Source organism: Misgurnus anguillicaudatus, chromosome 19 (assembly GCF_027580225.2).
Source record: "Misgurnus anguillicaudatus chromosome 19, ASM2758022v2, whole genome shotgun sequence".
Taxonomy (NCBI): domain Eukaryota; kingdom Metazoa; phylum Chordata; class Actinopteri; order Cypriniformes; family Cobitidae; genus Misgurnus; species Misgurnus anguillicaudatus.
This window is the reverse complement of record NC_073355.2, coordinates 3670839-3742927: the sequence shown is the minus strand read 5'-3', so window position 1 is coordinate 3742927 and position 72089 is coordinate 3670839. Positions and strand designations below refer to the sequence as shown.

Sequence of the window (72089 nt, the reverse complement as noted above, 5' to 3'; positions counted from 1 at the left end):
TTCACCTGTGCCCGTGCAATTTATGGTCAGTACACATTTACGGCACGCTTGGAAGCTCACCGACCTGTGCACTATAATATTACCTACTGCAGGGGTCTTCAACTACTTTTCTTCGGGGGCCAGATTTTAAAATTTGTAAATATGAAGCGGGCCAAACTTTTACCCCTATTTTTACTTTTGATATATTTTTTACTTTTACCATATATGTGTGTGTGTTGTTGTCATTTTTGTTACTTTTGTTGTAGTATATTTGAAAAAAACATATTAAAAACATGCATTTTCAAAAAAAGAAAAGAAATTAAAAGCCTTTTAATTACTGAAAACTCATATTTTCTTTATTAATATTTAAAAACAATTGCAGTTTAACATGTAAGAGCCAAATGTTAATAGTAAAAGTGTAAAAGATCAACACTCCTAAACATATTTTGTTTATAACTGTTTACTTTCATTAATTGTTACATGTCAAGTATTCACAGCTTATAGCCAGTCTTCTCCTAATGACTAAAATTGCACTACATGTTTTCTTTTTTAATATTTTATAGATACATAGGCTAAACAGCCTTTCCATTGTACATTACATACAGATATAAATGTCGGAAGTTTCGCCCCCTAGTGGCAGTCGTAATGAAAATGTAGTTTAAAGGCGGAGTCCATGATGTTTGAAAGCCAATGTTGATATTTGAAATCACCTAAACAAACACGCCCCTACCCAATAGAATCTGGACCTTCTGTTGATAGACCCGCCCCACACATACGCAACCTGGCATTTGATTTGATTTGATTGGCTATAAGTGTGTTTTGGTAGTCGACCCGTCTTCTTTTCCAAAGCGTTTTTCAAACATCGTGGACTCCGCCTTTAATCGTAAATCTGTCATGGGAGAGAACCTTTAATCTACGAATATATGTATAGTTAATAATTTACTTACCAGTAATTAAAGTATTCAAGTGTTACTGATAAAGTAAAACAAAAAATAATTAATAACTTTAACTTTGCACACAGTTTTGATTGGAACACACTGAAATACATCACTTCCGGTCGCCGCGTCACATGCCTGTAGTCGCATAACGTTATTTTCTTGAATGCATCCAAAGCTCGAATTGGATCAGATAATTACGCACCCGCAGATGGTTGGCACCCCACACAGCCCCTTTCTGTGTTGTCTTGTACAGTGTAAAGGTAAAAGTAACCACGCTGAATTTAAATCAGACTATGGTCGTTTCTCAATAAGGCTGCAGCCTCCGGAGGTCGCATTTTGCATACGTCATTAAGTCTAATTTCAGAATTTAACAATTCTAAAGTTGACTATTATTCTTAGTTAATCGTAAATTGTTGTAATATGCTTATGATTTGTGAATGTAATGCTCAGTTAACTTAAACTTGATGACGAATGAAGTCTGCATATGCGACCTCCGGAGGCTGCAGCCTTCTGATTGAAAAACGGCCAAAGGTGACCGGCGGGCCGAATAAAGATGATTGGCGGGCCGCAGTTGGCCCGCGGGCCGCCAGTTGACTAGCCCTGACCTACTGTATATGCATCCCCGATGCGCTCGAGGGCTCACCTGTGTTCACACTATTGTGGTATCTGTATAATCCCACGCTACGAACCGTTCTGCCGCATATTATAGTCAGATCAGCCGTTCGTAAGCCTCGCAGATCACTCACTAAATATGCCGGTTACTACAGTGGGTATTTGGATGGATCTTGAAGCCATCGCGCTGGCTCACGCCTTCCTCAATAAGCTATGATGTTAGAACCCACTCTCTGCGAAGTTGGCTTCATCATGGGCTTGGTTTACAGGAGTATCTATTCTTGATATCTGTAACGTGGCCGGCTGGTGTTCGCCGTCTACATTTGTCAGATTTTACAGTATTGAAAGGGAACGCTTAGGTTACTCACGTAACCCTGGCTCCCTGAAATAACGGTAACGAAGCATTGCGTCAGTTGCTGACGCTATGGGGGAAACTCCTGTTTACTCCGCGATTGAAGCCTATTGGTAAACGTCTGTAAAAAATACAGACCAATGACGTTTGAGCCCGCGCGTGGGATGGCACACGTCCTTATAAAAGCACGGGTCAAGCGTCAAGAGCTCATTATTATTCGACTGAAGCACGCAGCCGAATAACACTCACTGCGTAGACATTTGTAGCATGGCCAGAGACGCAATGCTTCGTTCCCGTTATTTCAGGGAACCGGGGTTACGTGAGTAACCTAAGCGTTTTCTTACCTCTCTTGCCTGTAAAGTTCAGAGTTTTTCCATTTTGTTCAAAGACGCGTAGCTTGTGTAACAAACTCAACATGTATTTCTGTGACTGTTTATATTTTCATGCTTATTGCAGTATTAAATCATACAATAGCAATAATCGTAATAATCCCAAACTGTACAGGAATCAGATGTAAGTATTAAATCGTGTCTTTTTGGTGTGGAGATGCTATGTCTGTTTTAAAACAGATGATGCTCATAGCTGCCAAACAGCAGACATCAATGCATCTCCTTTGTTAGGGTTTTAAACCTGTTATGGAGATATTTTTTCTCATTAGCATGCCTGAAATGTCACAAAATAAATCTTCATCTGGGTTTGTCCATCCCGTGCCAACTGTTGATGACTCTCCTGTCATCAGTGGCCAAGTTTACAAGCACAAAATTGTGTCCATCGACTGAATTTAATCCGATCAGGGCCGGAATATCTATAGATGGGATTGGGCAAGTGCCCTGATGCACCAGCAATAGGGGGGGCACCAAGGGCTCCAGAAGTACTCGTGCATGTGCGGGGACCCGTGACAAAAATATGGAATGTGCGATTATCGCCCAATTGCATGAGGCCTTAATCGTTTTCACCATGCACTCCGTTGAATCTACCGATGGGTCTACGCAGCCTGGGTAAAGTCAACACATCTCACTCAGAACCGCGAGAAGACGCGATGGCCCTGGTTCAACATTGCAGAGATGAGAGATAAAAAAGCGGGAGAACTTTTAGAAAAATATTATAGATGAGAAAAAAGGTCTACATCAGTGCCCAGTTAAGGAAAACTGGATAAAAGATGACAAGCGTGTAAAGAATACAAGTATATTGCCCTGCCACTTATCTCATTACAGTATGCTATCTGTATATAACTTTATTGTTTATGAAGCCTATGTATGCCTAGAATTAGTTAGTTAAGGGGGTTGTATGAATCTTTGGTTCATAACTTCCTATTCTGAAAGATTGATCAATTGTGCATATTGACATGTGCAGCAACTGCATAGAACTAAAGGACAAGTTTGGTATTTTACACCTAAAGCCCTGTTTTCAGATTGTTTATGATGAAATAGAATGGTTTTGACTGAAATTTGGACATATGATGCTGGCCCGAGAATTTTCGGGTGTTTGTTGTATCAACCCCCACCTCTACAATGGCTGCATAGGTGCACTGGAACAATCCTTCCTAAAATGCATTAAACTTTCGTTTACCCACTCGATGAAACTCACAGAGTGGTCTGGGGTGTTCACTGATATGCTCACACAAAAATCGCTGCAAAATAATTGCATTGCATGCTGATTTAAGGTGTGCCCTTAATTTTCTGCTGGTGCTCCTATAATTTTCAGGCAGGGGCTACAGTACTCTTAATTAAAAAAAAGTTAGTCTGAAGCCCTGAATGACTAGAGTTTAATTTTAAGCACTTCAAAATGTGGTCACCCTGGGGCACCACACTGTGTTAATCCGATTATAGGCTACAACAATACAGTTTGCATGTACCCTAAACATTGCAGTCGGATTTAAATGTTTGTTTACATGTATACAGTCTATATGATCTGATCCAAACATCTGTGCAAATGCACAGCCAAGGTTGCCAGATTTCAGTGGCAGTCCATACATTTTACACCTAGGCCTTAGTGGTGTCCTATCTGAATGAATACATCTTGTAATACCATTATTTTGACGTCACGGCAATAAAAACACAGTAACAGTTTAATTGCAAAGTAAAATGGAAATGACGGTATTACACCTCAAGGAATATTTTACTTTATTAAAAAGACACTGCAAAATGAGACGCAGCAAATATTATACAGAAACCTATTGGAAAGGTATTTGGAATAAAGTCATGCTCTTTTTTTTGCTAAAGAAATCGCATAAATAGTTTTTGAAAAAGCTTACAAAGTGTTTTGAATAATCAAAATTATAACAAATTACTTTGTTGACGGTCTATTACTCAAAGATATTGCAAAGAGTTTTTCAATGGTTTACTATTAAAAAAGTAATATTCACATAATTTACATTTTAGAAATATTATTTGCTTACTAAATAAAATTCATTAAAATCACCAAATTAACCTGTGGATTATTTGTGAACAAAATCCATCTTTCTTTCTTTCCTCAAGAAGAGTTCAATCACTCGTTGTACAACATGAAGTACTTTTCTATTACTGTGGAGGCTAATAATGAAATTTGAGACTGTCCAGTAGTATTTCTGTCATTCGTTCATTCGTTGTAGGGCTGAGAATGTACGTTCGACAGAAGCAGTGAATAGTCACCGCCAAACATGTCAATGCGTACAGCTGTCTGTCTGTCACATGCTCTCACTCAGATTTTTATGCCGAAGGAAATCAAGGATTTCAACAGGATTTTTTACTTCAAAATCAATCATGGCATACATCACTGTCATCATAGTAGGCCAGCAAGTGGCTCCGGCGATGCCAAATCGAAATCTGCTTGGTTAATGCAATGATGCCATTGCTCTTAAGCTGAAGACGCCAGCACTAAAAATCTTGAAGGCCTATTCAGATTTCTTTGACCATGACAAACCCTTGATGTCAGCCACTGGCTTGGATAAATACTCTATCATAAATATACACTACTGGAAGCAGTGCAACCAAGAGTAAATCTATGAAATAAAGATAATAGACTATTATGGGATTAATTTAATACATATTCATGGAAAAATATATTAAAATATAAATCAGTGATTCAGATAGTGTTTAGGCCAGCAGAGAAGGCTTTGCTGGCCCTCACGGCCCACCACTTCCAGAGTTGGGTAACAAAATCAGCCCAATACATTCAAAACTAGGTCAAAAGCATAGAAATTACTATTCTTCACAGCCAAAATACCAATTTAAGTAGCCCAAATCTGAACCCCGGCAAAAAGCAGAGGACTTGGCAATGCAGTGCACAGCATCTCTCGTCGAGTTCACACTTTATCTTTGGATAAATGTACAAAGTCAAGGATGAATTGGAGAAAGCCGCAACAGAAAAATGACAAAAGTCAGATTAAACAGCCTCAATCGAGAAACAAGCACTGATCAATACAAAAATGTTGTAGTAATTTGGACAATTTAAAATTCAAGACTTGTCAATGTGACTTTCCATAATAAAAAATAAGTAAAATTTAAATAATGAATGTATCTTTTACATTGAAATTAGATTCTAATTTAAACACAAATCATTTCATCAAATTATCCCAAAACCAAATTATCTGACCTTTTGTCCTATGCTAGCCACATTAATATTATAGCTATAGGTCTTATTTCATCTTAGCACGTATCTAATTTGTGTCTGTTTTCATATCGCATAAGACCACAACTCCTAAGCACTATTTAGTCTCTTTAATAAGAGCATCCTTATTTAGGAAATAACATTTAATCTAATGTAATCTAATCGCAACACTCGATTACAACATAAACAGCGGTGCAGAGAGTGAGATGACTTCATTACAACAGCTCATGAATTGTATGGATCAGCAAGTAACGCTTCAGAACTTTGGGATAAAACAAAGTGTCAGTGGTGTGATGGATCAGTCGGGCTGCTTTGTCAAAACTCCTGCTCCTTATCCAAAGCCCTCAGGCATTTCCCATAATCAAAGTCCCATAGCTAATGAGCCTGTGAGCTAAAGCAGTTCTGTGGGAGACAGACAATCAAGAGCTGATCAGATCAATATGGTGCAACACTGTTATTTGCTAAAGCACCAGAGTGACAGAAATAAATGAGATAAGAGTGGAAAGAGAAGCAGAGACACGGGACATTCTCACAGCTTCGGCTGGGCTGTGAAAGAGCCACCTGGACACACAAAGCACTGGAGGGGAGGGACACAAGCAGAAAGAAAAACACCAAATTCAAGTAACATGAATAACGAATCAGTATGCTTAAAACTTGATAAACCTGAGCTTTTCGAATGTGGCATATAATTGATGTCAACATTCAGTGTGATGCACTTTTTCAAGATTGTTGTTGCTTCTTGGGAGTGTTTCTATCTCACCTGTTTCTAACACTGACTTGTAGTCCAAACGTTTTTTTTTTTTTTTTTTTGCTGTTTATAGGCCAAAGAAATCTTGTTGTAAGGTTATTTACCACACTCTTAAAACAAATGTGTTTAAATAACACATCTTGTGTCTAGTTAAGGACAATACATCTAATGTGTAGTCCTTAACTTAACACATATCTGTGTTATTTTTGGAACAACACACTTTGTGTTGTTTTAACACATCTTGTGTTGTATTACACATAGTGTGTTAAAATAACAAATAATGCATTAAATAGGATAACACAAAACAATGTGTTAAAGACACACTATGCAGTTACTTTACCTTAATATAACAGCTTCAAAGTTATTTCGGTGGTAAACAAAGTCATAGTAAGGCGAATCATCCTCCTGTTGAAGCTTGGGGAGGACGCCGCTACCAAAACCAGCAATGCAAGCTTGAGAGAACCACCCCTGACAAATCTCGCGAGAATCACAACTTACTTTACGGCAACGACGTCCCACACGTTAGGCTTGTTCGACTTCGTGTGGTGCTGCAAGAACCGACCGCCGGATGACGTCAAAGTATCGCGAGAATGATCCGAGACGGCACTTTGACGTCATCCGGCTGTCGGTTCTTGCAGTGCTGCATGAAGTCGATCAAGTCTATAACAACAACTGCACGAGTGAATTTGAGACGTGAGGCTAAACGATTTAAAAGTTAAGCAAGCGCGTTCGGAAGTGAGTAGGAAAAGGAAGAGAGAATCTGACCGCGTTAGGAACCGGACAAGAGTCCCACCCGGTCAGGTTTTTACTCGTTGGCGTGAGCTAAAAGACAGCACTGGAGGGATGCTGATCTGGCGATCTTGTTGATGGACTAGTAAGTGAATCTCTCATTTGTAAACTTGTTTGCGGTCTATGTTGTATGTTGTTGCGCTTGCTTGTAGTATGTCATGCGATTATCATGACAACAGTTGTCAATATCTCACATAATTATCAGGACATAAATAAGCCTAGAGGTTGTAAATAGTGTAAACATGCACAATTTGCAAACTATTATGATAAATAGCAATAATCATGTATAGTGACATTATAACGAACAATGTTATGAGATAATGCAACATACACAATTAACTTTGTCATGGCATTTTGTAATGTTTACGTGTGATTTAGCTGCAATCATGAAAAACATTATAAGCTAGCAAACGCTGTACTTTATTATTATATGCACTCTACACTTGGAATAAACTTCTTATTATCCTATTACCATCATTTGTAGTTTAGTAGACTATGCAGTAGCCTAATATTTGTATGAAATTGTGAAAAATTACCTGGTCATTATCTTCAAATTACTAGAGTGGTAAATTACGACTGTTGAAAGTATTCTCCAGCGACTCTAGGGGTCGCTGTTTGACAAAAACGCCGAATTGCATAGAGCGGCTTTAAAATTAACACATCCGTTCTTATAGTGCTGAGACCAGCAATACTGCTGATGCATTTGAATATGGTCACAAGGTTGAAAAAAACTCATCCTACATAATGTAAACTACATACTACAAAATATAACCTAATGTAATACTGACTGGGTTGCCTGCAGTGGTCAAAATATGTACAACAGCTGTCACTGGGGCATACCCTTTTTAAAAAGTACAGCTTTGCACCTAAAAAGTTCAAAATAGTACCTCATAGGTACATGTTGGTTATCTCAAAAGGTACACATTGATCCCTAAATGTATATACATTTGTACCTAATGGTCTGCATTACAACCTTTTTAAAGGGTACTGCCCTAGTGACGGCTGGGGTACATATTTTGACAATTTTTTAACAGTGTGGTTGCCATGAGATTTGACTTGAGGGGTGTTAGTTGGCGCAAAATAAGGCATGTGTGTCTTTGTGCTTCCTGGTGTATTTGGGTTGGGGTGACTATGGGCAGCCAGGTAGCTTACTTTATTAGGTTAAGCCAACAAATAACAGTGCATGTACTTCATTCTAATCAACCGAATATTCAATAAATGCCATGCTTTTGTCGTTTCTTAATTTTTCTGTACTTTTCTTTGTTTCTATTCCATGTAAAGCTGCTTTGCAACCATTAACAACTGTGATATAAATTAATTTGAACTGAATTGACTAAGGTATTGTCAAAGATCGAAAGTAAATTGAAATTTAATGACTGAAATCAAACATTGATGCTTCCAATATCCAATTAGACTACAGTATGAGACTTTAACCTGCATTTCACAGACAGCGTCACACATATCGGTTTGCTTTAGTTGTGTCATCCAGCACACTGCAAGGTAACAAAACTTTGCTCTGAGAGGCTAAAAAACTGCTACTCACACAGCAAAATGTGGGTGAGACTGATATATACACCAGCAGTGTACATTTAATACCGGTAATTTGCTGTGCAAAAGCCTCAGGTGAGACTGGAGTGTAATAAACAGTGTCTCTGTATTTCCTTTGAGAAAATATCCCACCTGTAGCTCCCACACTGTTTAGCTTCTCCAATATCCCGTTAAATAATAATAATTAGTCTATTAAATTATTTCTGACTTAAGAATTCTTTCAAAAAGAAAAAAAAACAGGCACACAAATTGGAAAATTATGTAATGAGCCGTGCCACAACCATTTGCCAAAATAAACATTGGAGTGAGCAAATTTGTCTGTGGTTACCTTTGGCAATGGTTCTGATGTTGGTAAGCACTTATTTGGCCATTGTTAAACAGCTGGAAATGAATAATGTCTTTCAGTTCGTGTGGCTGTGATTTGGAAGCAACTCCCTGTAACCCAACTCAGAGGCCAATTAAAGATAATTTAAGACTTAAGCAATTTCGACAGATTTCAGGAAATTACAGCCAAGGTCTTGCTGCCATCACCTCAACACGTCTGACAGGGGGAGATGAGAATATTTTGACAGATTTGGGGAAGAAACACAGAACAGTTGAGAGTTATGATCAGCCTGGGCTGATTGGGGCTGAGGTTGGGGGTCAGGTTGTGTATAGTTTTCCTAAGGCTGGATTAACAAGAGAAGGTTTGGCAAAACAGTCCTATCAGACTGCAATTACTCCTTTTACATAAACATAGAGCAGGACCTTTAACATTGACACACATAAGATACTTTTAGCTAGGTGGTCACACGTCTCTCATTAGACAATCTCACAGCTCTGCAAAAGGAAAAAAACTGGGTTTGACATGAGCCGTAAAGCTGTAGTTCACAAATATTGTATGTAGCCTATACTTATTGAAGAATACTCCTCTAAAGGAGGTTGCACACCGGGCGAGAAGTGCCGCGACGCGTGTACAACAGGTATGGCACATTTATAACCAAATGGCTATACTCAGTGTGTCAACCAACCCCACCCACAATAGGACACACCTGTTTACTGAAAATATGTTAGCCACATAGCATCACTCATCAGAGACTTTTAAATTTCATGTCAAAATATAGGTGATCCTATCTCTTATCAACTGAAATCATTACATTTATATATCTCTATCTATCATAGTTCTAAAATATATTTAGTGTGGGGAACTTTTTTTGTGTTGACACTGTAAAATATAAAAGTTATTCTCACATCCACAGTAAGTGACTATTCAATGATTTTAGTAAATGGGTGTGTTCAGCTCAAGAGGGCAGTCATTTTAATGTCAGATTTCTGTGGCAGCACCCTATAGTGTACTGAAATTGAACTGTGTGCCAACCAACCCCTGACCCAACCATTCCTGCTCTCCCCTACACTTACACACACTTATACTTAAAACTATACTCCAACATTACTTAAGTATAAAATTAACATGAAGTATACTTCTTTTTCGTAAGGGTAGTCAGACAGAGTCTACTTCCAGATGCAAATATACATTAGTATCCTATGTTAATCATTAACGATTTTTGGGCAAATATTATGAGTGGCACTCTGTGGCACGGAAGGGATAAGAGCAGCTTCCAGAGTGTGTGTATATTCATAGAAAATAAAGTTCTTTCTCCAGTGACAATTTGTGTGTGTGCGTTTTGCTTTTAGTATGTAAATATTTCACAAATTAATTTCTCTCTGTGTTTTTGTTTTCATTGTTAATTTCTATGTGATAAAATGTAAACAAACTGTATGTAGAACATTCTCATTCTATTGCTGTTCACAGTCGTCCAGGGTCTATTTTTCCAGCAGAAGGAAGGCTTTAAGTGATTTTACCTTATGAAAGTAGCGTTAATAATATTTTCTTGCTTTAATATTTTTATTGTGGAGCAACCATCTTATAAAAAATGTTCTGCCATTTTAAAGTCCTTATACTTTATGATGAAAAGTAGTGCAAATTTCTTAAAATGACACCTACAAAGTGATACACTGAAGATCTGTCTGAGGCTTTTAAAGACCATGAGATCCGATCTCATGACATTGCCTGCGGCCAAGTGTGTGTGTGGTCGACTTTCCCAACATCCACCCCCAACTTGACTGGTCAGTGCTGAATGCCCAGATGCAGGGTTGATCTGGAATCAATGGGCTATATCCAGTGTTGCATCATGTGCAGGCTCTTCAGCAGGCGTGCCTGTCAGACTCATGCAAAAGAGCAATCCGTCTCCAAACACTCTGCTTCTATTCATTAAGCCACATGTGTGTACAGACAATAAAAAATTGTAGGTTTATGGTTGTATTTCGTTGTTATTAATGCTTCCCACAGGACGGCAACCTTGAGCTATTTCCATTTTAACTTTGTGAAAAAAATAATTTACACAAAAAGGAACAGAAAAAAAACCATCCGAATTAAAACATTTCAGACAACTTCATACAACATTTTACACAACTATGCTTGAAGAAACCAAAGTACATGACATAACATTGGTAAAAATTTTATTCACACATATTCAAGCTTCCCGTTTGGTCATGGGATGCTCAAGAACTAATGCGGTTCTTGACTCAATCCTGACATGCCAAGCTTCAATATGCATGCATGTAAATGTCATTTGACTTTTTTGGACCGGACAGCCGTTTGCCTTCACTACATGTAAATTTGTGAACATTTTGCTAAACAATTATTTCAATAAGGAAACGATGGAAATGTGTTCCTTCTGATTCTCCTTCTGAAGGCATGTATACAAACCTTCATCTGTAAAGGAACACAATTCATTTTCAGACTATCCATCCAATCCCAAGATTTGTGTCCACTTGTATGCTTCCTTTTCTGTTAGGGCAGTGTTGACAGCAGGGTGAATCATTTTATTCTTGTGACGGGTGAGTGATTTGTGTGCATGAGTCACATTTGTGATGTCATATGTAATGTCCTGCCTACACTGTAAAAAGTCATTCTGCAGGCTTGTAGATTTGATGAAACTTAATATGTAAACTATATTTAATAAAATTTATTTCATGTAGTTTGGTAATTTTTTTGTGTTAAAATTCTTTAAAAATGACTGGAATAAAAACACCTTATTGTTTTTGTGAAGGATTTAGCTATTCTTATTGTGTATCTGCGAATGTAGCGAATACAACGTAATACAAATCAGCTGTTTTAAATTAAAAACCATTTCAGGTCGTGAGCGCTGAGCAGACGGATTTAGGAAATATTTCTGTTATTGTGCCAATATTCAAAGTTTTGAAAGCATTTTAGTCGAGAATGTATGTTTTTTAAACAAGAATCTGCAGTAGGTTCATAAAGATATCGCCTATTTAAACATTTCCTTCGAGTTTTTGGCGATGGGAGCTCCAGATAATCAGCGGGCGCTCAGAGCTCATATATACCGGACAACGGCGCCTCACCTCGGCCAGTCTTGCTGAAAATTACCGCTGGCTGTGACGTCAATGTAGTGTTTAAACTGGATGAAATTCATTTCGGGTAAATTTAACGGGCAATCATTGGTCTTATAAGTCTATAAGCAGTGTTTGTTTGTATAATTTGTTTGTAATTTGTAAATATTAATTACAATAAGGATTAATATGAACTGCGTTTGGACGTAACTTCAGCTTTAGGACCTTAGGAGGTCGCATAGCTAGCATACATTTGTCATCAAGATTATTCAGAATATTATTTCAGAATATTAACAAGTTGACTTTTATTCTTAGTTAATCGTAAAATTGTTGTAATATGCGTATGACTTGCGAATGTAATACTTAGTTAACTTAAACAAACCAGGCTTAATGGCGTATGCAGTCTGCATGTGTGACCTCCGCAGCCTGCACCCTTCAGATTCAGAAACGACCTGCGATTGGTGGTCCAGTTGTAACTCATTTTGAGTGACAGAAAAACTGACCAATCATAATGTTCCTCTGAATGGGTGGGTTCTCTTATCACTAACTTTCATAGATATGTATGTATCTATTATGACAAATTCCGCTCGCTCTGGTTGGTGTTTTAAAGATAAATGTGACTTTACGGCGGTCTTTTTCGGTTTATTTAGTTTTGTGTTAATTATATCCACAAAGTATTCGAATAAATTGGTAATGTAAAACTATTCTCCGCTGTAAATTAATTGTGTGCTCAATTGCGACGCCCTGTGTTGAATTTCCCCGCGGAAAACATGAACCATTGCTGACTGAATTGTTTGACAAAGGCCTCTTACTGGAGTTTTCTTCTGCCCACCGAAACTTAAATCATTACTGAGGGGAAATATAACATTATTAATTTAATTCCACAAAAGGTGAGGAAGATATTAAATGTATAAGTTATCTTTTTAAAATGTTTAAGCTTTCTACATAATGTAAATTGAACATTTATTATTATTATTTTCGCGACCTATTATCTAAATTGTGTGTTCATGAAGGCCTGTACTGCAGTTTCCTGCAGTCAACGTGAAACATTGCTTTATTCACAACAAAAGGTGAGGAATATTATTAAATAAATATATTGTACATTATTATATTGTGTAACGTTATATAGTGTATGTGTTTGTATATACACATGTGAGTAACTTGGTTAACAAATAAATATGTGACTGTACCCTATCGTGTGACAGAAAAAATGTAGGGAAAAGATTTGCCCTAATTATAAATATAGATTATATATCTTTTCAAACATTTTTTGATATTATTTGTAATTCCAATAAGAATTTATTATCAGTTTTCGAAGTTTAATGTGTGGATTATTTCAATATTTAAGCTGTAAAAATATATAAAGTTTTTAAGACATAATTGCTGTTTAATGTTGCAGGATAAAGATAAAGAGGCGGGACTTGAGCAGCTTGTGATGGCTGGAATTAAGAATGGATCTTCTAGGAGTGGCAGCCCAAGGGATGCTGGAATTGTTATCGAGGCCTTAAAAGTGTGCCCAGGGCATGCTTTATCCTCCTTGGATTGGATTAGATCTATGCATTGAATTTCCAGTACCCCAGGCATCTTTTCAGGTGTTTCAGAAACTTTTCTTGGAGCTGGATTCTTCAAAGTTTATAAACTGATTACAGTACATTAAGTCTAAACTGGTGTCTGATTTTCTGGGTGTGAATCAATGTAACAGAACACAAACATGGAACCTTTCGTCGGGAAATGTGGACGGTTTTCTTTAAAGACTATAAAATACTTTTTGAAGTTTACACTGTTACAAATACAACATTAAAATGAGATGCTTTCCTGTTCTTTTGACTGCAATAAAATAAGAATTGATTAACTTTGTCTGTCATTCTGAAATCAGATACTCATTACTAATAATAATATTAATGGATACATTTTAAATCATGATGTTAAATTAAAATAGTATAATTGAATAGTATTTATTGTATAGTGCTAGGTCTTTTTCCTGTATACCCAATATTTTGTTTAAATTTAAATTAGTTTCTAATTGCAAATTGCTGTTAACCTTTTTGAATGGGTTACTATTAAGGAGTTTATGGAGTGATTCTAACTCAATTTTTATTTGTTGAATTTAATTAATGATATTGCTTGTAATCTGTTGCCACACTTTTATTGAGTAGATATGGCATAATATTTTGTATTGTATAGTGCTAGATCTTTGTCTAGTATACCCAATATTTTTGTTTAAATTTTACTAAATTGTTTAATTGCAAATTGCAGTTTGTCTTTTTGAATATGTTAATATTAAGGAGTTTATTGAGTAAATGTAACTCAATTTTTTTGTTGAATGTAATTAATGATGTTGCTTGTAATCTGTTGCCACAATTTTATTGAGTAGATGTGGCATATTATTTTTTTACAGTGTAGATTCTTCTTCAAAGTGATGGATCTCTGAAATAGCAAGGCAAACAGATTCCTCAGCGGGCCACAAACAATCACTAGGCCCATGCTAAACAGTTTTAAATGGCCAATCAAAAGTTTCCCTGAAATACAATTTCATAAGTTGGCACACATACAAACAAGCATGCGCATAATTGCAGGAAAGGAGGCACACATAAAAAATAAAAATTAGGCTTTTGTAAGCAGGCAAATGTGGGACACGATGATTGATGAGGTGTAGCGTGCCCTACTGAGACATTTTACTCTGAAAAGGGTAAGGCACAGGATGGAGGTGGAAATGTCAGGGACAGTAAACACAAAACAGCAGCATAATGACAAATAAAGACCAGTCTGAAAATATAACACCAGATTACACCCAGGGGAGGACTTAAAATCTAATAAAAAGTTCACTAATTCCCAAAGCCCTAATAAGTATCCCTTTCAGAATTTAACAGAACGTGGCAACCTAATGAGGCACAACCTCAACTGTTCCACAATTCAACATTTCTTCAAATTGAGCTTTTTAAATATAGGCTGCATGTAGGCCTACAATCCAAATAACCAGGTTTTGCAAAAGGAACAAATTAAGCTACCAGTGGATCAAGGTATACCTACTACCTAAACTTAATATAAAATATGATTACCGCTACTCTTCTGCTTTGTATGTTGTAGACGACAAGATTTGCTTTCATTTGAAAATCTCAGTAAGCACATTTGGAAATCACAAACTAATAATCAATACCAGCCATAGTTTCAACTTTGACCTTGTTTACTGGCTCACTGAAACACAGGGGCAGTCCACTTTGTCCAGCACCTTTAATAACACGTCTTAACAAATTGAAGTGAAGTGGATGCCGAGGAAAATAGGAAATAGGCTACCGGGGTCTGTGCTCTGTTTATGCTAAGTGATTGTGATTGGGTGGGAAGAGTGGGTAGGGTTTGGGATGTATAGCCAGTTTATAGCCAATTACATGTGTAAATTGCAAGTATGTATGGTTTTCTTCATCTGCAGACACACACACACACACACACACACACACACACACACACACACACACACACACACACACACACACACACACACACACACACACACACACACAGACACAGACATACTGTGGGCATGTAAATTAAGCTTTGTAACAGGAAGAGAGAGTTAGAGAGAAGGCTGAGAAAGTAAAAAACAGCTTGTAAAGCTTAATGGATGCATCTGTGATGTCAGGCATTTCTGCATAGAGTCGATTCATGCCTTAACATGCTAGATAAAATAGGTAACTTCCAATTTAAAGAGCTAAGCCATATTAGTTAGTGTTCTGTTGTCACATGGGGTGATTTTAAATGATCAGTACTAGCCAATTTTGTAATTTGCAAGATGCCATCATCTTCTGTTGTTGTCTTACTGATTTAATTCCTGTGGGTGGAGTTTACTACATGTTGACACTGCTTTAGTGGATTGTTATACCACATTGTAATGTGCATAATGACAGTTTTACTGTTTATTTAGTCTAAATTTAAATCTCTCTACACTCAAAAAAATGTTGGGTTATTTTCAGTCCAGCTCTGGGTCTAAAAGTGACAAACTCAGTCCATTGGGTTGTAATTTAACCTATTCTTGGTTGTTTCAACCCAAAATGCTGGGTTGTTTAAACCCATTGTTGGGTTAAAGGTGCATTGTGTAACTTATAAAAAGATCTCTTGACAGAAATGCAACATAATATACATGACTATATTATCAGTTTTGTTTAAAGACCTTACATTACATAATCACTCAGTCTAGAACATGCTACAGATTAGCCAGAACAATCATTTCCACCACTAAATCACTTTACCACTTTATTAACACTCTTCCAGACCTGTCTCAAATGAAACATGTAGCAGATAACCATGAAGATCTGGATATTATAATAGAAAACCTGAACAAAGTTTGTTCTAGCAAGCTGGATGCCGTTGCTCCCATTCGAAAAAAGAGAATCAAAGAAAAAACGCCAGCTCCATGGTATGACCATCATACTGCAGCCCTTAAAAAAGTAGCTAGAAAAATGGAAATAAACTACAGAAGCACAAAGTTACACTCTAAAAAAAAATCCGTAAAAAAACGGACAAAGTACTGTGTAAATATGAAGGAATTTTCCGTATTTATGTTTTACAGGCATTTATCCGTTTTTTTAATAACATGTTGCATTATGGGTACAATAACTCCTGCTGCAATCTTTCACTTTTGCCTCTCTATCACCATCTCTTTTTGAAACCTAAAATTACAACTTGCTTGCAGAGTTATTGTCTAACATGGATGATGTTTAACTTCTAAACAAATGCTGTCAGAACAAGATACAAGTGTTAAACTATTACAGCATCCACACATGTGATTTAGTAGACAAATCTTCTTTATGATATTACGTGTAAGTCAAATGGATATTTCCCACAACATTTACCACATTAAATCTACAGTTTGTGTTTGTTTTAGATTCATTTGAAGTCACCACTATGGAGATTACTGTTCCCTTTAGTTAGGCTTTTGTCTCTTGATCTTCCAGAACTGTCTCTGCTCTTTTAGCATTGCAACAGTGTTTTTTCTTGTAGCAATTACAACTTGCTTGTTGCTTGAGGAAGGAGAATTTTCTATGGTGTCATATAAACTTAGTTGTTTTTATGTTATGCTGTCTAACATTTAAATATGAAATGATAAAATAAGAATAATGAACTGAAATGTAAAAGAGTGAGACTGTATGCTGATCTAAAAACACAATGTATTGAATAAGATGGCTGAAAATGTGTCAGCTGTGGTTTTTGCTTCAGAGACATCAATACTTTGGATACAAATCTCAACAATGGTGAGAGTAAACGTTAGGAGAGTTTTCTACAATCCTGGTACCCAGCATGCATTGCGGCATGAAGCTTTGTTGTTGATTGTCACCATTGTTGCGTTTCATAGGCAGATTGAAGTGTCCCTAAAGGTTATGGAAAATGTTCTGTAAATCTACGGACAGTGTTCTATAAATCTACAGAATGTTCAGTTTTTGAATAAATGGAAGTGTCTGTAAACATAACGGAAAAAGTGCCGGTAATTTTCTGCCGGGACATTGTCCGTTTTTTTGCGGATTATTTTTTTAGAGTGTAGATGTATGGCGTTCAGCATGGAAAGAGAGTGTTCAACACTACAGACAGGCTATTCACCTTATTTTTCACAACAACAAGGGCTGCCCATTGCGCTCAATTTTTCAACGTACTTCCGGCCGCATAGATGATCAGCAGCTGAGGCAGTGGCTGTAGGCGACAGGTTAAACTTAAAAAGCTCACTCAAGCGCCTTTATGTTTGTTTCTTACCAATTTTAACGGATAGGAAGCCGACTGAGAAACACCCTTATCCCAAGTAATGGTTCGACTACGATGTTCCGGTAACTTTAAACCACGCCGGGTGTTGAAAAGGTGGTCAGTTTCAGGTAAGCTATCTTAGCTAAATGTGCTTGTTCGCCTAACGTTTGATTTGTGAAGTCCGTTCTACGAATAAACTTAAGATCATTAACGTTAGTTTATAAAATGCAACTATTTTGAATCGTTTTAATTGTCCACCTATATTTTTTATTTACGATAGTACAACTATCGTAGTAGAGATATTATAGTACATTACATTCTTACAGTAGCTCACGTGATTCCTACAAGTCACTGAGATTTCAGATACTAGAATGTCAGTAAATTTCTCATTCAGAAATTGATAATAACCTATTAAACGACATATCATTTAACACTGAACTTAGAGGTTGTGTGTATAATGTTACAGTCTCTTTTTAATGCATCTCTCTCACACACACTGTTCTGTTTAAGTATGAGTGCCATTTATTTATTAATTCTCATGATTCACAAGTTTATTTTAAATACTAACATAAAAATGTTTATGGTTATATTATTTTCACAGATGCATTGATGTGTAGTGATGCAGTGGACAACTGTGAGGATGATACAATCAACATGTTCCTAAACTGTGATGCAGAAACACAATGGGAGGATCCATCCGTCTCTGACCACAACTACACTTTAAAATCACAACTCAACCTGAAGCAACCTACATCTGATATGGGAAAACAATGATGCGGTTTCCCAGACAGGGCTTATCCTTAGTAATGCATATTTGAGCTACAATAATTTAAAAACACCTTGTACTGACATACCTCAACATATATGAGTGCCATTGTTTTGTCACAAGATGCGCACCAGTCTTGTTGGTTTGTTTGTAAAAACTAAAATGTCCTAATATAATTAAATCCTAGTCCTGTAAACCCTGTCTGAGAAACTGCTTTAATGTGTTGACCTGGCACAAATGTACATAACTCTGCTGAGAAACAACCATCTTTGTCACCTTTACACAGGGTTGATATTGCATCCATTACACAGTCGGCAAGCACTTTACCAATGCAAATGAATTATATCCTGGTACATTACCACATAAAAACGAAATAGTTATTGGACTGGCTAAGGTGCACATTTGCTTTAAAAAAAGACAAAATCACTGTGTAAATATTGGTAGGCATAAGTACTTTAATAATTTTCAATGCTGCTCCATCAACTCCTTCTGACAAGATGAGGTAATTAAATATGTCACAGGTCGGAGCGGACTACAGGTGTCGTGAGTCTCGCCCCTCCCTAGTTTCCACCTTGAGGAAGTCCCAAGAACACCCCAATGACCAGACACACAAGGAGCGTAAGTAAAATTTAAAACAAACTTTATTTAATTTAATTAAAAGGTATTTAGAAAGGAAAGGGAATCTAAAAACAATCTCTCGGGCCAGAGAGTGTTGAGCCTGGATTGCTCTGACTCCGTCACCGGGATTCCTCAGGTAGGTCTTTAGAGTGGCTTGTACCTTTCTCTCACGTGACTTTAACCAGCTGATTCCAACTTAATCTGGGTTCTGTGTTGCAGGGTGACTTTCGGTAGAGCCTTTCCTTCTTCCTGAAGGCAAAGGGAGATACGCTGTGAGTATCAAGTTGGACTGAGGTAAGTACCTTGTGTCGAGGTGTCAGCTTCCAGGGCCCAGCTCGGGAGTCGCTTTGACGATGGACAGATGGATGTTCCAAGGCCAACTGAGGCTTCACTTAGGACACAGAGATGGTTGGTATTTAGCTTTAGGCATACAGATGTATATACAGACAGGTCACTAGATCTTCACTTTGGGCATACAGGTAAGTATTCAAAAGCAGGTAACTTTTAGCTTGGGCATGCAGATGCATATACAGAAGGGGAACTGGATCTTCACTTTGGGCATACAGGTAAGTGTTCAAAGGTAAGTAGCTGGTAGCTTGGGCATACAGGTGCGTGTACAGAAGGGTAACTGGATCTTCACTTTGGGCATACAGGTAAATATTCAAAGGTAGGTGGCTTTTAGCTTGGGCGTACAGGCACGTATACAAAAGGGTGGCTGGATCTTCACTTTGGGCATACAGGTAAATGTTCGAAGGTAAGTAGCTTTTAGCTTGGGCATACCGGTGCGTGTACAGAAGGGTAACTGGATCTTCACTTTGGGCATACAGGTAAGTATACAAAAGCCACTGGATGGGCACAACTCACAGACCCTCAAGTGGGGTGGGCGACAGGCTTTGGCCATTTTGGAGCTTGGGAGACTGGAGAGGATGTGTTTGCCGCAACACTTGTAACTTCTTCACCAAACGGACTTTTCAAACCAACGTTTAACCCGGTCACTTCCAATGATAGGCAATACTCCCACAACGACACAGTGCCTTAGGCTCGGACCTGCAGAGCTAGTAGAAGACAGACACACAGCATTCCTTCACAAATTTACTTAACTTCAGTGAATATATGGGGGGAAAGATACACCACCTCTTGGCTTCGTACAAGGGCAGAATGGAGGCACGAGTCGAAAGCTGCTGCTCGTTGGACCTATCACGGCTGATATCAAAAGCATTAAAAACATACAAACCATATTCATTAAAAAAAAACTTTGTTTACATTTCCAAGATTACGTTTTCTATTGTCTGAACTTGTTTTTTTGCTTGTCCATCACAGGTAGGATGTTTACACCAAGCATGTACTACAGGACTGAATCGAACGCTTCCCTCTCCTCTCTTAAATCAAAAGCATTAAAAACATCCAAAACCATATTCATTAAAAAAAACTTTGTTTACATTTCCAAGATTCCGTTTTTTCTATTGTCTGAACTTGTTGTTTTGCTTGTCCATCACAGGTAGGATGTTTACACCAAGCATGTACAACAGGACTGAATCGAACGCTTCCCTCTCCTCTCTTCCAACCAGCAGGACAAGAGATCTAGACAGAGGCGAACTTCTGAAATCACTCCACAACATGTAAACATACACAGAGGCCACACAGCTAGTTGCTGTGTGCAGCCAACACTTCCCTCCGTTGACGTTTTTCCCACAATATTCACACTGTTTCTTACTTGTTGTCGTTGCCTCGCCACTGCCAGGTGGGGAAAAAAGGGATCAGGAGTTACGAGCGGGCATTCATAGAAAAGGTGGTCGCCGCCAGCACCAGCGCCCGTTCTCTTTCACAGGATGTCCTTCTCGGCCTAGAGAGTGAATGCTGACAACAAGGACACAGCACAACACTGCAATCTTCAGGTGTACACACATCAAGGAAAGACTCACCCACTGCACTCCACATACTCCAGTGAAATAAGGTCAGCACTCCCCGTTTGGACCGGGGTTTCGTCCTGAATGATCGAAGGCACTGATACCACGGATGGCCAGGATAACGTTGCAGCCCCGACAAGGTAACGTCCTCCCACTCAACTGGTTCCGGCTCGCCCACCAATCCTTTCCACGGTGGGGCCACTACACGCTGTTTCACAACTCAACAGGGGAAACACTGGTATTCCATATTTAATCAGAAAATACAGACACAATGGCGACTCAGCGTACTCACAGTTCCGTTGATGCTAATTCTTCTCTCCTTCTTTCCAGCTAGTCACATAAACAACCCCAGAAGGACAATATCCTCGTTCCTGCTTCTTCACACTGAGTAACACTTTATTTCGATAGTCCACTTTAGACATTTTACTAACTATAAGTAACTTTGCAACAACTTATCAAGAGAATTAGTAGAATGTCTGCTTAATATCTACTGAAATTTTATTATGATGATATCTCAACAGACATTCAACTGTCTATAAGTATCTTTGCAGATGCATGTCAACTTATTTCACTAACCCAAACCTCTTCCCTAACCCCAACCCTTACAGTCTTCTAATACACTAATGACAGTTAGTTGACGTATGGTTGCAAATTATTGAAAGTTAGTGGACATGTAGTTGCAAAGTTATTTATAGTTAGTAGAATGTCTAAAATGGACTATCAAAATAAAGTGTAACACAGATCAATATGACTCTTCAACAAAGTAATCCTTACTTCCAAACCTGTACGTATATTTGTGCCCAATCCTCAAATTCGCTTCGCAAATCCTCCTCTTTCACAACACATCCGTCTCACCCTCTCTCCAATCGTCCCGATCGCTCCGTCTCACCCGCAGTAACTGCTGGAAATCAACTTCCTCTTCCTGTGGTTCTGATGCCCTCTTTACCCTACTGAAAAATCCAGCTAAAACCAGCTAAAACCAGCTACCAGCTTATGCTGGTTTTAGCTGGATTTTTCAGTAGGGTATACGCCTCCTTTTTGTTGAATCGCCACGCTCGGCGGTACACCTGTAGCTAATAATGCTCAAATTTAGGTTGCCCGGAGTTCCCGGAAGTGACTGGTGTTTGGGGATCATCGTCCGGGCGGAACTAATCTCCACCGCTTTCGGTTCCGCCCTTCAAAAAGTCACTCCGTGACAAATATGTCCCATAGGTTACTTGCCACGGCCGCTTCATATCGTCTAACCACGAGACGATTGATGGGACATTATAATCCTATCCGAGCGTCGTATGAAGATTTAACCGTGCTCCTAATTTAAACATTTACAGCAGTAGCGATATTTGTCATTTCGCTAAAGTTATAGTGAACTACAAACAATCTTCTAACCACCAAACTAGCTACCGAACACTCTAAAAAATGATGTGTTGGATTTACTTAAAATATATATGCACCATTTTTGCATCACACTTTTTAAGTATTCCCAACTTTGATAGTTTTACTTAAAATTTACAAGAAAACCTGTGTTTTATTTACTTAAATTTTTAAGTAAAGAATGATGATGAACTCAAATATTTAAGTTCATATAACACATATTTTCTTGTTTATTTTAAGTAAAATTATTCCAAGTTGGGATTACTTAAAATATATATGCACCATTTTTGCATCACACTTTTTAAGTAAATTCAACACATATTTTAGAGTGAAGTTGGAGCAATTTAGTATACACAGAAAGGTATACATAATTTAGTGTACACAGAAAGGTCTCCTGAACAAAGTCTTTGTCTGACTAAGCTCTTGCTTGAATCAGAGACCTTTTTGCTGTGAGGAAACTATGATGCGCGCTAACCCACTGTGTTGCCCTCTACACTGAGCACACACTTCTCAATCATGGTAACAATGAACAAACATAATTTTTTCAAAATAACTCTAATTACAACATATAACTAACATTAACAACATATCAACATAAATAAACCCAGCAAACATTAAAACAGTCATCTTTTTTAGTAAATATTAACCAAAGAAGTGAACATGTCGCAATGCATGCTGGGAACTATTCAGACCATTGTTTTTTTTAAATTGCTTGTTCAGATTACTCAATTTGGCAAGTTGGGTAAACAAATTGGACAAGAACTTAAAACTCCAGTCAACAAATGATATTTGTTAGCAGGATGATTATGCTTATTTCATTCAGTGAACACAAATTAATGAACTGATGCCCTTCAACAAGAAAAACTTTGTTTTTTGTTAAAAGAACATTTTGAAGTTGGATTTTTTACAGGGCTTGTGCTTCACAAAATGGCTACGACAGATGTCATAATTTTTGGCTGGAAAGGCATCATGGGAAATCACGTGGCTCTATAGTTACTTAAAAGTTTATGCTAGATTTACTTAATTTTGATGCAATTGTTATAGTAGTTAGCATTACTTATGTTTTTTCATTTTATTTTTGGATACATTTAAGTTCACCTGGTAACTTAAATTTTTGTGTTACACATACTAAATATGGTAAGTAGAGGTTGAAAAGTTATAAATACTACGTTTTTTGTGTTTAATCCAATTACTTTCATAAGTTATGGTTGTTCAGCCAACGAATCGTTTTTTAGAGTGAATGCACTGTGCCATGTAAGCAGCAGAAGTCGGTTGACAAAATGCAGAAGAGCGAAGAATTAAAAAGGTGAATAAAAACCGTCAGATCTACTTTACTCTATTATGGAAAACATAGAAACTACGCAAGCAGCCACCACTCTACCCAATAGTACATTTAACACTAGATTACCATACAAACATCTTGAGTAATTTAAACCTACTACAAATGAAGAGCTCTCTAAATTAGTAACGTCATCCAAATCATCGTCCTGTATATTAGACCCGTTCCCAAAAAATTACTTAAAGAGGTATTTCATGTAGAGACACAGTACTAAATATCTTTAACTCATCTCTAGAATTAGTATACGTTACAACAGCTTTCAAACTAGCAGTTATTAGACCACTCATTAAAAACCAAACCTTGACCAGGGACATCTTAATAACTTTAGACCAATCTCAAATCTACCTTTTCTTTCTAAAATATTAGAAAAAGTAGTGGCAAGGCAGCTACGCACATTCATAGCGAATAATAATACATATGAAAAGTTCCAATCAGGATTCAGGCCCCACCATAGCACAGAGACACCACTGCTTAGAGTTACAAATGACCTCCTTTTAACATCCGATCGTGGTGAAATCTCAATCCTTATATTAGTGCAGCCTTTGACACGATTACATGCGAACGACCCCTATGCTAATAGAATTCTGTTTTTCTCTCCCTGTCTCATCCTTGACACCGAGGACAAAGAGACAAACAGACCCAGTTCCTGTTGCTGTGAAGGTCATCACACCACTGATCTACTGATATATATTATATATATATATATATTATATATGAATCTCTCCCAAAGGTTTTTGTCCTTCTAGGAGTTTTTCCCACTGGGTTTTCTCCTAGGGGTTTTTTCGTCCCCGGGAGAATCAGCCAACTTTGGCTTAACATAGCACTTTACTGTATAGGAGTTATTCGATCTACGTCATCAATGTTCGCGGCGGCCATGTTGTTGACATAGAACTGTCAGTCTGTCAATTGACAAGCGAGGCAGCGTGGGTATTATGCATGGTATTATCGATGTAATTTTTTTTAAAACCGCGCGATGGTGTGTGGTGTAATACACGCAAAAAGAACCCCAGAATTAGTTTTTATGCGATACCGACTGTCAGAAAACATGAAAGGAAGGAGACAGAGGAGTAGTAGAATGAGGTCTGTCCCCATCATTTTACCACAGGTAACGTTAGGGATATATGCCTCACAGCAAAGTCTGTCCCCATAATTTGATCACATATGGTTAGCTGTAAGTGGTGGCTGAAACTGCTCTTTCAAATAAGCTGCCATAAATTGAGACAGTTATTAAATAACGTTAAGTATTAATAACTATATGAACATAATAATAGGTCTGGCATTGATAAGGAATTAAGGGCCGTTCACATTATAACGATAACTATAAAAAATATAGTTTTGAAAATCGTTTTATATTAAAGAGAATAGCGGAGCTCACACCAAAACTATAACGATACAGACAATGAACGACATCATTGTGGTCACTTTCTGAGCGATTTTTCCCACCTGATGAAGGATAAACCATTGATAGCATTAAAATCTATTTGAACTTCAAGTGCACAAGCACTTAAAATGACAGTGAAGCTTATTGCTGAGGTCTATAACACAAGATTACCTGCAGTTGCTGTGAAAATTGACTACATAATGCTTTTTAATCTATTACATTAACTAACTGTTGTGCCAAAAGGTAAGAGATTACACAAACTATTAGATTCACTGTTTAGAGTTACGCGAAACGCAGCGCGTTGAGGACATCTGGAAAAAAAAATTATTACAAGCAATATTAAAGGCAAGTGATTTGCGCGAGTGCCGTGAGCAAATTAGCATAAACGTATTGTTTGGTGATGTGGACGATAATATATTTATTGTTATAGTTATCGTTATAATGTGAACGGCCCTTCAGTGCTTGTATGATGTATGCGGGTACTGTATGAACGATATAGTTATAAATATCCGAATAAGTTACACCTGGCCATAAGGACGGATCTTTACTTAAGGCTATTGGGTCTATTTGATATGGTTCCACACCAATCAAGCTCATCTTCTCTAAATACCTACAAGATGAAGCCATTAGGCTACTGCTCCCCTCAAATCTACGTGCGGCTAGGAGCAGGACAGATGTCATGTCAACAATATGGACACGGTTAGCTACTTCCGTTGTTTGCGAATAAGCCCTATACGTTACATTATTACTATACGCTCGCTTGTACAGTTTATCCTTAGCTGCTATATTCTACTTCTTATATAATCTATTGATTTTCTGTATTGTCCCCTACATCTACTCATGTAAAGCTGCTTTGAAACAATAAACAATTGTGAAAAGCGCTATATAAATAAAATTGAATTGAATTGAATAATGAACTGTATTGTTTTTATTACCTTGCAAGTGTAATCCTTAAGTGTATTTACACAAAAGTTGGTATATGTTATAGCAAATATATAATGAAGGTACACGGTTAGCCGACAAATAAAAAAAACTTTTAGCATAGTTTTCTTCCTCTGCTGATGAGTTTATGGTCCAGTCTTCCCTGAAACACAGTTTACCTTCTCAGAGTTGACTGACCACCCTGTCTGAGAGTAAAGGCCTTCAGAATTGCCAGGGACTGAGAACAATTAAAAACATTCATCCAACTTATATATCTTATAAATAAACTGTATATTATAAGCACTGGACTTTCCTAACTGGACTCCCCAAATTTTTTAGTGCACCCATAACGTCACCTCCAAACAATGACAGTGTACTGCTACTTGCTTCATTCTAGCAACCTTTGACAGCTCCTAAAGCGCTTAGAGATTTATAAATATAAATATATAAATATTAAGCAGGCTCAATGCCACCAATATTTCAAATCTATTAGTGTTATTTATATATATATATATATATTTTTGACTACCAAATAACATGTTGTGAGATGCTCAGTTAAGTGCCATTGCCAGTAGCTGAATTTGGAGGAGTAATTAACTGGAGGTACAGCGGCCTACTGACTCAACCAGAGAATAAATCTCTCTCAGGGGCACTTTGGGGCCTCATTGGCTCCAATTTAAATCAAAGAAATGGGGTGTCGTTTGAGTTGCTGAAAGAGGCTGTAGGAATGAGTAAGCAGGCGGGGGAACTGAAAACTTCACATTTCAAAATTTTTTCAAATGCTTCTCCTTGTAACTATTTTGACTAAAAACTTTGTGTGCATTATTTCTATGTCTTCTAGATTCAGAGATGGCTAAGCATCCTTCACTTATGTGGAAGTCCAGATACCCACCAAGCAATTTTGACTAAAACAAGGGAAAATTTGGGCTGTCAGTGAAAGTCTAATAGATGTCTAACCATAGCCCACAAATAGACAATGCATATATTTTTAGAACATGTAAAAGAAAATGAAAGAAAACACCTTGAACACCTGTTGACCTTGCTTACACTTCTCCAAGTTATTTTGGCACAAATGGCATGTAACCAAATTTAAGGCTATTTAGTGGGTTACTTATAGCCAGACTAAATTGGATCTATAGTTTGCCATCATTTCAGTTAGTGTGTTTACATGCACAGAATAAGTGGATAACTATCAAAAATCTGCTTATTATAAAAAAAGTAATGCGTTTACATGCAAATCAATAAACCGGCTATGCAGACAACTGCGTTTACTTTGGACTTGGATAATTGTCAGCTTTCTCGCAGGCGGTGACGTCACCACCTATAGTATATAATAGTCATTAAAAAAAACGCATATCTGTTATAAGCTTTGCTGTTGTATCACTTCTCGTGTCTGCAGAACCTGTAAATGTAACATGAGCTTCAATTTTTGCAGTTTCTCTGCCAACTGCTTTAGTCGAGCAGAGACTTTGATGCATTATTTTGTGCTTACTTCTATGTGTGACGTTTATCTTTCACACACAGAGACATGTGCACATGAATAAAACTGTAAGAAAGCCGGCGAAGGTGTTTATATGCCATGCGAAATCGGGGAAAATGACCAAAAAAATACCTCTTCCGATCGGTTTTTGCTTACGCCATTTATGGGCTGTCCCAATAAAAGAAAACCGTTTAATGCGTTTACATAACCCCACATGTTATCGGTTTATTAGGCATAATCGGCGTAAGAGTGTGCATGTAAATGCACTCAACTGTCTCAGTTTTTGCTCTCTGGGATACTCCTGTTAAAAACTCCTCAGGTAAAATGAAAGTACTGACTACACATTTTCAATGAAGTCAAAGTAAATAAGCTAAAAACAAGTGTAAAAAGTAGCCCTTACTAGTATGTTAGTGGCATTATTAGTGTCATGCTGGTAATGGACCTCACATCATATTAAAACATACAACGGTCAGCTATAACATTATGACCACCTGCCTAATATTGTGTAGGTCTCCCTTTTGTAACAGCCCTGACCCGTCGAGGTATGGACTTCACTACACCTTTCTATCAGAACCAGCATTCACTTTTTCAGCAATTTCAGCTACAGTAGCTCGTCTGTTGGATTGGACCACACCGACCAGCCTTCGCTAACCACGTATTGGCATTGGCAGCCTATGACCCTGTCGCCGGTTCACTAACCTGAACAACGTTTGTTCTAGCACACTGGAACCTGTTGCTCCCATTTGAAAAAAGAGAATCAAAGAAAAAACACCAGCTGCATTGTATGACCATCATACTGCAGCCCTTAAAAAGGCAGCTACAAAAATGGAACGAAACTACTGAAGCACAAAGTTAGAGGTATGGTTTGCATCATGGAAAAAGAGTGTTCAACACTACAGACAGGCTATAAAAACCGCCAGATCGACGAGCCAGGGAGAGAAAGACAAAATCCTATTAACGTAGGGGCCATTCGCATGTTATGCAAGTGTCACACAGTGTTGTCTGCTCGTTTCAGACAGGCTAGCTATTGCGATATTAGTAAATTACCCAGACGAGTTATGTGAATGCTTTGTTCCATACAAAGCGTCATAGGTGATTAGTAATATTTTAAAATGTAAGCGATATTTAACTGGTAGCCTGGGTAAAGATGCCAGAAGTGGGCTTATGTGTTCATACTTCTTAGTTGGAGTAAACATTCTTGCAGCAGCGTTTTGAACTAGCTGAAGCTTGTTGACCTGATTTGCATGACAACCCCTGAGTAACGAGTTATAATAGTCTATTCTATAGGTCATTAAAGCGTGGATGACCTTTTCATCATCTGATGCAGACAGCATATGGCATATTTTTGAGATAAGATGGAAGAATGCTGTGTGGCAGACATTGGAGATATGGCTATTGAAGGATAAATTGCTGTTGAACATCACACCTAGTTCTTAACTGTGGAAGATGGCACCACGGTGCAGCCATCTATGGGCAATTTGTAACCTGACATATTTTGTTTGGAAAAATTTGGTTCAATAATAAGTATCTCTGTCTTATTGAAGTTTAGCATAAGGAAGTTATGTGCCATCCAGTCACTAATATTGCTAAAACAGTCTGTTAGCTTAGGAAACTGGTGGGGTTTGCTAGGATATGAGGAGATGTACAGCTGGGTATCATCTGCATAGCAGTGAAACGTTATGTTTCCTGATAATGTCTCTTGAGGTAAAATATGTAAAGAGAATAGGATATGACCTAGAACTGATCCCTGCGGTACGCCGCAGTTCTGTCAAGGGTCCGATCGGTCGCTAAAGATGCTGTCATAGTTTGGAATGCAAATGTAGTCAGGGCTCTGAAAAAATTGCTTTGTTAGGGAAGAACTGGGGTGAAAGTAACACAGGACGAAAGTAACAAAGTGATTGTCTCGTCCTCAATCCCGAGGACAATGAGACAAACAGACCCAGTTCCGGTAAATGTGAAAGTCGGCACACCTCTGATCTACTGGCTGTTCTTCAATGTGATGCCCAGCTGATGCCTGACAAACGACCACCGGCAGAACCCGCTTAATCTCCGCTTAATCTCCTTATCCGTTTCAATGTATATATATATATATATATATATATATATATATATATATATATATATGTATATATATATATATATGTATATATATATATACATATATATATATATATCTCCCAAGGGTTTTTCCCTCCTAGGACTTTTTTCTTCCTCGGCTTAAAAGTCAGGGTTTTTTTTCTCCTAGGGGGTTTTTCAACCCGGGGAGGCTGATTTAGCTGCTTGTGCTGTCGTGTATTATGCTGCGCTATCTGTCGATTTTCTGTGCTTTTCACTGCTTCTATTAATGTAAAGCTGCTTTGATACAATTACCAAATTGTGAAAAGCGCTATATAAATAATATTGAATTGAATTGAATTAATACATTCTTCAGAAGTATTGTTGATTGTTAGTTCATGTAAATTTAAGGTATTTAATGTTATGCAATGCAAACTTACTGTAAACTGTAACCAGTAACAGTTTCTCTCTCCTCTTTATATTCACTAATCTATTTGCTCCGTACACACTGTCCTCCCTATGTGGAAAAGATCTGATGGTGAGAAATTCCACAGGAGAAATGGTTTCCATCCTGTTTTGAACGAAACTCAGATGAGGCCCCTGGAGACAGTGACCTGGACAACTGTTGACTTGAGGAACTCTAATGCTGGTGTTTTCATTCAGGGACTTGTTTTCCAAACTAATTCAAAACATACAAACTTATTACAACAGTAATAGTGCTGTTGTCAGTAAAATAGACATTTTAGTGCAAATGTTAACATGGTTAGCATTTTCTTGTTGAATGTGTACGAGATGAGGATTAATGTCATTCAAATTTTTGTACATTGAAAACAGCAAGTGAAATGTGCTCAGATAGCTTACCGTTTGTAGTATTCAAATTCAATTCAATAAAATTTTATTTACATAGCGCTTTTGACAATTGTTTAATTGTTTCAAAGCAGCTTTACATTAAAAAAGCAGGAGAAACACAGAAAAATAGGTGGACAACATAAGAAGCAGTGTACAGCAGCTAAGATTAAATCGTACTAGTGAGTGTAGTAATAATGTAACGTATAGTAGAGTTCTAAAGTTAAGCCAATGTCAGCTGACTCATAGGGGTTGAAAAAAAAACATCTGTGCACAATCTTGCACTTCTTGAGGTTTTTATCATCATTTTTGCATGAGTAATTAGGTGCATGTTTATTATGTTTGCAATAGGTCCTAACACTAATGTTGTTTCATGTAATATAAATAATGTATAAATAATATATAGAAATGTACACCTACACACAACAACATTACAGTAAGTTGATGGATTTGAAATATATAATAGTGAGAAAATTCTCATTCTGACAAAACAAAATGTATCCAGTCCATGTTTTGACATCAGTTTTTGGACAGTTTTATGTGTAGAGATTAACTAGCACACTGTCAAAAAAAGTCCAAATATGTACACCAGCTTTCACTGGGGTGGTACCCCATGGTATATATTATTTTGAAAGGGTACTATTTTAGTGACAGCTGGGGTACATATTTTGACAAAATTAACAAAATATCAATATTAATATCATGGGGTCTTACACATTTTTATTATTCACATTTATATTTAGATTTGTTAAGTATATCATGATGCGCGGGTTGATCCAAATAGACCCCATCAAGGTTTGTAAACATTGAATGACTATCAGGTGCGCGCGCAGCATGGGGTCAAACTGTTCATACCATTCAGGCTTTATAATTTAATCTAACAGGGCTGAAAAATGATCTTACCTCAAATGAAGTGAACACTACAAACACAAGCCTCTTTGATATTTGCATTGTTCCAGTCTGCACCCCAGATAGCAATTTTTTTTCCGGCCCAGCTCCGGCCCACACAACCAGTTTTTCCTCGGCCCACATACAACGAAGAATGACGGCTCTACAGTGGCCCAGTTCTGAAGTACAGACAAGGCCCACACATGGGCCATAACTGGCCCATGTCTCTGCCAGATAATAGCCCATAATCGGCCCAAACCTGGGCCAGAACAGGTTCTAACATCGGTACCAGTTCTCAGCCATAGGTCAACCATATTAAAACCAGCATTTAACCAGAACTTCCATAACTGAGCCTAATCTTGCCCAAATTATATTAATAAATAAATCACACGAAAAATTACTTTCAAATTGTTTGCCTTTTTATTAATCAATAACACACAAGTCAATAACACTACAACATTGTATGTGTTAAAACTCTTCTAGTATAAACTGCCAGCAATAAACAAAAATACTAGTTTGTTCAAATAAATTATTGGAATGAATCTAACACCAACAACTTAAATTACAAAGCAATTTCATCCTTAGTAAACAAACAAAAGTTTAGAACAAACTGATAATAAAAAAACCCACTGACAGTTACATTGTTGTGTGAAACGTAGTTTGCCCCAAATTACCAGCTATACACAAATACAGAAGTTTTCATTGTATCTAACATATTAGCATGAATTTAAATTTAAATGAATTACCATGGGTAAATACAAGTTTAAACCAAACTGAACTTAAAAGATAGTTAATTAGAAACTTCATGTGTATGTGAAACCAACTCTACAGCCAGCCAGCAAAGATACAAGTTTCAGTTAAAGTATTAGCTTGAATCTAACTTATGTAATTTCAAATAAAATGACAAATTAAAACAATACAATTCATAAAAATGAAGAAAAAAAAAGAAAAAATAATAATAAAGAAGGATGATGGGGTGTATATTCCAATAGCCTCAATATTTAATTTACCTTAATGTGTCTATTGGAATATACACCCCATCATCCTTCTCTTGTCCCACTCCAGAGTCTTCAGGTCTTGATGAACACAGACCTGATACACTTTCTCAAAAAATAAAATTAAACATTACAGAAATACATTTTTAAATAAATATTATTTTTTAAATAAATGTTCTAACATCAGGAAGACAAGATAACCAAGTTCGATTACTTCATTATAATGTGATCACAATAATTCTTAACCTGATAGAAAACAGCTAATTTAATATCAATTTATGTCACACGGACAATATAACGCATTACATTACACATGAATCACGTAAACGTTTGCATCCCTTTATACGTTTGTTAGACATTTAGGGGCGGTTTCCCGGACCAGGATTAGCTTAATCCAGGACTAGGCCTTAGTTTAATTAGGAAATATAACTAGTTTTAACAAACATGCCTTACTAAAAACATTACCTGTGTGCATTTTGAGGTAAAACAAAGGGCACTGATGTATTTTAAGATATGTCAGTGCAAGAATTTGTTATTTAGTTTGGAGAGCTCTTAAAAGTGTTTAAGTCTAGGTCTAGTCTAATCCCTGTCCGGGAAACCGCACCATAAACAAAAAAAAATTTATGATTGAAAAAGTTTAAATATTTAAGTTCAGGTACTTACTAGTTATCTTTCATCCTTCTGCCTTTGAAATCTGTGTCCGTTATGATTGATTGACGCGGCGTAACTGTTTCTCCTGTCCTGACGGTAACCCTGCCTATTGGTTAATTTGATTGTCCGCCATCGGCTAGCGTTAACATGAAAGCTCGTCTTCTGTTATGTGATTGGCCAGTGGCACTCGCATTTTTTATTTGATTGGCCATCTCAATAATTTCTGACAAGGTGTTCGCAGAAACTGACAAATGGATGATGTTAAAATATACCGCGAGAGCGATTTGAAATCAGAATCCTGCCCATGATGTCATCCGCGTGTAGGTTCTTGTTGCACTGCAAAAATAAACTGTGCATCCTAAACGTAAAGGTTAACTGGCACAAAGATTTGATCTTTTTTAACCCTTCGGCAGGCAAAAGCACAGTGAAACATATTGTGTATTTCTACAGTATCTAACATCTGATTGTACACAATGATAGTTTTACTTAGTCATTGAAGTCAGAAATCTTCAGCAGGAATAAACTCCTGCTACAATGAAAATCGCGCAAAAGCAAGTTTAAATCGAATCGATCCATTGTGCTTCTCAGAGCAACGTTATCAAAACTTTTAAATTCAGAAAAAAATCTTCTGGAAGTTCAGGGTCATTTGAACAAAATAATCTTGACCCATGATCTGAAGGCATGTTTATGTGATTAAAATGTAGACAAACATAATTTTTTCCAATATTAACTTATTTTAATACAAAACTAACATTTTATTTAATAAAGGTTAAATTAACATTAAGATTAAGCCTGAAAATCCTTCAATTCGTATAATTATTTGTTATAAAACACAGTATTTCAAATGTGGCTTACAATCACTAGACTGATCTGGGCCACAATCACTACACTGATCTGGGCCACATACCTCCCACCCACAACTGGCCCAAATGTTATCTGCCATCATGGATCCAGTGCCATCATTGCCACACTTGGCCCATACTTGGCTGACATGTGCCATCATAAGGCCACATTCGGGCCGAGTCCGTCTGCTATCTGGGACGTTAATTGCTTGCAGCCGCAGATGTTGTATTTTTTTTGTTTTTGAGATTCTGCATGAATCGCGAAAATTTAACGGAAGACATGGTGAGATTTTCACAGCCCACGACGTAAGTAGGCATTTTTGACGATACCAAATAATATGCAACTCAATCTGCTGTAATGGCTTTTCTGACCCCGACATCCGCAGTGGGAACCGCCTGTGACGTGAACCATGAAGGGGTCTATAAGCGAGTCATCCAAAATATTTGTAATGATATTCGAATCGCGACCTGAATATCATTAAAAATATTTTGGATGACTCGCTTATTTGGATCAACCCGCGCATCACTGCTGCCAATGTAGTATATGTGTATACTTTTTGTACCTTCTAAACACATTTTTTTTAAATATTTTAATTAGAATTGAAATGTAAAGTATGACTTTAGTTAATCAGGCCAAAATTCATGGCAGCAAACCAGGTACTATGAACCTTTTTGATCACAGAGTGTCAATGAGAACGTGCAATGAAGCAGGGAGGTGCAGGGGTATAACTGCATCTGTGTGGAGGTGAATGGAAACTCTAGAAGCTTAATTACAGGATCACGACTTGACTAGAAGGTCACAAAGCTCTCTTATAACCCATTACTCACTGTGGTTTACTGAGATTGAACTAGTACTAAAAACCAACTGGTATCAGCAACTTCAGTCAAGCCCACACATGCACACACACACACGCAAACACAAACACGCACACACACACACACACACACACACACACACACACACACACACACACACACACTCTAGACATCTGCATGAGTCACAGCAGGCAAAGTCTTCACACTAATACACCAGACATTTTTGCTGACTTGCTCACAAAAGATACTCTACCACACTAATACCAAGGTGGACAACACTTTGGTGCCTTGTTTTCTATTTTTTAGCAACAAACAAAGAGCTATACCAGTGTGCAAGTATTGCTGTGCAAGTGTTAGTGCAAGTTAATATTATTTGCTGTCATGTTTATAATTTATTTTAATTAAAAAGGTTCTACTAATAAACTAAATGAACGAATTGCCACACAGCTGGTTGGAATCCTGTACATTTCATTTTATTGTGTTATACATAGCCGTGAGTTCTACTGTTGATGCGTCTCAATTGTTTAGTGATCTTCAACCATTCACAATTGTTTCCAATTACTTTAAAACAGCTGACAGTTAACCACTATTCTTCCAGACTTTTTTCAATGTGTTGCAAGGTTCTTAAAGAGATAGTTCACTAAAAAATAAAAATGTTGTCATCATTTACTCACTCTTACAGTTTTTTACAATTGTTTACACACTAAAATATAAATTTCCACACAATTTGCAAAATTCTACACCAATAAGCAAAACACCTCCACAGATTTGCACAACATAAAACACAATGTTTGCTTCACCCTTTTTGCAAGACATTACACACAGTGATTTGTAAAACTTTACACACATTTTCACACCTTATACACAGATAAGGATTGTAAGGTTACTTCCTTGTCATTACAAAGCCCTTGATTGCCAATTACAACACCAATGAATGAATTGGATAGTCACATCCACCAAGTGTGGAAGCACATATGTGCAAATTTGAAAACGCAGCACTCAGTTGTGCTATAAAAGGAAACTTTAATAAAAATGAAAAGACTAGAAGAAGAAGAAAAAGAAGAAAAGAAAGAAATGTAATTGGACACAGGGCAATCACCAATGTGCCAGGGCAGCGAGGGGGTAACATCACCCTTTGCGCTGCTACCACACAAAATGGGGTCCTCCACCACCATGCAAATATAGGGTCCTATAATGCAATCTAATACTTGCATTTCTTGACCGATTGCACAAGATTGTCACAGCATTAAACCAAGTGGACCAGATGCGGTACATTGTCATTTGGGACAATGTCTTATTCCATCGGGCTGCTCTGGTCCACAATTGGTTCCATGCAGCACCCTGAATTTGAAGTCTTATACCCCCCATACTCCCCCTTCCTGAATCCAATAAAAGAGCATGGTGGTGGAAGGTATATGACATGTGGCCCTATGACTGTGTGCCCCTCATTCAGGCCATGGAGGAGGCCTGTGATCATATCGAAGCAGCTTCTGTGCAGGGGTGGATTCGTCACATGAGGCGATTCTTCCAACGAGGCCTTGCCAATGAAGACATAGCCTGTGATGTGGATGAAATCTTATGGCCTGATGCAGCCAGACAGAGAGATGATGAATAGTTACAGTATACTTGTTTCTTTTACAGTAGTTTTTCTTCAGAGTCAAAGTGTATGTACTTCATGCATTATTTTTTATTTCTCTATAGATGTTATTTGTTTCAATGATTACTGTTGGTTGATTACTGATTATGGTAAGAAATACTGTAAGTATTGAAATAATTACTTGAAATAATCAGTCTGCAGCATCAGTGTTGTGCAGTGCTTGGTAAGTTTATAGTAGGCATATTTGTGTATTCTCCCCTTATCTCAAACTAATCATTAAGATTGTTTTTGGTTTGTCACAATTTTTTAAAATCTAAATGATCCCTTACATAACAATGTCTGGACAAAAATTTAGCACATGCTATTTCCTAAAATTATTTTTTTACAAATGTGTTTTTTATTTATCACAGCAGTGTGAAACTGGCTGCAATAGTGTCTGATCATTGAGGACTGTGTTGGTTAAATGAAAACTAATAGCATTTTCACAAATATGTGTATATGTTTTGACTGAAGTGTGTATGTTTTGACTGAAATGTGTCATTTTGCAAACAATCTAGGAATTATGCAAATTGAGTGTGGTGTTTGGATAACTGTGATTATATTTTGAAAAAAAGAACCCGGTTTTCAAAATTGCGTCTAAACAATTGAAAAAAACTGTAACTTCATAAACCTGCATTATATTTTTTGTTCTGATGAACACAAATGAAGATATTTTGAGAAATGTTTGTAACCAAATCGTTCATGGACCCTATTTACTTTTATAGTAGGAAAAAATAATACTGTGGAAGTGAATAGAGTCCACAAATGGTTTGGTTACAAACATTGTTTTCAAAATATCTTCCTTTGTGTTCATCAGAACAAATAATATTGAGAACAGATGCGCTCAGCTCCCAAGTAGTTTATGAGTGCGAGTAATAAAGAAGTTATCAAGATACAAATGAAAAAAAACGCACTCTGAAAATATAATTTCAGCGATTTATTTATACCATGTCCACACAGACGTGTTTCGGCATAAGCCATCTTCAGTGTATACTGTGAAACACCAGAAAGATTGTTTAAAAACATCACAGGTGAACCCCATTCCTCAGATCATCAGCACTGTCAGGTGCATCAAGTTACCAATATACACACAAATGACACAAAAGAAGAAAAGCAAACAGATAATATATAAGTTAATAATATAAAAAGAAAAAATTAAAATAAAAACATAAAATAGAAAATGAAAAATAAAAAACAACACAATTTATTTAATTTAATGTTTTAAAATTAATAATTATTATTTAAATGTAATTATTTAATTATTTAATAATAATAATAATGAAAAAAAAAATTCCATCGTTAAATTAGCAAAAGTGAATTCGGACACACTCATTTAGACAATGTGATTAGATCATAAAAATAGTGCCCGTAGATTTCACATCTGAAAGTTTTCTGTGTGTTTGAATCAGTTGTATGCACTTTGATAAATGATCGTCAGATCAAATCTAGGACGGTTTCTACGCAGCACTTTATAAATGAGGCCCATTACTTTGGCCAACCACCCTAGTAACCTCCTAACAATCATCCAAAATAACAATCCAAATTAGCAACCATCGAACATCAAGCAAATCACACACCAGTGTACTAAAACTACTCACTTTAGCAACCACATAGCAAAGCCCCATCAACACCCAGAACACCCTGGTAACCTCAAAGTAATGGACTGGCAACCACATTTTTAAAGGAACAACCAACACAGCAGATTTCTTCAGAATCAAGCTATATTTTCTTTCAAAATATAATTTCATTACTAATGTTTTCTACTGTCTAAAGGTTGTTAGCCAATGAGATTTTTAGTACAGCACAGCAGTATGACATGGCATATTTGGTGGGTGCTAGCAGGAACGTGTGAAAAACATTGTGGGATCGTTTGATTTGTGCCTGCTGAAGAGATCAGGCCCATGATAAGTCTTGTTTAAATATTAGCTTTTGCAAAACGCTGTGTCAACAATCGCCCGTGACGCTGCGCTCTGATCTGGCAGTGCAAACACTGAGGACACCGTTGGTATGGGATGACTTTCTGACAGTGTGCCGACACTCTGGGCTGGGTTTCTTGACAGTTGGATGGAGGAAAGAGGAGCGGCCCTTAAACTGGCACAGCCCTTGTCCGTTTGTCATTGCAGTCCAGGTGTATCTAAGCTTGCAGGCTTGCAGAAGCTAGCACTTCTGAGGGAAAGTTGCAGGCAGATGAGAAGTCATTTCTCACAAGTCTAGGCCACAGTCTACCTCATATTTCCGTTCTTCCGTTTATGTCTTCCCTTTTTTCTACACTTTTTTCTACTTTTTTATCAGGGAATTCCTCTAATTCTTCAATGAGTGTAGATAGCAAATAATAATCAAAGAATCAATTTAACACAGCATAACACTGCTTTAGGCAGTGCCCTTCAAAGGTCACAGATGGACTATGACCAGGTAGACACATTTGAGCTATTTAGCAGTTTTTCACATTGCTTAGGCAAAAAAGTACCATTACTATTAAGTGACTTTAAGCCGTAACTTGACCCACACAATGGAAACTAATTGTAGAAGTTCCTTTTGACAGATCACCTGAGCCATATCATGAAACCCGTATTTCATCGAGATTTACAGTATAGTAGGTGTAGTTCATATTCACAGTAAGCAACTGCATATTTGCATAGGCAAATACATTTATTATTCTGGTAATTCTCTTGCATTTTTCACTTTAAAGCAAATGTAATTGTTTGTTCTCTCTTCTGTTACCTTTGTTTATTTGATGAACTTTCTAATCTGGATCAGAGTCCTGCAACGAGTCGGGTACCCGCAGGTACCTGCGGATACACATATAAAATTTTCTAAAACAGGTGGATTGTGACGTTCCTAAAATTCACGGGCGGGGATGTGGGCGGATAATTAAGTCTGTGCGGGCGGGTAGTAGCGCGAATGAACATATGTGAAATGTATGTCTAAATTACCATTAAACACACAACATATGACATTTGACCCATCATGTCACCACCACTGCGACAGTGCGACCTTTGTTGATGCTTCTCATAGCCTAGTTAGAGCGAGGGTTGCAGGAGTTGTATTTTTTCTTGTTCTTTTTTTCATTATTAAGTCTATTTGTGTATAATTTTCAGGTTCCATAGCCTTTTTGGGTGTCAATGATAGGTAACTTGAATGGCGCAAAACAAAGCGCACTTTAGCCCATTCATGACGCTGTTGTGATGTTGAAAGAGGTACGAGATAAAAACTAAAAGCACTTTAATTGGAATGATTTTAGCATGTGTGATTTATGCGTGTGCGGGTCGGGTAACGGGCCAAATATTAACGGGTCTGGGCAGGTGAGGATTTAACTTTGATATTATCACAGGTGACGGGTCGGATCTGGTGCCGAACTTTGCTGGAGCGGGTCTCCAAAAATGGACCCGTGCAGGACTCTGATCTGGATACTCTGTAGCCACAGTGATTTATAATTATTATGACGTTTACATTCAAACACATGTACACTGTAAAAAAGATTTGTTGGTTTGAAAACAAGCAAGTTGGCAACATGGTTACCTTAAAATTAATTACCTTAAAATTAATTGCCTTCATATTTTTAAGTTGAATTAACTCAAACTTTTAAGGCAACCAGGTAACTTTTTAAGTTGAACCAACAAATCTTTTTCTTTTACAGTGTAGTTATTTAAGTGTGCTATTATGTAATAACATCAGCTGTACACAAACACTGCAGGCACAGAACATCTGAGCGTGTCCATTTTGAAGGTACTTGGAGGAACAATAAATACACAAGCATAAAACACCATTCTCTCTCACACAACACAAATTGTATGCCACTCTGCTGTCAGCCACAGACTCTGGCAGTAAAAAGAGTAATGGACATGATTTAGCGGTTGACTTTCACTGTTTGTCTCCTGGTTTTTAACACCGAGGTTTGAAGTAAAGCTGAGAAGTTTCCCAAGCATTGCAGCACATTCAGAATGGTTTTGAGCAGAATAAGGAGGAAACAACTGCATCAGTTATCTTCTAGACCACTGGCTAATTCCACTCAACCCACCTACACTTCTGTAACTGGTGTATGTAAAACTGAACTGGGAAACATGACAGCGCTTTGGCTCTGACTGCATTATGTTGAGATGCTCAGTAATCACTTATTTTAAAACATAAATGTAATACAGAATGCACAGTAACGTCTTAACCGGGAAAAACAATGTTGTAGTGCAGAATGTAGAGGTGAGCGGTGCATAAACTAACGCAGGGTTTATTGTAACACAGACCTTTTACATTGTTATACAAAGGGCCAAGCAGTCTGTGCTTTTGGTCTTTTCCTCTCACGGTCAGAAAATGATCTCCTGTGAATTTGTGAGATGTGATTTCATTAAGATACTGGACAAAGAGTGCTTTGGAGGCATGAACGTAAATCTCTTTATCATATGTTTTATTTTTATATCAAAGTTGGTCACCAAATCCAACCCAAAATAATCTAAAACACTGACTCTAAAAACATGACACCATTCTAAACATTTCTGGAACTCATAGTAACTGTTAACTAGATTTAAAAACTTAGTTGTAACATAACTTTATGTGAACTAATAAACAGTTTGTGCCAATCACAATGCATTGTCCTCTTGGTCCTGTCCACTTTGTAGCATTAGATTGCCTGCCATGACCATCAACCCATTACAATTCAGGAAACATTTAAATATTTATATTAATAATTTTTCATATGATTGGGCCTATGCAGTTCATGTAAGGAAATAGTTTAAGGGCACTGTGAAAAACTAGAATAATTATTAAAACACCCAACCCCTACCCCTGGTTGTCGTCATTAAGCAGTGCTAATTCGGCAGCTGTTAGGGGGCAGACATACATCTGTAATCTATTAAACATAAAATTTCAGGTAGCTCATGGAGATCACATGTGCTGCCACGTTCCACAGAAAATTACATTTCCACTGCATTACATGTATGAATAAACACTAAGAGGTTGAATGAATGCTTACTGCTGTAGGCTACTTCTACAAAGTTTAGCCTACATTATTTTGCTGCTGCTGTTGTCCTGTTGTTTTTCCATTCCAGCATTTCAATGTACTGTAGGTCATTACTTATTTATAATATTTATACACATTTATATAGTTTTCATCCTTTTTAATCTTGTTGTTGTTCTAAAACACTGTCACAATTTTCAGTAAATATTTTAATAGCTTTTAATTTGTTTTTTTCCCTGCAACTTTGGCATTAAAAAAAGGCAAATTGACAATAAAAAGTTATTAAATACGCATTAGGAATGTTACGTTTTTAAAAATTTAAAGCTTATGTGGGCGAATTGCCTAAATTCATTAAAGAAAGAAAATATATTTATTCTATACAATAATGGCGTTTTGGAATTCGAACGAATTTATTACATCACTAATATCAATCGACCATGTTATTAGCTTAAATAATAAATAATAAATAATATATGCAATGTTGGGTATTCCTACTGCACTGAGTAAAGCATGTGTTTGGGGAGCTGGGGTCTGGAGGGTGAGAGAATGAAGAGATCTTGGCGCGCGTTTTGGGTCGAGTACAAACGAGTCTCTGGGCCCTTGTCGCCCTCTATCGTTGACATAAAAATATCCTTTAAATCTTGTCATTCATGACAAATACTTGAATACGCACGTGGTTTCACTGCATTACTATAGCATACTTCTTGATGCATGATATATTCGTAAATATGACAATGTTAATGTCGAGTATCAAATAGGCTACTGTAACTCCCTAATGTAACAAAAAGTTTTAATCAGTGCAAGATTTAAATTGCGCAGAAAGTTGTAGTGTTTGTCATTTTGTATGCATTTATTTATTTTTGTATAATTATATATACTATCGTGCGGTGTGAATGTTAATTCCTATTTTCTATGCTCGACCCTGGGATATACACAGTGCAGCTCCGCCTGAGATGCAGCTCCGCCTCCTTCCATTCACATATAAATTATTTGATCCGGAAAGAGAGAGATCAGAAACTCCACACGTCCTTAAAACTGATGCGCGATTTGATCTGATCTCCGTCAGCGCTGGTCACCTGTATGAGTTTATTTACACGTGAGAAGGAGATCTGAGCAGCTCAAGGGACTTTGGACACTTGGAGTTCTTTTGCGCAGGACGCATGAAACCCTCATTTCCCGCTGGAGGATTTTACAGCCGCACTAGAGTTTTTATCCATTCTTCTGCATGAATCTCTTCGACTCCTACGTGAAGATGAGCGGCGAGCAGGACAAGAGTCTTTCCGACGCGCCAAGCCCGAGCATGTCCGAGGATTCGGCTGGCTCTCCGTGTCCGTCCGGATCAGGATCGGATACCGAGAACACCCGACCCGAGCAAAACCTGAGAGAGTTTAAGAAAGACGAGGAGGGAAAGTTCCCTGTGTGCATTAGAGACGCAGTCTCGCAGGTTCTGAAGGGTTATGATTGGACCCTGGTGCCCATGCCGGTGCGAATGAACGGCTCTAGCAAGAACAAACCGCACGTGAAAAGACCAATGAACGCGTTTATGGTTTGGGCTCAAGCTGCGCGCAGAAAACTTGCAGATCAGTATCCGCATCTGCACAATGCCGAACTCAGCAAAACCCTAGGGAAACTCTGGAGGTAACATTATTTTATTTTGTTGTATGAAATTAAAATGAACTGAATTTTGTTTTTGTTTTGCATCAAGTCTTTTTGACTATGATTCACATACATTTTTTTATTAAAAAGTTGTGATAATTTCAAGAAAATGTTACTTTGTCTGATAGATGAATTTACCTCTCATGCCATTAATACAAAAACATTCAGTTGTTTATCCAAGCAGATTGGAGCAGATTACTAACTTCTTTGGCTTAACTAAAGTAATACATCTGCACTTTTTAGCTTTGATTTGTGGTGAAATGAACAAACCTGCTATAGTTATTATAAATACTACTTAAATTATAAGCAAATTAATATCATTTCTCACTGATATTTGTAGATTGCTGAATGAGGGAGAGAAGCGCCCATTTGTAGAGGAGGCTGAGCGCCTTAGGGTCCAGCATAAGAAAGACCACCCTGACTACAAGTATCAGCCCAGACGGAGAAAATCTGTGAAAAACGGACAAACCGAGTCTGAGGATGGTGAGCAGACCCATATCTCTCCCAATGCTATCTTTAAAGCCCTGCAACAAGCTGATTCTCCTGCGTCCAGCATGGGTGAAGTGCATTCACCAGCAGACAATTCAGGTACATAAGCATCATCAGATATGTCTTTGTTTTTAGCAATTTTCTGCATTAGGAAAGGAAAATCATAACAGATTTGTTTACAAATCTAGGAGTTTTTCCAAAAAAATCAGTTTTTCCATATTTTAACAGAATGTGTCGATACTTAATTGTTTACTGTATTGTTCTCTCTGTTTAAACAGCAGGTCAGTCCCAAGGCCCTCCCACACCTCCCACAACTCCTAAAACAGAGCTGCCGACCAGCAAAGTAGACTTAAAACGTGAGGGCCGTCCCCTACAAGAGGGCATTGACTTCGGAGCTGTGGATATCGGCGAGCTGAGCAGTGATGTCATCTCTAACATGGAGCCTTTCGATGTCAATGAGTTTGACCAGTACCTGCCTCCTCAGGGACACCCAGGGATTGCAGTCACCAATGCTGCACAGTCATATTCTACAGGCTATGGGCTCAACGGTCAAGCTGTGGGAGCTACAGCGCACAGCTGGATGTCCAAACAACAACAGCAGCATTCGCTGAACACAATAGCCAGTGGTGGTGAGCCAGGTCAAGGCCATCAGAGAACCCAGATCAAGACCGAACAGCTGAGTCCCAGCCACTACAGTGAACAGCAAGGCTCCCCGCAGCATGTGGCCTATGGCTCATTCAGTCTACAGCACTATAGCACCTCATACCCCTCTATCACCCGCACACAGTACGATTACGCAGACCACCAGAATCCTGCCAACTCTTACTATAGTCATTCAGGTCAAGCCCCAAGCGTCTTCTCTACTTTTAGCTACATGAGTCCCAGCCAGAGGCCAATGTACACCCCTATTGCCGACACAACAGGCGTCCCATCTGTACCGCAGGCACACAGTCCACAGCATTGGGAGCAACAGCCAGTCTACACCCAGTTGTCTAGGCCATAAGAGACTCGGTCACATCTAGAAACACTCTCACAGCTGGAGTCCCTGAGGCCAGGAGAACTCTGGGATGCTCTTTAAACGTACTGTACTGAAACGAACAGAATGGCTCCCGACAGTGCCTTTAAAATTTTTTTGGAGTTGTGATTATATTTTTCTAGATATAATAAAGCAAAAGAGAAAGCCTCTGTGAGGACATATTCAATATAATTATTTTAGTATGTACTGTGTATGTGTTATTTGTTTTTCACAGCTTGTTTTATTGGGGAATTTATACTTTGGTACAGGGGGAATAAGCATGTCTGTAAACAAGTATGTGATCTTCATTTTCACTGTTGTTATTTTTGTAAAAAAAAAAAAGAAAAAGCCGTTACCCGTCCTTTATCTGATAATGTCCCCTGAATTCTGTGTATATATGTTTATGGGTCTTTTACGAATTGGGCAAAGCAAGTGTTGGGGAAATTGTTGATTTGGTAGCACAAACATATGTACAGTTATGCTTCTATAGTCCCGTGCCTAAGCATAGCTTAGCAAGTGTATGTCAGAGTTGGTACTGTATGTCAGAGTTGCCATATCAGCTGGCTTTAAATCCTGTGCCTATACAGTAGCTCTCACCTCTTGCTCTTACTGCTGGTGGAGAAACAGGAAGTGTCCTTTGACCTGAGCTACAGAGTCATTCTTACAGCTGCCATTAAATCTTAACCCTTTAATTTATTCAGTAGTATTCATTTTACTTGAAAGTAATACTATTTGCATTTTATCATATACTTTAGCCGGTACGACTAATTTGTGATAACAAGCAAAATTATTTTAGAGAGGATTTTTAATTAGTTGTAGTGCAAACTTTAACCATCCACCTTATTTATCATTTGTAAATGTTTCCATTTAAGAAAAATACTTTTTATAATCTAGATGAGTACATATGACTGTGATGAAACTTAATCAAATCTTTAAACACAAATAACTGAATGTTTTCTCTTTTTTATTTTATCACAAAAACATGTGGACTTCTGCAAGCTGTTTTGTAAAGATTTCTCATAAAACATCACCAGCTTTTTCTTTTGAAATAAAATGTAAAAAAAAAACATGTGCCACTGTCTTTAAAGAAGCTTTTTTTGTATAATATTATTTGCAATAAAAAGAAAGATACTAAAAATATCTTCTGTTTTGGAATGTTTATATCTTTCAATAATTAATTTAATTCACATCCATTAAGGACATTTTATATTGGTAATCAGAAATGCAAAGGTGTTTGAAAAAGGATTTTGTGATGTTGCATTCTTAATAAACACAAAAACTGCATGTACTGTATAACAATTAGAAAATGATTTACCTCATATGAAATTTAACACAGCAGGACAATCTGAAAGTATTTTTGTCAATTACACCTGTAGTTCCAAGGGGAACTTGTACCAAAACACAAAGACTCTATAAAGAATCTATAAAGTGCAGGTGTAGTACACAATATATAACAATATTATTGCTGACAGATATGATCATAACTAAGAAAATAAGATAGCCTACTAAATAATAAAAACACACTACTACCAAGATTTAATAAAGGTTTTAATAAAGACAGCTAAACATTTTTGGAAAAATTGTAACATTGTTCGGAGGTGGTTACAACTGATGTGAGCCTGCTAAGGTGCTCATAGTATTTTTTTAATATGTTGCTGCAGAATTTTTTATGGTAGTTTCTAAGGGTTGCCTGTGTGATATTCTAGTCCTTAAATGTGGCCAGTGCATGGAATTTCCCTTTGCTTTTTGTCCACTAGGGGAAAATCTCATTGGTTAGAAAAGTTCTGCCAAATGCATAAATGCAAATGTAATGTAAGTCAACAGTGTTTTTCAGAGGGACACATGATTATTATTCTACACACATCATCCACACCCTGTGCTCTCTTTAAGACAGAAGACAATCTGAAAGTAAATAAAGCAACAATAAAACAAAACAGTGAAGATGAGATAAATCTTTTCACAAAAGAGAGAGAAGCCATAAAGTACCAAGATTTAACTTTTATTTTGTAACGTTAAGTGCATTTTACTCTCAGTTGCTTTTAGCATGGTGACTCTTAACTGACTCAACTCTAAGCTGTGTTCTGGAACCACAAGTAAGCAAGGTTGGTTAATCAACCAATAGTTCAGGGCTTATCTGATGGTAAGTTAACCCTGCTTTCTGGATTATAGTGATTAGTTATGCATTAGTACACTATACTACACTATTCCACCAGGTTTTACAAGCATTATAATTTATATAAACTGGTGTTACATTTTGTGTAAGTAAGGTTGAACAAACTCATAAATATTAGTACATGCAACAAAAGTTTGCACTGGATGGTTTTTATTTTGACTTTAAACTTGGTAAGTGAAATAGCATACAGTACACCCTCTTTGAAAAAGTGCTTGGTTTACCTAAAATATATATGCACTTCTTTTGTATTATGCGTTTTAATTTAATTCAAAATTTTACTTAAAGTAAACTTAAATAATCACATTTTGAAAGAACCGTTATACTCTGGGAAATGAAAGCTTTAGCCTCAGTTCTTCCAGTAAGACTTAATGCTATGTTGTTCATTACATATAGATCTAGCCAATCATCACTTGACACTTGGAGTACAGTATGTTAGTTCCCTACTCAATCTCTTTTGTGTTCGCAGATACTGATGCTGATGTTCACCTCCATCCTCCTTGTCCATGCATCCGGATTTGATGCCAAGAACTACTGTATGTCATCACTGCATCATTTGCTGACTATTGAAACATTATATTGCTTCCTGAATCCTTCTGGTAGAACAAGTTTATTTAATCAACTGAGTAGCCAATTATTGGGTTTCAGTGTTTGTGGTCTCAACTGGGATTTACTGTTTCAGTTTGCACAACTTTAAATGTCAACTTAAAAAACTTCTTGATTAAGCTTAAAGTTGGTCAGACCAGCTTAAGCTTCACCAACTGTTAAGATTTAAATAACCATATGTGCAAATAACTAATGAAGTTTCTTGGCATACCTAAGACAAAATTTTAAGGCAGACAGGTTACAAATAATTTGCTTGTGGTTTGACATTTAAACTTATTTTGGCTGTAAATCCGCAGTGATTTGGCATTTTCCGCCGCCTTATATTTATGCTTTATTTGTACAAAATTTCACAAAAGTTTTGTACATCAAACCTTGATGATTCTGTGAGTTCAGAAGTTGAAAATTACCTGATTTTTAAAATAAAATAAAATAAATTAATGCTTAACCTACCATAAATACCCAAAACTTATCACAGAGCTTACACAGAGCACTAAAAGTTTTATATATACATATTCAATAGTAAACAGTCAGAAATGAACTATCTATTAAAGCAAACATTTGGCCTGCACTCACACTACCCTTTAACATACCAGTTGCAGTTCTGCACTCCAGCACGGTTAGGCTAGCAATCACACTATTAGTGTAAGCAAGACCTGATTGGTTGTTGTGATGTGGGTAGTGGGCTTCAATGTGAAGGGTCCAGGTCTGGTCTTTTATCGTCAGATCCCGTAATTGCATTGGTCAGAGGTGGAAAGTAACAAATTACATTTACTCACGTTACTGTAATTGAGTAGTTTTTTGTGTACTTTTACTTTTTTGAGTAGTTTTTAAAATCTGTACTTTTACTTTTACTTAAGTATGTTTTGTTTAAAGTATTGTACTTCGCTACATTTTAAATCATATCCGTTACCGAGTAAATTTTTTTTTTAAAAAGTGATAAAGACGCGCAACGGATGATTGATGGGTGGGGGAACGCGCAAAAAGAACCATGGAGACGGATGAGACAGGCGCGCACTAATGCAAACCCGCCTCAGTTCAAATCTTATGAAAGAAACCCCTGGTCATATTTAAGGGACCACTTTCCACTGACGCGAAGCGAGTGTTTCATTCCTATGAAAGGTAGGATTCATGCTATCGAGTACGAAATTGCAGACCGGGTTTTTACTGCTCATTTGCACGACACGTTTTTTATACCATGCGCATTATCTTCCGAGGTCTAGCAGCTTTGCGTCAAGTCAAACACAACTTCAGAACGTCCTCAAGAATGCGCAGGTCATTAGACATTGCAGGGAGAGAGAGAGAGAGAGAGAGAGTGAGACGGCAAGCAAGTAAGTGAGTGAGTGAAAGAATAAAGGTCTTAGACATCAGGTACCCAGGTCAGGGAAGCTAGAAGACAATAAACGTGTCAAAAGTTTTTGTTATTGCACTTTAATTGTAAAGATGTTCCTAGAATTAAAAACAACTAGTTTGAGATTTATATTTCCTTGTCCTTTTTGAACTATGCTAGAATCCTCCACCTCTCCCCGCTGTAAAAAAAAGTAACTTTTACTCTCTGAGTAAAGTTAAAATGACTTACTTTTTACTTTTACTTAAGTATATTATTAAAGTAACTTTACTTTTACTTGAGTACAATATTTTATTACTCTTTCCACCTCTGGTATTGGTGTTTGACTTATTTCGCATTCTTGTTTTTTGTTTATTTAGCAGGTGCTTTCATAAGAATCCAGTTACAAAAGGAGAAACACACTTTTCATGGACCGTCAGGATCCTGCGGGAACCTTGTTTCATTTTTCATGTTTAGTCAGTATGGCAGGATTCTGACAGTACAATGTTTTGTATTGTGGATGCTAAATACATTTTTTCGGTGTCTTGTCACTTTTTAGCCGATCCCTTACCTGTCATGATTTTCACCTGTTCCCCTTGTTAATTCTCCTTATTTAAAGTCCTTGGCTGAATCCGAAATCGCATACTTACTGTGTAGGTACTGAATTACACCGAGTACCTACTTAGCGTGCGCTAAGACAGTACGTACGTTCGCGTTAGTATGGACAGCATCCGCCATGTTGACGTTATTATGCGACCTATGACGTAGTAGACTTGTTCGAGTTCATGCGGAACCACAAGAACCGACAGGAGATTGACATCACAATACCGCGAGAGCGACTCGAAATCAGACTTCTCCGTATGATTTCTGGAATCGCTCTCACAGTACTTGGATGTCATCCACATGTTGGTTCTTGCAGCGGTGCATGAACTCGAACAAACCTAATAACAGGCATGAAAACGTATGCGTGTGTATAAGGGACAGGTGCACTAACACCTGATTGCATCAGTAACTTGACAACTCTACTACGGTCTCTGTCAGTGTTACAGATATATTACACATTAGTTTGTAGTGGACAAAAATAAGTAAAACAAGCAGATTGTAATTTAATATTTATTGTCAGATGACAGATGTGCTTGAATACAAACTAGACTAGATTTCTCGCCTACTGATTTTATTGATACTGAGGATTCAGACATACTACTCTGTTCACGTACTGTTTCCCCTAATACATTTTCAGTAAGTAGGCGGTTTCGGACGATATTTAAGTACACATGCCTCTGAATCTCGCGAGAAATAGTCCAAAATCCCGGTAATTCTCGCATACCCTTTTACGTATACTGAGGGTTCGGACATACTATTCGTTCGCCTACTGCTTTTTGCCTACTATATAGTATGGCAGTATGCGGTTTCGGATTCAGCCCTTGTGTTTTCTGTCCAGTACACGGTCGTTTTGTATCCTGTGTCCATACGTTGCTTTGTTCTTTGCCTGTGAGTACTCTGTCAAAGTCAAGTCAAACCATTTGTATATTTAGTGATAAGTCCAGTCCCGTCTAGTTAATTGTTTAGTGTCATCTAGTTTAGTGTTTCTAGTCTTAGTTATATTTTCCTGTTTATGTTGTTTTGCCCCCCTCGTGGGTTTTGTTTTTCTTGTTTTATATAAGTAAAGTGTCAGTGTTATATTCATCTCTGTCTGCACTTGGGTTCATCTGTCACAATCCTCACAGGGACCAAAAATAGCAACAATCATGAAATATCTCTTAGGCTACTGACCCAGAGACATCATATTGTATGCTTGTGTTGACCCATGTACATCTGTCCCAAATGTGCATTAGTGCAATTTCAGATTTGCATAAAGACAATCTTTCACTGAATGTTAACTTTATTTCTTCACAGATAAGCACTATATGAACAAAGAAAAATCAAGTTATCAATACGTACAAGGGTAAAAAAGAAATATATTTAAATAATATTGTTTGGGGCATACTGAATATATTTAAATGATACTATACTAAATGCATATTAAAAGTGTTATTTCAAACAACTTCAAATATTAAATGCATTTCAAGATATATTTAAAGTCAGTTTTAATCTAGTTGCATTATATTTTATATATTGAAATTGTGTTAAATTGGAACAACTTTAAATACATTTAGTTTTTGGTCCTATCCTATATCATCAGGAAACATAAGTTTTCACTGCTATGCGGATGATACCCAGCTTTACACCTCCTCATATCCTAGCAAAACCCACCATCTCTGTAAACTAACAGACTGTATTAGCGATATAAGTGACTGGATGGCACATAACTTCCTTATGCTAAACTCTAATAAGACAGTGATACTTATTATTGAACCGAATCGCTCAAAACAAAATATGTCAGATTACAAGTTGCCCATAGATAGCTGCACTCTGGTGCCATCTTCCATGGTTAAGAACTTTGCCGTGATGTTCGACAGCAATCTATCTTTCGATAGTCATATCGCCAATGTCTGCCACACAGCATTCTTCCATCTTAGAAATCAAAATGTCACAGCACAGCATTCTTCCATCTGGTTCAAAATGTCACTGCTTTGTATGACCACATTAGCCCAATTTCGGCATTTTTACACTGGCTACAAGTCAAATATCGCATAAAATTTAAAATACTATTAATCACCTACAAAGCCTTAAATGGCCTAGCACTTTTATATCTTAGAAAATTAATTTCAGAATACAATCCACCGCGTACATTGCGATCGCAAAATTCTGGTCTCTTAACTATCCCTAGAATATCAAAAGTGTCTAAAGGTGGTAGATCCTTTTCCTACTTAGCCCGTAAGCTCTGGAATGATTGGCCATCTGATGTCCGTGAATCAGACACAGTCGATCACTTTAAATCTAAACTTAAGACTTTTTTCTTTAACAAAGCATTCACATAATTTGTCTAGTAAATGTACTTATTTTGCAATAGTTAACTTGTACGTAACAAAGCATTCACATAACTGGGTAATATACTAATGCCGCAATAGCTAGCCTGTCTGGAACCGAGCATATATTAATACACAACACTGTGTGACACTTGCATTACATGCGAACGGCCCCTATGCTAATAGGACGTTGCTAAGTGCTAACACGTTAGAACCACTGGGGATCACCACTTCCATTTCCAAAATGCGCACGCAGGCTATTTGATCACGTGGGCTGTAAAAAGGCCTATAATCAAACCTTGCTTCAGCAGTTTTACAATCTCTCATAAAAGTATCCTTTTTACAATGTCATTTTTGTATCCATATGTAAAGACATACATTTTATCAACAAACTTACCAGCAAGAATAATTATTTCTATGGGGTGTATCTTCATCTGTTCCTGTTTACTTCGACATTAGAAAATCTTGTCTCTGGTTGGTCATATTTATGTCGCTGTACTAAAAAAGGTAAAGTTTTAATGATTTCTAAAATGCGTAAGAGAAATGTCTAGTCACAAAATAATAATGTTCCAATTACCACACGCAACACCGACATAGCGTTACATGAAGAAGCTGGGTTAAAATAAAGACAAACTGTAATATTCTACTAATTTAATAGTTAACTAAAGATTCTGTCATCACTTACCCTCGTGTTGTCTCATTCATCTTCAAACAAAAACCAAAATACTTTTTCCCTCTATGTCAAATCCACTAAAACTGCTCACATTTTTAATCGAGTCGTTTTATCCTGTCCTCTGGTAAAACATGATCGCAATATAATTTAAGAGTTTCAGTTTATACGTTTAATGCAAGGCTGTAGCCAGGATTTTTCAGATACCGAGGACACCCCCCCCCCAAAAAAAATTACACTTGAGAAATAAATTTGCTTCTTAAAGAAAGATGCTCTGCCCCTCTTCATCAGAGTAGTGGCTTCTGCAGTTAAATAATGCAAGGTCATTGGATGCAAAGCTTGAGCCTTCAGACACAGTGAGTGCCGCATCTTGACTGTCTTGGGAGGGCCCTTCATCTAATTTTTCCCTCTCTTCTCCTTTTAACTCTTTCTCTTCCTCAACTGCCTAACTTCTCTCTCGTGTCTCCTCTGTTGAATTTAACGTAATAATAATAATGTAATGTCTCACAACAGGCCAGAGTTCAGTTTACAGGTTTATTAACACACAAGCACAACCTGCAGGCCTTGCTTATTAAAAGGTGGCTATCCATAATTTCACAACACATTTATCATCCATCTAATATTTAAGCTTAATTGTCAGTGCAGATTAGGTAAGGTTCCCAGTATGGTATACACTACCGGTCAAAAGTTTGGGGTCACTCACTCGTTCTTTATTTATATTTTTTCCATATTACAAAAATAATAATAAACTATGGCATAGCCCAAATGTAACTGTGTCTGTGAGAATTATGTTGGTGACTAAAAGCATCCAAAATAAATCAAAAATCATTTTACATTTTATCATCTGAAGTGCAGTCACCCTTTGCCTAGAAATTGCAAAGCCATACACGTTTAAATGAGTTCATATGTAATCTGGGCTCTTATTGGCTGCTTTTTCTTCATTCATTCATTCATTCATTCAATCTATTAATTCTTTTAAGAATAGTTTGGATGCCTTTTGTGGTAACACTTTAGTATGGGGAACACTTATTGATTATTAATTATGACTTTTGTCTCAGTAAACTCTCAATTTACTGCTAATTAATAGCTAATAAGGTAGTTGTTGTAGCTGTTAGGTTTAGGTATTGGATTGGGTTAAGGGATGTACAATATGGTCATGCAGAACAAGGCATTAATATGTCCTTTATAAGTACTAATAAACAGCCAATATGTAAGCTAATAAGACACTAGTTAAAAGTGAGAATTGGTCCCTACTAAAGTGTTACCCATTTGGTTTGTCAAAAGATGTTATGTATAATTTTAAAGCATGTTACTAATTAATGTAACAAATTTTTTAATTTATTTATGATTGTTAGAAAAATGTGCTATAAAAATTGTCAAAATGACGAAATTAATGTTTTTATAAAATGTTAAAATATAAATTTTATATATATATATATATATATATGTTAATGATTTTTTTTTTTAGAGTCTGGGATAGATGATTGTATATCGAGCGAGACACTGTGTTGCATTCTTTAATGGGTTTAGGAAACACTAGGAAAACGGCTGTTTTCACATCAAATTGAAACGAAACTTCAAGAAAAAATGACCAATGACATGACCTCGGTGTCCTCAATGGTAGCTACGGCCATGGTTTAAAGCCCCACTGTGTAGGATCTACTCCCATCTAGCGGTAAAATTCTATATGACAACCAACTGAATATTACTTTCTAGCCCCCCCCATTCGGAACGCATTTTAACTAGTACAGTGGCCCTGTCATGCCAAGGTTAACATGGCTTCCAGTAGCTACAAAGCAAAAGCAATGAAAAAAATGAACAATTTGCAATGTACTTTGCCTGTGATCCGTCAAAGCACACAGATGTATGTTAAACATGTAAAAAGTGATTGTCATGATATGTCCGCTTAAAATCACATACAAAAAGCAACCATATACGTAGCTAAGACACTCCTTTGTCATCCACGTGAGGAAAAATTTCCCAGGGGCTGTTACAATTGGTATTTAGATGTGTTTTCATCGATCAGATCACAAGTGGACGAGAGAGAAACATCACGTTTACACTTGGTGTTTAAATCCGTCTTTTGTCCATTTTTGACCGCTTCTCTCCAGATTACTGAGGAGATGGTCTGTGGACGAGTCCCTCTCCTGTCATTTAATCATGACGGGTTTAAATGGACGCGAACTAATATTATGTCAGAGTCCAATGCTGATGTTTTAAGTAAACGTTACATGTCCGTGTATATGTTAGAGCTTTCTCTGATATTGGTGAAATAAGATCGCTCAACTTTCACACGGTTGTAAAATGAAACGAAAGACGCGCAGATCAGCGGCGTTTTATCAATGAAAGGCTAAAAATAGGGCTGTCACCGTGTGTTTGTGCTAGAGGTCAGAAAAGATGAAAACATTTATCTCAGTACCTCAGATTACATAAATGGGCGGAGAGACGGCGTGTGGCTGTTCGAACACATTAAACCACATGCGTGTTTACACTAAATGCATAACCATGCTATAGTTAGCCAAGGAACTATAAAACTTCAAGTTTACAACACGGACTGTAAAGATGTAAACGAATATGCTGAATTACCTGTGGAGAAGATAGAAAGTAGCAACTTCATGAGCCCCATCTTGGAAAACTAACTCCAATATTGACTTTGGTCTTGATGTTTATCCTGTCGCATTGTCGTTTAAAATCCCCGTTTCGCTTCCTTGGCGACTTGTTTTAATGTCCTCGAGAATATGTCTTCAACAGGCTTTCATATCTGCCTCAAATCAAAGCATTAGATCGCAGGTTTATCACGGCGTGCGGCTGTTGTAAAATCCGAAGGGATCAGTCTACGCAGGTCGCAGGCTGCATACGTCATCAAGCCTGTTTATTTAAATTAACTGAGCATTACATTCGCAAGTCATAAGCATATTACATCAATTTACAATTAACTTAGAATAATTGTCAGCTTTTTTTGTTAATATTCTGAAATAAGACCTACCGCCTACACATGCAACCTCCGGAGGCTTCAGCTAGCGGCCAGCGTGGTGACTCTGAAAGCGCGAAAGGCGGAGCTTGAATTTCAGGAATGTCCCTCGCGGCTAATGTATTTCAAAGATGGAGGCACAACATGGATTCAGCCAGAGAGCGATTTGACGGTATGTATTTTAAATAGCAGATTCTACACTTACGAGAATATTTTGATTAGTGGGGTGGAAGTAATTACGCATGAATGAGCACATACTTTTGAAAGAAAACATGAGTTTTTGCTAAGAATTTACTAAAAAAAAGTACACAGTGGAGCTTTAATGTGAGCAACCGCATGCACGTCGTGAACTGAAAAACAACAACTTTCAGATAGCACCGGTCCGTGACGTGCTAGATGACAAGAACCAATCAGGTTTAGTCAAGTGTGTCACATGTGTGGTTTGAAAATAAACAATAGCAAATGTAAATGGATTGTAAGCAAATCTTTGGAAATTTAATTTATGATGCATTTGAAATTATATGATGTTGAAATGCTTGAGGAAATTTCAATGTTAGCTTATTAAAATTAATGTATCATGTTTTGAAAAAAAAGTATGTTTTCTCAAAATATACTAAAACTTCACTAGAAGTATACTTGTGTTTAGCATATTTCTTAAAATGTAATTAAGCATATTTATTACCAGCATACTTCTAGCACACTTAATATATGAAGAGTTTGGTTCCAAAACGCGATAAACGCCATTTTTGAAAAAAATGAGTTACTGCCAAAATCAGCATTATATCAGGTCAGTAGTTAAAAGTAAATTCTTAATTTTACGCAAAATCCAATATCCGCCGTGTTATTCTGTCATCTTTTCTCCCTTTTTTCCCAAAATGCGATAAGCGCCACTCCCCCTTTTTTACAGAACGCAATAAATCCCACAGCGCACCATTCACGCAATGTAAACAAACAGGGCGGCGCGCTGAGTACATGGAGTCCTAGTTTTCCTCATCTACTTTGTACTTTGTGATCAACAAACAAAACAAAATATTACTTTAATTGCATTGATAAACCTGTGATGGTTTTCTGTGATGGGAAAGAAACGTAAGCCATCAACATCTAATAATTTCCCTGAGAGGCACTCGGGAGACGGGTGCTTGTTCTCCCGACAGCATCAAGCTTCTCATGCTAACACATTGACCCCAGAGGATCTTATGAAAAACTTTCCATAATTGTACTCAAAGTCAACGAAAATCGAGCAGGACCAAAAACATTTTACAGCTGATTGCTGTGAAAGACGTTAAGCGAAGACGTCAAGTAACCGCAATGACAGGGTTCTTAATATGACAAAGTAAGTGTTTTGATTAATAACATTAATGTTTATATTTTTAATTAGTGTGTACAACTAGTCAACTAAATGAATATAACATGGCAAAGATGAATGCACATTTATATAGGCTATTGATTCAATAGATTTATAGCATTTTGAATAAAAACTTGTCATGGATTTATTGCATTTTGTGGAAAAAAATAATCCGTTTTTATAATAAATCTTTGAAAATCAACTTATGGATTTGAATTTTTTATGTTTTTATTACCTAAAGATGCTGTGTGAAAGTTTGTAACAGAAAATAGTTGTTTTCATCTTGTCACTTTCTTGGTATAGAAAACACGTTTTTACCAAAATTTGTCAAAATGGATTTATTGCGTTTTGGAACCAAACTCTTCATATATTAATGCAATTTAACATATTTTTAATACACTTCAAATAAGTATGTTGGAAATACAAATGTATTATAAACATACTATTTGTATTTTAAGTATATTTTTAATACATTTCATACTACGTCTTTTTGACCTGGGTAAAGCATGGGTAAACACACAAAAGGCTTTAATGACCACTCAGATAAAGTAAACTTTCTTCTTTTGACCACCATTTTTAGATGTAACCACAATTAACCGCAATGGCTTCATCATAATATTTGCTTTCTTAATTCCAGTGTGACTTCTTTCTTGCATCCGTTTGCATATTAAATTGTGATTGGTCTTATCTGAAACTTTGCCACTTCTTTTCTTGCAAACACTGCTATTTATTTTAGGAAATATTGGGCCCGGGTAAATGCTAACTTGTTATTCATCCAATAAATTATATATTATCTAACTTTTGTCTAGTAAATTGGCTGTAATTTGAAGTTTAGTTGACAAACTATAATGTCAACATAGGCTTCTAAACACTGCACAGGAGTTTGTCATGTGTGTGTAGCGCTGTAAAAACACAGGCCCTGTGAATTTATGTCGTTTCTTACTGTCACACATGGCTGATCACTGAAGACACTGATTCCAGATGCTCTGAGTTTGTGTATGTGTGTGTGTGTGTGTGTGTGAAAGCGAGGGTTGTTTTGTTTGGAGTTTTGTTTCACACCCCCGTGGTCCATCTCTTCCTCCTGCTCTGAGCAAACACCCTCAGACGCTGCTGAAATACAGCAGAGCTGGTCAAGCTCTGCACTACAGATGGCAACAGTAAGGAACTGAACAGTTGCCCTGGGCATGGAATTGTTTTAAACTTAGTACATTGGAGGATGACAACACACTCTCTATTAAGAACAACAATTGTAATCTCATATAATATTCTTTTAACATGAATTACTTTTTGACCCTGCCAAGATGTTAATGTGCTGTATGTAGTTTTCCATGTTTTTTAAGTGCTTTGGTATGTGGTAGCTAGGGTGTCTTAGGCAGTTGCTAGAATGTTCTTGGTGGTAGCTTGGTAATTCTTACCAGCCCAAGTCAAAAAAGACAACCTATACAAGTGTCTGTGATATTCTGGAACCTGGAAGAATTTTAACTTTAATGTAGGTGTACATTTTGTTGTACATAAACGTACATTTACTCATCTTTTATCAAAACTTTTATGGTTTAATTGTGGTAAAAATTGTACGTTTGTCAAACAGTACAATTAATGTCTTATAATGGCCCTAAAAAGCACAAATAGCCCTAATTACTTAATGTAATGGAGTTTGTTAAAATCACAAACCATTATATTGCAGACCCATAACCAAACACTACACAAATCTCTGTAAAAGGCCTACTAATAAACTTTTTAGCTTATTAACATACACTCACCTAAATGATTATTAGGAACACCATACTAATTCTGTGTTTGACCCCCTTTCGCCTTCAGAACTGCCTTAATTCTACGTGGCATTGATTCAACAAGGTGCTGGAAGCATTCTTTAGAAATGTTGGCCCATATTGATAGGATAGCATCTTGCAGTTGATGTAGATTTGTGGGATGCACATCCAGGGCACGAAGCTCCCGTTCCACCACATCCCAAAGATTCTCTATTGGGTTGAGATCTGGTGACTGTGGGGGCCATTTTAGTACAGTGAACTCCTTGTCATGTTCAAGAAACCAATTTGAAATGATTTGAGCTTTGTGACATGGTGCATTATCCTGCTGGAAGTAGTCATCAGAGGATGGGTACATGGTGGCCATAAAGGGATGGACATGGTCAGAAACAATGCTCAGGTAGGCCGTGGCATTTAAACGATGCCCAATTGGCACTAAGGGGCCTAAAGTGTGCCAAGAAAACATCCCCCACACAATTGCATTAATGAGAAATTAATAATCCTTTAGGTGAATGTATTTATAATAGTAATACGAATTACTGTTAATATCAAGCTCTAATTAATAATGCTGTTTTTTAAGAATTTAACATACATTTTTTGTGTGTGTCGAAAAGCTTAACAAGAGACATTTCTGCACAGCAGCCGCATACCTAGCTTCTTACAGAAAAAAAACATTGATGTCTCTCTGTATCCTGATATAGTCCCGATGTCCATATTGCTGCTTTGCAATGCTGTGGTTTTAGCACAAATCTGGAGGGATTGTAGGCTTGTGGGAGCTTTGCAGGGCAGCTGTATGGAACAGGTGTGAGGGAGGCACAGACGGGGCACATGCAGTGATGAGCGCTGCCACATGTTTAACACATAAATCTGTACAAAAGAGAAAGGAGAACACTGAAAGAAACAGATGCTGCATGCATATCTGGAGAAGGCAACAGGTGAAAAGTGTGCACGCCAGGTAAATGTCACTCTGAGACCATGTGGACAGAAGGAATTTTCACCAGAAGGAAGGATAGCATGACATGTCAGAGAATAAAACCGGATTTGCCTTCTCAATTTCTGTCCTCTCTTCCTGCAAATATAAGTTAAATTTGTGTAGTTGAGCTGCAAAAGTTGTGCAATCCTAAACTATCATTGAAGTTATATCCTTAATGATAAAAAAATATAGAAAATATTATAATTATAGAAAGTTTCTGATCACTATACTTTTTCTTCTGCCCATGTTCTACATTTGTGTAGAAAATTATTTTAAATACATTTAAAATAAATGTTAACGTCAATAATACAATAAATGTAAACAAAATTTTTCCATCTGCAGCTCTTCTGTACTTTTGGAGTATAGTATTTCTGTCCCCGGGAAAAAGTCAAGCCTGCTCCTGATTGATGAGCAGTGTGAAAACATTGACATTTTCTCCCCAATGTGTCAACAAATACAGCCATGCTGGTCTGGTCATGCGCTCATGTGCAAAGATCCAACACGTTTGTCCACGTTTTTTGAAGCCCAGGTCCCATTTCCACTCGAAATGCCTCAATATTTCACCCTTAACCACTGCTAGAACCAGCAACATTTGGCTGCCAGATTTCTTTCCCCCACTGCAGATGCCTTTAAAACTTTAAAAACTGTTTTTGCTTCATTTAAGACCATCAGTCCTGTGACGTCGAATGCAAGTTAAACGCACAGCTGTCACTTCTCCTTTCAGCCACTCTTCGAGAAAAAAAACGTAAGAGACAGTGAAAAATCAAAAAGGAAGAAGAGAAAAAAGCCACCTCACAAATCCACTTGGCACGTGATGGTTTCATGTCAGATGTTTAAGTACTTCTTCTGTGTACATGTCTCAATGTGTGCTTTTAAAGGTCACATTCTTTCTGATCCCATTTTTTTAAAACCTAGTTAAGTGTGTAACGTTGCTATAATAGCATAAATAATACCTGTAAAATGATAAAGCTCAAAGTTCACTGCCAGGCGGTATGTTTTCTTTAACAGAATTCGCCTTTCAAAGCCTACAGCGAACGGCCGGTTTGGACTATAGCCCTCAACTTCCTGCTTTAATGACATCAGTCAAACAATTTTTTGACTAACCTCCGCCCACAGGAATACGTTAGTCACCAGCTAAGCTAATGTCAAGCTAAGCTGCTGTCGAAACACACTAAACAAACTACACAATCAGAACTCGTTACGTATTTCTGAAGGAGGGACTTCATAGAACAAGGAAGATATCAGCCGTTTTTATAACAGTGAAAACAGCGGTATAGAGATAAGTCAAGGAGGCCATATTGTAACAATCCTATTCTGCGGTCATTAATCGTATCCTGCTGTTCCTGCCTCCCCGGCAGTGTGTGCTGCTGAGGGTATGTCAAACACATTTCCCCTCGCTCTGCATGCTGCAGCCAGCATCCCTGCAACACAAAGATTGCAGTGCGCTCGACTGATGACACGCATGCACATACAGTAAGCGCAGCAGTACACTGAATGGGCATTTCTCAAAAGAAGAGTTTTGAAGACTTTAAAAAGGTTGAGCATGCAGTTCCCAGACCGTCCGCTTTCTGTTTTTTTCCCGTATGGTGATCTAAATTCAGCCTAAATCTTAACCTGAGCCTTTAAAAGTCAAACGATTTGTTGACAGGCTTGGGTAAGCAGCACTAAAGGGAAATTTTGCTCTGCTTGTAGTGCATGAAGAACATGGGAAACACACAGACACAATTCCAAGGCATGTGACATTTGAAAAGTAAAGATATGACTCTTTTCTACTGTCAATAGTAGGGAAAATACAGGCTCTGTAATAGGTTTTACTCACTAATTCATTCTAAGCTGCAAAATCTTGAGTATGCTCTTTAGTTTCATGTCTATACAGCCTTGACATTTTACAAACAACTTTTGAAAAGCGGTTAATACTCACTGGGCCTTATTCATGAAACAGGTTACTTTGTGTGAATCTGTTGTAAAATTATAAGTAGGGGCATAGCGAATTTTTGACATTAACACACTCGATAAAAATGCTGGGTTAAACCTACACTGTAATTTATTTTTTGTTTGTTAATAGTTAAAGTGACTTATAAATCTTGTTAATTAAGTTGATTAAACAAAAAAAATATATTTTTTTTTTCAGTGTATCCTGGGTTGTTTCAATACAATTCCATGGTTTGGTAACAACAACCCAGAATAGGTTTATTATAACCCAGCCTTGGGCTAAAAAAACTCAAAAAAAGCATTTTAGAGTGCATAAATATTTTTCAACGATTTACACCAAAATTCATTTTGCTGACATTTAATAAATTTTAAATATTTAACTTTAATATTAGTTATATTAATGACTGCTATATGCTGTCTAAAGTGATTCTCTGAGGTTTTCCTGTTTTTGAGGCAGTGGTCACCATCTGTGGAACTGAAACTATTCCCTCTACATGTAATCTAAACAGCCCCTGCATGAAGAAGCACTCATGACTCCTTGTGCTGACATGCAGGGATTCCTAGATGTTGCCATGTTTTTAGTGTGATTGACAGTTGTTACCTCAAGTTGTTGACTGACACTTTCCCAAACAGTGCACACGAATAAATCCTGACTCAAATGGTTTTTGAGCTACTGTTGAGTTTTACTGCACACATTTTTAGTAACTTTGGCAAGGATTCAAGAATTGATAACATTGCTTGAATCCTACTGCAACCTGCTCTAATAATATGTTCCTTAAAGCGGAAGTCCACCCTAAAACAATATTATGCTCCAACATTATGGTTTCATCACATATATATAGTTGCCCTTACGAAAATTAACCATGGTTTTACTACAGTTAAAACCAAAAAAACATGGTTACTGTAGTAAAACCATAGTAACTACAAGATAGCCATGGTTTTGACAATAATAGTTTTCAAAAACCATAGTTAAACCATAGTTAGTGTAGTAAAACCATGGTTTTGCTGATAGTAATCAATAGACCAAAAAAACATGGTTACTACACTTTTACCACAATAAAACCATGGTTAATTTTCGTAAGGGTGATTGTGCTGCTATCAAATGTACTAACTCCATATAAAAAATTAAAGCTTTTAACTCCTACACTAACCCGTCAAATCACCGGAAGAAAAAGGAACGACTACATAATTCTGAACGTTCTAAATGGGGGCGGGTCTTGAGGCGAGATGACTGACAGTAGATGATAACGTTCTTTGGTTGACAGCTGCACAGGATGAGCTAACGTTAGCTTGCTTTGCTCGTGTTTATAATAACAACAACATGAGAATAACTTTCTACGTAGTATGTTTACCGTAGGTACACAAAACAAACAACAACTAAGCTAAATTATGTTTTAGATATTTTTACCATTTTACATTACCTGAGTCCGCAGAAAAACTGGGCTGAAAACAGTACTCAAAATCTTCCTGACGAAGTGCTGGCTGCATATTCAAATTTTCGAGTAATCTGTTAGTGGTGTGTCAACTGAGGTTCACGTTGATGTAAACACTAAACATCAAACAATAAAAACTCCCGGTGGCCTGAATTTGTTGTCCACATACTGCACAGGTTCTAGTCATCTTTCATCGAGGTTTTTGGTGATTTCCCCTTCAGAGACGGTAAAAGCGGAGTTACTCTTTGGTTTGGGTTCGTCTGCCGGCTAACTTCAAGTTGACTTGAGTTGATTTGAGAGCAAGTTGAGCGGTAAAAGAAGTTATTAGGCTTGTTCAACTTCATGCGGCTCCGCAAGAATCAACAGCTGAATGACGTCAAAGAACAGCGGGAGAGCAATTCGCGAAATCATACGGAGGAGTTTGCTTTTAAATCACTCTCGCAGAACTTTGACGTCACCAGGCTGTCGGTTCTTGTGGCGCCGCATAAAGTCGAACAAACCTGAATGCTGATCAGTGGTTAGGGGGTAGAGCTAATGACTCAGTGCATTCTGGTTAATTGAGTCCATCAAAGACTGTTACGAAAATTCTGCTTCAACATACTATCAATCTAATAATCAAAATTGTGCACATTTCTTTTTTTTACTCATGTCAATTGCAAAATGGACATAAATTACCTGTGATAACATGCTAAAATGTCTAGGGCTCAACTCCACTTGAGGGAGGGGCACCAACTTTAAGGGCAAGAATTGAGAGAAACCAAACCCTAACACTTTTATTAAGAGTCACTGTAACAAGGAGACCAGCCAATTGAATGGGGAAATTGCAACACTTAACATGGTTCTATAGAAACAGAGGTTCTACATTTCTGTTTCTACAATTTACCTATACATTAGCCAAAATAGAAACAACATTTTAAGCCTTTCTTTTTTGAAGAAGAAGAACTGCAAAGCCCATTCGGAGAAAAATGTAAAAGCTTATATTTTTATTTATATTTCATAATTGTGAAATTGTTTCCCGGCACTGTCTTATAATGTTTAAATCCAATTGACTTCAAAATTCACCAGTTCAAAGGTTATTGTGATTCTTGGTCATCTAACCATTCAATCATTGCTATAGAAATGTATTGCCAGAACCTGTAGGTCAAACACAAATTTAAAAGGAGCACAAATTGGATGAGTTTCATAGAGATCTCATGGGATGGGTTTGAACCCATAGGATCACTAGCCACATACAAACTCTTGAAAGACCTCTTGGGTCTTAAGGGCTCATTATCCGGTTGTTAAGTGATGACGTTAGGAATACTCTAAATGAACCTCTTTGAGGTTAGACAAACCTCTGCTCATTTCAATAGAGGATATTATTTAAACAGCCGATTATACTGAAAAAAACTTATTATGGCCCCAATTGAATGAAGCATAATTCAATTTAACTAGTTTTAATTATTTAAGTTTTTTATTTTAATTAGCGAATAAGCGAATTAAATGTGCTTTAAATCCAAGTCATTGTAATTAATTAAATTCAGTTTAAAAAAATAGTTTGGTTCTTTGCGCAAGCGCGCAAATGCACATTTTCCCTGGCGCTAAAAGGAGTTTCCAGTCAGGTTCACAGTGGGAAAGGAAGACGGGATATTTCAGCCCCGGAGTTTTGCTCAGTCGGTCTATTTGCACAGTAAGTAATATTTCATGTAATACAGCACCTTTTTTACAGTGAATATTTTTATATACACTGAAAAAAAATGATTATGGCCCCAATTAAATGAAGCATAATTAAATTTAGCTAGTTTTAATTATTTTATTTAAGTTTTTGATTTTAATTAGTATATATTAATAGGTTTTAAGCGAATTACATGTGCTTTAAATCCAAGTCATATTAATTAATTGCTTTAAATCCAAGTCATTTTAATTAATTAAATTCAGTTTTAAAAAATAGGTTGGTTCTTTGCGCATGCGCACAAATGCACATTTTCCCTGGCGCTAAAAGGAGTTTTCCAGTCAGGTTCACGGTGGGAAAGGAAGACGGGATATTTCAGCCCCGGAGTTTTGCGCAGTTGGTCTATTTGCACAGTAAGTAATATTTCATGTAATACAGCACCTTTTTTTAGAGTGAATATTTTTATATACTTAAAATATGCCATTTATAAGATAGCTCCTCCAGGCCGAGTGCCGGAGGCAATCACAGCCGTGACGATATAAGTTAAACAAATACCACACGACTCTGAGAGCGAAATTGCTTTTATACAACAGTTCGACGGCACACGTTTCAATCTAATAATCGAAAAACAAAAACTAGAAAACAACAAGAGAGTTATTTTAAAAGCCTCTTTGTTTGGGAACTACTTTCTTCCGCCACGGATTTCCAGTCATAGTTTTTGTAATTACCCTTGCCTGTAGACTTGTCAAAGTGTTATGAATCAGAACAATCTCTAATAACAGCTTATTTTTATTTAAAATGTAGGACAGTCAACAAGATGACTTATTGAAAGACCTGGAAAACATCACCATGGGCATATGTGTAATCAAAAAGAAAGAAGGTGTTCTTGGCGACTATGACGATATTGGAATCGTTGTTGGAGTGATGATTCTTGAGCAGCTCAAATCTGTGGCACAAGCCTGCATTGATGCTGGGTACAATCTATGTGCTTAATTTGGTGTACCCCAAAGAAGTAAAATACTACTATAAATTTTTAGAAATTCATTATGCAGATGGATTCTAAAGCTCTCCCCAAAAATTCAAGGACTGAAAAACGTTTTAATACTGAAATTTTGTAGCAGACATGTCTGTGCATGCTCTGCATGAAATGTTAGTCCAGATGTCACAGTCTACTCTGTTTTTCATTTAAGACCTGGGAATCAGTAGTTTTAAACATTTTAATAATGCTTTTAATGATTCATAACTGTTGTCTGTAAAAATGTAACACTTTTTTTAATAATTATTGTGCATGTGTGAAGTCAGCACTACTGTTTTTGACTTTTGTGCCGTTTTATTGATTCACAAACCTTGTGGCCTCTTTCCCTCTGTGTTTTTTTATTTTATATTTTGTGAATGTGCAGTGAGCACTTGTTTTAAACACTTGTACACACAAAGAAATTGTTATTGAACATGCACTACATTTGCTGACATTAAAAAAATAACATTAAACTTGTCTTTCTCCATTTATTCATTTACGGATATTTTAGCTGTGCATAGTGCAGAATTTCATTGAAGTTGTAGCCTAATAGATCAAGTATTTGTATGTTTGCACTGAACTGGGCTTATAAAGCACTAAATTAGGTTTTGACCACAAAAATAATCTTTTTAACAAAAACATACTTTATAACCTATAACTGTCCATAAATGTAAATGGCAATTGTATTTTCCATTGAGTAGTAATTACTTCTGTACATTTGATATCTTTTAGTGAAATTAATATCTTTTAGTGAAACTTTTCTGTTAGGCCATTTACAATATTGTTAGGTTAAAAATACAAAGCAATGCAGATTTAAGGTTCTATATTGCTGCAGTAGCCAGGCCTAGTGATAGTTTTGGTTTTATCCCTTAGTTTAGTTCATCCTATTTTCTCCTACAGCAAGAACAGAAGGGATTTTGAAAGTGTGATAAACGGGTCCAAAATGGACCTGGCCCTGATAGCAATAAGCTCCGGGGCGGATCCGTAACGGAACCGCTCCGAAGCCAGTAGCTCCAGCTCTGGATCCGTTGTGGATCCGCCCTGGAGCATGAGTGAGACTTTTAATGAGTCCGTTGCGGGTTTGCGGCAATATATGAATCAATTTGCTTTCCTAGCTGTTGGTCGTGCTATGTCCACCTTGGTGGTCCTAGAATGCTATATTTGGCTGTGTCTCACGGACATGAAAGAGGTCGACAAGATTCATCTCCTGAATGCTCCGATTTCCCAGACCGGCCCAGTGCTGCCGAGAGCATTCAACAGTTCCAGCCGCCCTAAAGCAGACTGAGGCCATCTTGCCGCGTCAGAACCCAGCTGCGCCTTCTGCTTCATCGGCGTCTCAGCCTGCTCCTCGCCGAGGGCGTCCTGCTATGGCCTTATCACACAGATGCTGTGCAAAATCAGGGAGGATGAGGAGAGAGTGCTCTTACTTGCATCATATTGGAAACCAGCAGTTGGTCTCCAGAACTCTCTCTCCTCGCGACAGCCCCTGGAAGACTCCTCTGAAGAAGGACCTTCTTTCTTAAGAAGGGGGCACATTATGGCACCCTGCCTGACCTCTGGAACCTCCATGTGTGGTCTCTGGACGGAGCGCGGAGGTTCTGAGTGATTTACAGCAAGAGGTATTTAACACTATCGCTGCAGCGTGAGCGCCGTCTACGAGACAGGGTTACGCACTTAAATGGAACATGTTTGTCGACTGGTGTTCCTCTCAACAAGAAAACCCCCGACAATGCTAGATCAGTATCGTGCTTTCAAATCTACAGCACCGTTTGGAGAAAAGGCTGTCACCATCCACTATTAAAGTTGATATTGCTGCAATATCCACTCACCATTCACCCGTAAACGGCAGAACGGTGGGTCAGCATGACGCGCACAAAGGCTTATTCTTCACGCCCTTCCTCTCTTCCTCCTTGAGACCTGTCCTTGGTGCTGAAGTCACTCCAGGATGCTCCCTATGAGCCTCTGCAAACTGTATTACATTTCTCACAATGAAAACTCTAACTCTCCTCACATTGGCTTCTGTTAAAAGGATAGGGGACCTTCATGCATTTTCGGTCGACGATTCGTGCCTTCAGTTTTGGACCGCTGCATCCAGCGTAACAATGAGACCCTGGCCCAGCTTCGTGCCCAAAGTTCCCACCACTCCTTTCAGAGATCAGGTGGTGAACTTGCAAGCGCTGCCTTTGGAGGAGGCAGACCCAGCCATGGCTTTGGTGTGCCCTGTTCATGCACTACGTGTGTACATAGACAGAACACAAAGTTTTAGGACCTCAGATCAGCTCTTTGTCTGTTACGGTGGTCAGCAGAAAGGTAAAGCTGTCACCAAGCCTAGGATGTCCCATTGGATTGTGGATAATATAGCCCTTGCATACCAAAAGCAAGACGTGCCTTGTCCATTTAATTTACGTGCTCACTTAGTGTGGCATCATCTTGGGCATTGGCTTGCGGTTCCTCGCTAACAGACATTTGTAGAGCTGCAGGCTGGGCAACACCTAATCTGAGTTCCTAAAACTTTGCGTTCTGTCTATGGTTTCCTTTCGGGTTTCTCTTTAAACCAGTGAGAACACCGAAGGTCGGATTGTATGTCAGCTTGCTGCCTCTATTTTTGCAGCACCATTATGGAAGGCCATTAATGCAAAAAGTCACAAAAACTTGTTTTTGCTCTCCTCCACCGCCTCGATGGCTGATGTTGCAGAGCATCGGCTGTCAGCCTATCACTGATGTATTCGCTGTAAACCTGTTTAGGATATGGGCCCACATTGTGTCCCCTACATGGGGTTCCTATGTGTGTATAGTCCGTGGGGTTAGAATCCTCCACGTTTTCCCTTAGCAGGTACTCAGCTAACAGAAAAAAAATCTAAGAATGTTCCCTGAAAGTTCCCAATGTTCTCAAAAGTTTTGCCAACATTAAAAGTGTACAGTTTTTTTGATGTTCTAAGAACGTTTCTGGGCTGTCTGAACGTTAGAGGAATGTTACATTTTACCATTCTCAAACGTTATGACAATGTCATGTTTTAATGTTCACACAATGTTTAAAACAACATCTGTTTTTTATATTGACTTGTTTTCTTGTTATGTAAATGATAGAGAAACATTGTATTTTATTATTTAACTGTTATAAAACATTATTTCTGAATGTTCAGTAAAAATATTGCTGTAGAAAACGTCTCAGTTTCGTATGTAACCCTCGTTTCCTGAAGGAAGGGAATGGTGACGTCACGTCGTGATAGACTAATTGGGAACCGCTTCGCAGGGACCTATCTACTTCCCTGCTTGCGGAGACAGAAATGTCTGAATGCGCACCCTGTTTATTTTCTCTATTTGACAAAAACACAAAGATCTGTTGTTATTGTGAATGTTCACAAATTAAAGAAGACCCTTCACAGTTTCAAATTATGTCAAACACGTAAGTGTATGATTATTAATGATGGAGTATTTTAAGTTGATTCTGCTATGATACGGAGAAAACATGTCAAAACGCGGTGACGCGTTTTTGGACCCCAGGGGGTTAAATGTGCTTATTAAATCTAAAGACAACCAGTTTGGAATTAAAGCTACATGGTACTGATCTCTGCACCTATGCATTAAATGAAATTGTAAATAAGTATAGAGATAAAAACTCATCAGTCTTCATGTGCTTTATTGATGCATTTAAAGCCTTTGATCGGATGATGCAAGTAAAATGGGGCAATAAAGTCTCTGACCCTTTTGGGGTTAGTTATGGTGTGAGACGAGGGGGGATTTGTCCCCAATTTTATTCAGTCTTTACATGATGATCTATCAGAATGTTTGAATGCCTATAAAACTGGTTGTATAGTTGGAAATATTTGTGTGAATCATATTATGTATGCAGATGATCTTGTGGTGTTTAGTCTTAAAATATGTGTTCTTGAATAAAGTACAAAGCCATTTGCTTTGAGAATAATGGCTGGCTGATAAAGTTATTGGCTGGCTAGCCGGCTCAGCCAAAACCTAAATGGCTGCTGCAGTCGCCAAACTTGTCATAGCTGCAAATGGCTGAAGCTGCCACTTCATGTCTACAGATGTCTATTTTATACTTATTAACTATATTATGTATGCAGATGATCTTGTGGTGTTTAGTCTCATTAAAAAAACACACCTTGACCAGGTAGATCTTAATAACTTTAGACCAATCTCAAATCTACCTTTTCTTTCTAAAATATTAGAAAAAGTAGTGGCAAACCAGCTACGCACATTCTTAGTGAATAAAAGTACATATGAAAAGTTCCAATCAGTTCTCTAAGCTAACTGACTGCATTAGCGATATTAGTGACTGGATGGCACATAACTTTCTTATGCTAAACTCCAATAAGACAGAGATACTTATTATTGAACCAAATCGCTCCAAACATACTGTGTCAAGCTGCCCATAGATGGCTGCACTGTTGTGCCATCTTCCACGGTTAAGAACTTAGACGTGATGTTCGACAGCAATTTATCTTTAGATAGTCATATATCTCCAACGATCTGCGATCACAAAATTCTGGTCACTTAATTGTCCCTAGAATATCGAAAGTGTCTAAAGGTGGTAGATCCTTTTCCTACTAAGCTCTGTAATGATTTACCAAATAATGTTCGAGTATCAGGCACAGTCGATCAATTTAAATCTAACCTTAAGACATTCTTCTTTAACAAAGCATTAAAGGTGTAGCGGAGGATTTTCTCGAATTTTAGAAAATAATCGCCTTCTCCACTTTTTAAAAAAAAATGCAATTGCGCAACACTCCTGATTGACAACTAGGAGGACCAATAGTCTTGATGATCCACTCGGAAAAAGAAAATCCTCCGCGATACCTTTAACATTAAATGTCAAGTAAATGTAACTATCCCGCAATAGTTAGTTGGTCCAGAACAAAACATTCACATAACTCATCTGGGCAAATACTTATGCCGCAATAGTTAGCCTGTCTGGAACCGAGCTGATTTAAACCACAATACTGAATGACATTTGCATTACATGTGAATGGCCCCTACGCTAATAGGACTCTGTATCTCTATCCCTGTCTCGTCCTCGACTCCGAGGACAATGAGACAAACAGACCCACTTAATGACCTGCTGCTATGAAGGTCATCACACGACTGATCTACTGACCATCCTTCAACGTGATGCCCAGCTGATGTCTGACCAATGACCACCGGCGGAAGCAGTTTAATCTGTTTACCCGTTCACATACCTCCATAGTATTTATATATATAAATATATATGTATCTCTCTTAGGGGTTTTTCTCCTACTAGGAGTTTTCCCCCTGGATTAGCCAGGAGGGTTTTTCTCCTAGGGTTTTTTTTCACCCCCTGGAGAGTCCGCCACCATTGGCTTAACTTAATACTTTATTGTATACATTGCATTATTACTACGCTCGCTTTTCTGTGCTTTTCCTACATCTATTAATGTAAAGCTGCTTTGAAACAATTAACAATTGTGAATATGACCCACACGTGCATGTTAGATTTAGGTTTAGGATTGGGTTAGGGGCTTTTAAGAAATACTCCTCAAACTATTATTTCACACTAAATTGAGGGTTTAAAAATGGTTAGGGTTTGAGTTAAGGGTAGGTTGGGGTATCTTTGATTAAAATGTTGATCCAGGATCAACAAAAATGTTGATCCAGGATCACATCTTACTTGGTGAAATCACAGCGACCATAAACACACACTGTTATCAGTATTATTTTGGACATTTCATTAAGTTTTGCACATTTCACTTCAATGTACACTGAAGCATGCGTCGTGAATTAGCAATGTGGAAACGGTGGTTTTTATCGCGTTCATTGCTATAAATCTCTTAATGAATTAATTATGTGAAGTTTGAGACAGATTGGACATTGCTTTATCATTATAAACAGGTCACTTCCTGTTGCCAGCTGGTGGCGCTATAACCATAAGTGACTATTGACATGTAGATGGGTTCAGGTCAGGACTCTTAGCAATCATGTGTAGTTTAATAAACGTGTGAAGTCTTGGGCAGATCGAACAATGTATGTCTGAATTACAACAGCTTCCTGTTTCATGGTGAAACATCACACTTTGCCAGGCTGCCACGGACACGCCCTTCAACGAAAAGTTAAGATCTTCGCAATTTATCACGGCAAAGGGCTTAACATCAGTCTGACCAAATATGATGATGATTTGATTAAATCTCTAAGAGCAGTAAATCATAGCGTAAAACATGGTATTTCCTGCTACCTCTAGGTGGCACTATGACTGAAGCTGAATATTGGCATTGAAATGTGTTCCGGCCAAGACCCTTATCAAACATGTGAAGCGTGGGGCAGATTGGACATTGTATACCTGAGTTAGAGCCACTTCCTGTTTCATGGCGAAAACGCTGAAATTTGGCAGGCCGCCACAGACACACCCTCCAACGAAAAGTCAAGATCAAAATACCACCTTTTATGCTGTGACTTACTGCTCTTGGAGATTTAATTATATCAACATCATATTTCATCAGTCTAATCTCAAGACCTTGTGTGATGATAAATAGCGACAACCTTGACTTTTCGTTAAAGGGCGTGCTCGTGGCGGCCTCGCAAAATATTGTTAAATGACAGCCTAAACGAGCTCAAAAAGTCATGAAACGTTGCACACGTGTCAAAGGTGGTGAAAATTTTCATGTGATATAGGCTTCAGAACTGGGGGTGTAAAATGGCTCTATAGCGCCACCTACAAAAATTCAATTCCCCCGCTACGTTAAACAAACAGATACGAAATGCGGTACAATTATGTATCACCCCAAGACATACAAAAAAGTCTCTTGGAGCCAAGCTCTTAACCCCACAGGAAGTCAGGCCTTTTGAATTTTCTCTGTAATTTGAGTGCAAATTTTGCTATTTCTGGACTGGCCCGACAAAGTTTGATGTTTTCCAGTGAAACAGGAGGTTGCTGGAACTCATGCATACAATGTCCGATCTGTCCCAAATTTCACATGATTGCTAAGAGTCCTGACCTGAACACATCTACATAACAATTTTCATTTATAGCCATAGCACCACCAGCTGGCAACCTGAAGAA

General features: G+C 37.5%; 1 protein-coding gene and 1 long non-coding RNA gene across 3 annotated transcripts; both read left to right on the top strand.

Moving 5' to 3' along the window:
- Positions 1 to 42135: 42135 nt before the first annotated feature.
- On the top strand, positions 42136 to 44486 carry LOC129427610 (transcription factor Sox-9). 2 transcript variants are annotated; one of them, XM_055184224.2, is made up of 3 exons: positions 42136 to 42772; positions 43131 to 43378; positions 43561 to 44486. In XM_055184224.2, the coding sequence occupies exons 1-3, from the start codon at positions 42360 to 42362 to the stop codon at positions 44280 to 44282; spliced, it is 1383 nt and encodes a 460-aa protein (XP_055040199.1). In that variant the 5' UTR covers positions 42136 to 42359; the 3' UTR covers positions 44283 to 44486. The 2 variants fall into 2 exon arrangements, with proteins under 2 accessions (XP_055040199.1, XP_055040190.1); XM_055184215.2 differs by having other exon boundaries at positions 42137 to 42772; positions 43558 to 44486.
- Positions 44487 to 63959: 19473 nt separating this feature from the next.
- Positions 63960 to 65316, top strand: LOC141350806 (uncharacterized). The gene is made up of 2 exons (XR_012358928.1): positions 63960 to 64062; positions 64849 to 65316. It is a non-coding gene; the product is annotated as an uncharacterized lncRNA (long non-coding RNA).
- Positions 65317 to 72089: the final 6773 nt, after the last annotated feature.

Excerpts from the sequence above, each read along its gene's own strand:
- LOC129427610 (XM_055184215.2), top strand. The coding sequence starts at position 42,360 with ATGAATCTCTTCGACTCCTACGTGAAGATGAGCGGCGAGCAGGACAAG. Across the intron at positions 42,773-43,130 it reads ACCCTAGGGAAACTCTGGAG|ATTGCTGAATGAGGGAGAGA; the intron begins GTAACATTATTT and ends TGATATTTGTAG. Across the intron at positions 43,379-43,557 it reads TTCACCAGCAGACAATTCAG|CAGGTCAGTCCCAAGGCCCT; the intron begins GTACATAAGCAT and ends CTGTTTAAACAG.